Source organism: Spinacia oleracea, chromosome 4 (assembly GCF_020520425.1).
Source record: "Spinacia oleracea cultivar Varoflay chromosome 4, BTI_SOV_V1, whole genome shotgun sequence".
In the NCBI taxonomy this organism is placed as follows: domain Eukaryota; kingdom Viridiplantae; phylum Streptophyta; class Magnoliopsida; order Caryophyllales; family Amaranthaceae; genus Spinacia; species Spinacia oleracea.
In genome coordinates, this window is record NC_079490.1 from 147,546,386 (window position 1) to 147,618,474 (window position 72,089).

A 72,089-nucleotide genomic window follows, 5' to 3' on the forward strand; every position below is an offset into this window, starting at 1 on the left:
CATATAATTAAATAAACGCAATTTGCAATTAATTAACAATTACGAAAAATTAATCATCCCTTTTAATTCTTGCAAATTTGTAATATTTAACCATGTTTATGCAAATTAGATTATGTAAATAATAAGAGGCTCGTGATACCACTGTTAGGTTATGATACATATGACAATACATAAATCATGCGGAAAAACCATAAAGCTAGGAAAGCATATTATTTACACATAATCATTTAGCATAGTATAGATGCATACACTTTGTAGCGTGCCTTCCCTAACTGCGCCCGAACCGAACAAGAACAAGTCTTTAGGACTCCAAGTGTCGTCCCTCCGTAGATAGTCCACAGTACGTCCGGATCCGCCTCAAGATTGACCAACTAGAATCGCCCTTAAGGTGCTTAGGAATTTTCGGCTATTATTGTGCAAGAGTGTGGCTGAATTTTCTTTCAAAAACTTACCCTTTGAATACTTCAATCGTACGTATAAATTATGACCCTAGACCCTTATTTATAGAGGTTTGGAAAGCGAATTGGAATCCTAGTAGGATACGATTTAATTAAACTTAGAATCCTACAAGGACTCTAATTAATTAAATAATCCTAATAGGAATAGGAATTTAATCACACACCAAATCCTAATAGATTTAGGAATTGTGCATGGACACAAACACACACGCACGGAGCCACGAGGGCGCCCGCACGCGTGCGCTCGGCCCACGCAGCCCACGCTGGGCAGTCTTGCCTTGGCGCGCTGGGCCTGCCTTGCGGTGGGCCTGGCGCTGCCTTGGGCTGGGCGTGCGCGCGTCCTTGCTTGCTGGGCGATGGCCTGGCTTCGTGCTGGGCCTTTGTCCGGCAGGTCTCGTCCGATGCTTATTCGTACGATACGCTTCCGATTAAATTTCCCGGTTCCGGAATTCATTTCCGATACGAACAATATTTAATATTTCCGATTTCGGAATTAATTTCCGTTTCGAACAAATATTTAATATTTCCGTTTCCGGAATTATTTTCCGATTCCGTTAATATTTCCGATTCTGACAATATTTCCGTTTCCGGCAATATTTCCGATTCAGGCAATATTTCCATTTCCGATAATATTTTCCGATACGTACGTACCATGTTTTCGTTTCCGGCAACATCTACGACTTGGATAATATTTATATTTCCGATACGATCCATATTTCCGTTTCCGGCAATATCATCGTTTCCGGAGTATTCATTTCTTGCTTGTGACGATCTTAGCTCCCACTGAAACCAAGATCCGTCGATTCTGAATATCCATAGATAGAGTATTTAATGCCATTAAATACTTGATCCGTTTACGTACTATTTGTGTGACCCTACGGGTTCTGTCAAGAGTAAGTTGTGGATTAATATCATTAATTCCACTTGAACTGAAGCGGCCTCTAGCTAGGCATTCAGCTCACTTGATCTCACTGAATTTATTAACTTGTTAATTAATACTGAACCGCATTTATTAGACTTAACATTGAATGCATACTTGGACCAAGGGCATTATTTCCTTCATCATCCCGCCCACACCCAAAAGTATTAGCGCATTGTCGTATTTTCGATAGTCGTTACACTAGGTATAAGTCGTTACAGTAGATCACTACTATTGTAACGGATTTGGATCAAATGTAACACTTTTCATGATGCTGTTACAATAGCCTATATTTTAGATGAAAAATTATAGACCCGTTACAATATATCCCTTTAGGTAACGAATAAATAGGGCGTTACAATTTTATCGTTACAATAAGTCTTTAAAAATGTAGTAGTGAATGCAGATCTGAAATTTTGAAAAATAAAAAAGTTTAAAACGTATATAAAGTGAGTTAGACACAAATCGCATTGAAACTCTACAAAATACATAGTAACTCTTTAATACATATAGTTACTGTAATATGCATATAAATAGTTACTATTTAAAATCACAAAATAACTGTCGCGTGACGTACAGTTACACATATTGTCCATACAAATTACTCCATTGCCCTGGTCCACGCTAAGTTAGCGTGGACAAGGTTTGTATTAGTGTAAATACAAAATTTATACGAATACAATTGTACATCAATCGGGTAAATAGTATCCATAAAATAAAGTAGTTAATTAAAATATTTTTTAAAAGTTAATTTATTACAAAAAAAGTCAATTTTTTATCAGGTGATTTTTTGACAAATTTGACTTTTTTTTCCTTTTCTTTTTACAAATTCCCCTAATGTAAATTATGGTTAAATTACACTAACCAACTTTAATCATTTAATATACAAAGTACTTTCTTTTAACTTTTAAGTAATGCGACGTAGTATTAATTTCACTATAATTTTGACAACTTAAAGCCGAAAAGGTAAGATAGGGAATCTATACCCAAATTAAAATTCACAAACTCCCGCCCACTTTGCTCTCTTTCCTCACCTTACCCATTTTCTCTCTCCTACTCCTGCACTCTGTTTCCATGGCGGGTGACCCTTCATCTCCTGACCTCCTGTGTTACGAGACTCTTGATTTCGGTGTGCCGATCGAAGCTCGTGTCACCGGACTTGACGTTCTTCGTCGCTTTGAAGTAAGTTCAATCATTTTCGATTTCTTTGGTCGAATTCTTATTCGTTCTTTATTTGTTTAGTTAGTTTATTCGAACTTGCAAAAATCACGTTCTTCAATTAATTTATAACTCAAAAGAATAATTTGGTTGCGGTTTTAGGGTTTATGTTGAAGATATGTAGAAAGCAAAAGAATTATTCAATTGTGGTTTTAGGGTTTATGTTGAAGATTAATGTTCTTGAATTACACAATTAACTGATTTTACGAATCGAATTGAGATAAGCAATTTGTGATTCTTAAGTGATTTTTCCAATCGAATTACACAGAATCTTAAGTGTTTTACCAGATCTTAAGAATGCTTTACTTTACTAATGTACATTCTAATAGACAATAGTGGTGAGAAACATGAAAAGGAAAGTTGCAGTCATGCCCAAAGAAAACTTGAGTATATAGTTGATAGTGTTGTAGTAGATTTGCGTATGCTTTACCCTAAAGAATAAGCGAGTTCGCCACAATGTGATCACAATATGATGCAATTATAAAAATTTAGTTGATTAAATTTGCGGATACATACGCTATTAGTCTCTTGTATAGTAATATTGTTGATAGTATACCGTAACATATTTTGAGTCGCTTATAGTAAGTTCATTGTATAGTAATATTCTTGATCTTTGGTTTGATTTGATTAATGTGAAAATTTGATTTGATTGCCTATCTAGCCATGATTAAATAGTATTTGACATTCCCTCCCATATCAAATTCCAATTCCAATTCCAATTCCAGATCAAATTTACATTATTTGACATTAATAGAGATTGTGGATTTCATTCTTATAGGTTAATGATGGGTCAACAATTCCTAAGCCTGATGTGTTTACCCCGATCGAAAGAGACGACATTGTATCTCAATTGATTCATATGGCAGAGACCCTCAAGTTACCTAACACTAGTATATTCAAAGCAATGTACTATGTTGATGCTTTTATAGAGAAAAAGCATAGGAAAGTCAGAGAACAAAAAAGGCTTCAGTACCTCCTAGTAGCTTGTGTCTTCATTTCAGGGTATGCCAACTTAAACCTTTTATTTGTATTACACTTAAGTGGCCCCTTATAAAATCCCCTTATTAAACACAGTTTTTTTTCTTTGAAATTAGGGGCAGGGACAATTATCCTTTCGTATATGATTTCTATGATTCTCATGATACTGCATTTGAGGTAATATTTGCTCTTCCTTTTATTCTCATACCTAGGATTTTATATTATCTATACTCCATTTGATTTGATTTGAGATCAATCATGAATTAGGTAGCATTGGTTAAACAAGATATTTTGGAGACAGTGGGTGTGAAGTGTGGAATCACCTCTTTCGAGGCTTTATCCCTCATGATTGGGGAGGAGGCTTCAAGTGATATCCCACTTTTTTTGCTCAAGTTGAGCTTAACTGATGATGTTTTTTTCAAGTTTCCCCCATCCACTAGTCGCTGCGACGGTTAATTTCCTTGCGAGTACAATGCCATCATCTACAAAAGCAAAGGTTTTTAATATATTTTTTAAGCTGAATACATGTTCATTTTGCCTAACAGCTGTTTTCAATAATCAAGTAATAATTTGTATGTGTTTTCACTTTTCAGATTGTGAATGTCGTTACAAGCTCGGGCTACCATGCATTACAAGTGAAAGAATGTTTTACTTTACTAATGGACATTATGATGGACAATGATAGAGGGAAACTTGTAAAGAAAAGCTGCGAGCCTGGATCATATATGCCCAGTAACAACTTGAGGACATAGTCTTATGTAGAAGATTTGTTTAGCTGATTACCCTTGGTTGATACTTGATAGATACACTCTTTACTCTGACATGAAAATCTTGATAGTATTCCGTATTCCGTAACATACTTTGAGTTGGTTATATTAAGTCTATTGTACGTTACAAGGATGAATGTGGCCAGACAGACTGAGCTTCAGCTCAAGGCCTCAAGGCTCAAGGCTCAAGCCCGTGGGTCAACACTCAACAGCCTGATCAGCAGTTATTTAAGTTAAATTAGTGCTAAAAGTTTGCAAAACATTTCAAGCAACAGTGCCAAGATGTCCACATACCAATATACCATCAGACTTAAATTAATAACTCAAGAAGCCAATAAATAGTTAACTCTTTTGTGACAACTTACCAATTTAAATAACAAATAGTTAAAATTACATATCAAAGTACGTATGCTTCAAATTATTTCAACTTAGTAAAACAGAAGAATCAAGTTAATGATGCCACATCCCAGCAGCAGGCAACAGCCTACTTAATCATGCAATATTCTTCCTGCCATATATATGTAATATGTTCTAACCCGGAAACCATACAACACAGTAGACCTCGTCTATCAAAATTCAAAAGGGAAAAGAAGCTTCCAGTATTTGGTGCAACTAATTGAAACGGGAAAATAAAATACTTCTCCTATCATAAAAAAATTCAAGAGAAATTCAAAATTTATTCTTCAAAGATATGTTGCCACCAGAAATACTTGTACTAGTTTTGTTTTCTTCACTGTCGCCAAAACTTTATTATGTCTTCAGATTCTGGCAAACCACCTAGAAATTAGCTCTTTTTTTTAATCCAGCCAATTGGGCCTGGAAAAATGAGTCACATTACATTAGAGATTAGACACCAATTCACTTAAAGCAGCAGGCATAATCATGCAATGGGTTGGGTTAAATTAATTGCAAAGAATTCAACCGGCATTACAAATGGGATACAGTTGACAATGTAAATAATCATGTGCAGGATGAGTGTGAATAGTCCTATGTGATATGATTGACAATACAAATTGTGTATTCAGTTAGCTTTGACATTGACTGGAAACCCATTCTACTTTCCCTTTGTTTTTCCCCCCTTCAATCCCAATTTGTTTCCCTGATTCTGGTTGTATTGACTTGATATCATACGTGCACATTTCTTTCAAGCATCTAAGATAATAAATTCAATCAGTACTACTTTAGAGTTAAAGTAGCATCCAACAGTGTTGCAGAATTTTAACACAGACAACCCATTTTAGGTTCTAGTGTTATGTATGGTGGAGTCTGGAGTATTTAGGTGAGTTTGATTCTACTACTTCATAGAAAACGTAACATGTAAAAAAGGGAAGATTCGTTTTAGAACAAAATAACAAATGAAAACAAGCTCAAGTTAAAAAAATAAAAAATAAAGGGAAGCCATAGAAATACCTATCAACAAGGCAACATGGAAGGCAGTGCGTTATCTCAGGACGCCGTTGACCAGAAGCCAACCTGAAATTGGTACCATCTGGCAAGTCGAACACTCCAACCTCAAGGTTGAAGGGCAATTCTTCAAATAGAAGATCCTTAGAGTCATTAGTAGCACACCTGTTATAGTACGGAAAACTCTCATTGACAAAAAAAATGCAGTTCCTGTTGCCTTCCACCTTTGTGAAGATATTACTAGCAGAGGCAGCAAAAGAAAAATCATAACCCACAAAAAGAGATAGATCACCCAAGCTAACAACCTCAAACCAATCTCTGGTTTCTACCCTTAACTTGTAAACTTTGATTCGAGATTCAAGTATCCAACACTTTTCATATCTAAAAGGGACAAGCAAATATAAGCTACCAGAATCTTCTACCAATCGCTTCCTCCTTCGAAGCAATTGAATCCCTTCTCCGTCCATGTTGTAAATAGGAGGAGGTGCTGCTGCGATTTTAGTTAATTCCAATGAACAAAAGTCTACTGTAAAGGCTCTTCCTTTAGAATCAATAACACACAATTTGCCTCCCAAATTCACAATATCATCAAACCTAAAGTCTTTATCATCCTCCCCATAATTAATTACCCTCCATCCTAAAGGATCAGGGGCTAACTCACACCCCAATAATCTCAACAATCCAACTTTCCCTCCAGCTAAAAGGGCACCCACAATAATGACATTATCATCACTACTCATAGGATAAATAATACTAACGTAATTATAATTAGCTACAACAACTACTTTGTCAACAACCTTCTTACCACCATTATAAAATTGAAATCGGTCCAAGATTTTATCTTTTTTCTCACCACCTTGTTTATGGAAAGCAGCAACAATACCATAAAACTTTGAAATTGGAGAAACTGTAAAATCAAGCATATTTTTCACCTTAGAGAAATTTCCAAAAATAAACTCCCCGGCGAGATGCTGAGGAAAAAACCTTCCAGGAAGAAGCTCCTGAAACTCAGCAATCAATGGAGAAGACCAACTTCCCGATCCATAACTCCCACACTTATGCCGACAGTGGATTTGGGATTCATTGGGGTGAAGTGTATATACTGTTCTTTCTGTTAGTATAAAAGAAATTGGGCGTTCTCGGTTATCTGAATCATTCAAGGGGTAAAGTATTGGAGGTTCAGGAATGGTAAAAACCTTAACTTTTGATTTTGAGGAGAGAGAATTGCGCCATGTCTTGCAAACTGACCGGAATCTCAAAACGTCTAATCGGAATCGCAGGCGTTTAACGATTTCTGATAGAAGCTCCGGTGGGAGGGCCGACCAATCAACCACCCTGTGCCTTCTTCTTCTTTTGACACTTTCTCCTCCCATGACTCTTACTTTGTCACTTTGTTGTCTCCGGCGGAAATCCTCTTCCCCCCTTCTTTTTTACACTCGAGAGTCGAGTACATAAAAACATAAAAACTACGGAGTAAATCCTACGAGTAAAAGAGTTTGAGTGTCACGGAATCATGATCAGTCGCAGTGATATAATTTGGTGATATCAAAGGGTAAAAAACTAGTGCCCTACGGAGAACCCTCCCTTAAACGGTCAATTAAACCCCTCAATCTTTTTTTGTTGAAAGGTGGAATACTTTAAAAAAATTATACGATAAATATGATCAAAAATAAAAAATAATTAAATAATGGTTTACGGTTAACAGGGTAACTGTATCGAAACCGTGTTTAACCGTTTAAATGGTTAAGGTTTATGAAAATGTTGAACTGAAATTTTCGGGACGGTTAATCATCCATAAACACCCCTAGATTTGCATGAGAGATAATGCTCAGTCGCTCACATGATAGTTATGATCAGGGGCGGACCTACATAGCTTTAGAGGGGTCCAAAGTGACCCCATTACTTTTGAAAAAAAACTGTAAAATTGATATTTGGGGGTAATTAATTACACTTGAAATAGTTAAGTTATGCATAGTTAACTTACATTAATGATAATGAAATGTACCAATTGCCTATTAGTTTAGTGGTGATTGGGGCTGAACTTGGTAGGGAGAACTCGTGTTTGATCCCCGCAACAACAATTGGGAGGGGACTGGAACCTATCCACCCATAACTCGCCCCGAATCCGGATTAGCCCTAAGGGTGAACTGGGTGCTAACACCAAAAAAAAAAAATGACAATGAAATATACTTGAAGCATAATGGTTGCTTGAATACTATGTTACCCAAGTGACCAAGGTTCAAATCCTTTTAAGCAAAGTTAAAGATGATTTTTTTCATTTTTTTTCTTTTACTTGTCTCCTTCGTTGATCATCTAAATTCTTTATGTTTATTTTTTTTTCTTCATCGCTTTTTTTTTTTTTTTCTATAATGGTTCATGATTTTGCTTTTACAAAAACACAAAAAAATAATAGTGTTACTTTTTTTTCAAAAGTATTTTGTACTAGAATAGAAGCCCGTGCGATGCACGGATTAATATTATTAAACTATCACTAATTGTAAATCTTTTTAGAGGGAAAGATAGAGTAGGTTATCAATAATTTTACTTAACAAACATGCACCGCATAGGATATAAATGTATCATAGTTTTTATTATTATAGAAGTCTATATTTTAAGTTAATTTATTAAGCAACTCCGTTATCTTAATGAAAAATGACGATGATAGTTTATCACCTTCAAAGTTAGGTCCTACGTACTGGGCTCCATTTAATCATTTTTGTTGATCTCCATTTAATCTTATTTTGTTGTAATTTGGTGTTTGCTTCCTATAACGTGTTTGGCTTTAGTTTGACAATAGTCCAATCAAGATTACCCCTTCCAATAAGGTAAAGTAATGCTAATAATTACAGAGTACTCCGTATTAATTAGATGTTTATGATTAGCTAGAGTTTTTTCTAAAAATATTTGTTAGAAAAATAGAATATGGTCATATGCTAAGATCTTCACCTGTATGGATGTATTAATATTGACGCCCTTAATTCATACGATGGTAGGTCACATATTCAAATTCCCCTAATTCATTCGAACCTTAAAAAAAGTACGCACCAAAAAAATAATCTACAGTCCTATGATAAAGAATATTACTACAAACCAACTAAGATAATTTCAAAAGTTCAAGAACAATAGTTAATAGCGTAGGGGAAATTCTTCTTAAAACTCTATTGCAATACATTTTCTACATCCCACAGTCACACACTAATATCAACATGATTTAACATAATTAGAAATTTATAATACACAATTAAATAGTATTAAAAAAATGTACATAATTATGAATAGAAATTAAATATAGGGATATTTTTATTATGACACAACATATTGTCATATACTCCGTATGAATTACGTGTTACAAGCAAAACAATTCGCTGCACAAGGCAGACAAATTCGTAGGAACTATTATACCCCTTGAAGCACCACGAACCATTGCATTTACACGCGCAACATAATCAAGCAAGAGTATACAATTGTCCACCTTCAAGTATACCTTTGATTTACATGCCATGACACCACACATGGATGCAAATCCACAAAAACCCACATCAAATTTGATGTTCAACCAAGTATTAAGGAAGGGGATTGTTTGTTGACTGCCATCTTTTAAGAAAGCATTACCTCGGAACCCACTTGTAACTGTGCAGCAAGCTAGCTCAGCCACGGCAATCTGACTGCATTCATGAAGTCTTTCATTGATTTCTTCAGCCATAGCATCCCAATAAGAATTTGATATAATTTCCCCTTGAATTAACATAAGGGCGGGATCATCGGAAACTCAAACTTGTGTTTGTCTCTCTACATACCCATAGTTGATTATAGCCTGATGAACTTATAAGAGAATTAGATACGTTTAATCACAATCCTTAACTTATCCGAGCATCGTTTGATAACATTTGAAATTCTATCTTATTTTTAAAACCAGATAATTAAATCTTTTTTCTCTTATTATCTTTTACTTAACACTAATTTATCTTTTTAATTACTTCTAACAAAATTTATCTCTTATTATTTATTTTATTTTATTTTAAAAATCTGAAATATATTATTCTTTGATGACGTGGAAATCCTACATGGCGCTCCAAATGCTCTCCAAAAAACTCCCCTTTATATATATATATATATATTAGATTTTTAATAAGATATATTTCTAGTGGTAATTATTGTAATAAAGTAAATCTCATTCAAAGTATGAAAAACTCGTTTTTTCATTTTAAATTGAAATTGCGCCAAGTTATTGTTTGCAATTTGGATTAGGTGTTGAGTTTTATTGCTATGAAAATCCAAAATTAAAGTTCCTCAATCCTCCACATATTTTATTATACGGTTTTTAATATTTTTAGTACTTACCTCTCACCTTTAACCCTCTATAAAGAGCAAATATGAGAAATTAAAAAGCAAATCACAAAATTTTTTTTGGACCCCATTTATAAATTTCTGGGTCCGCCCCTGATTATGATTAACATGGATTATGATTAGTTGTTTAATTGATTGATCTATCAAAACGATTTTAATTTTTTTTTATTTCAAAAAAAATGAATTCGGAAGTTTATGAAAATGTATGTCTGCATCAGTGCATGAGACGAAATAATGAACTCATAAGGATAGTCTAACATTATTTATTTATTTATTTATTATACACCAGTTAAATACGGAGTAGTTGGTATGAAATAAAAATGTAGAATACATGGATTACTAAGAAATACTAAAAACTATTTTACCATCTAACTACTCGAAATAAGCGGCAAGTCAACTTGATGAGTCCATTCTATGCATCTAGTTTCATAATATGAACTTTGCACGTGACTTGGCCAATAAGTCAACCAAATCTTACTCCCAATTCTCCATTTCAACACACTTCCTTCCATTTCTTTGTTTAATCTCCATTTAACCTCTTCTCCATACTCATTCCCAGTGAAAACAAGCCCACCGGATTTCATAAATGGTCTATTTACTCTTGAATACCTTTTCCCTAAATCATCATTAGGTTTGTTATTAGTACATGCACCACCATTTAGCTTTGTGCTATAAACTTCAATCCCATTTGTATTATCATAAAAAACTGCATCAAATATTGCCGTGTTTCCCTCAACATCTTGGTCGCATCTCCAATTCTTCATCTTCATCTTTGTTGAACTTCTTGACATAGTTTTCACCTTTGGATTCTTCATTTTACCAAGACTACCTTTCACTAACTTTTGCATTTCAATTTCTCTTTCTGAATTAACTGTTGACTTCCCTAAACTCAAACTTGTTACATAATTAGACCCAATCTCAGGCCCAACCCAGAATTCAATTCTTGAGGGGAAATACAATTCTTCACAAAATTCTGTATCATTATTGTTATCTTCATTCTTACTAAACCCTAATTTAACCACATGAACTCGTATGTTATCAACACGTGCACTTACTTGGATATGGCCTTCAAAGAATTTAACTGAATATTCAAGTTGAATATGAGCCTCCAACTGCTGATGAGCTAGAGAATACCTTAGTGCCGATTCTTTAGCCCCAACAAAAAGGAATCCTTCTTTTCCATCACTAGACCTCATACGCTTCATAGCCCATATTGGAGCATAACCTTTTAGAAACCAAATACTTCCAACTTCAGAAGCGTAAAATAGCCCAACATTTGAAGGCAAAGGCAACAATGATGACAATCCCACTCGGATTTCTCTTGTAATCAACCATTTTGCTAACATGTACCCAAAGGCGCGTGATATACACATCTCGACATCAACACCAACAACACTCATGAACCCTTTCAACACAGCCACTTGGCTAATGCGTGACAATATTTCAAGGTTTGGAGACAATAAAGAATGGAAGAAGAGGGATCCCACTTCAGTAGGAGCATCACACGCACATAGCCAAAACAAGCGCGTGAATAACAAGAGATTGAAAATACTTGAGAAAGATTCGGGTGAATATGTCTCAAGGATCCTACTAATTGGGTCAAGTTTTACCTTCACGGGTTGAGTTCCATGGTGGGTATGGTCATGATAAGTTAATGGTGCACGGTTAATTGTTTCTTGCACAAGTTGAACAACAAGGGGAAGAAATGGCTTATTATCAGAGGAAACAAAACAAGGATTGGATAACCATAATGTCTTATAAGGCTCATTAGGATCGAATCCTTGGACACAAATAGAAAATGTTATACATACTTCTGTTTTTAACTCTGATGACCGCTCAGCTTTTAATTGAATCGATTGAGTCGAGTTTTCTTTTGTGGTAGTATTCGAAGAGGCAAGTTCAAAAGAGAGTTGTGAATTTGAATTACTCCATTCACATGAACTAGGAAGGTCACATATCCATGACCAAATATCCATTATTCTGAGAACGAGCTAGGTTTTAGTTTGAGAGTTGAAGGAATGAGTACATTAAAGAATTGTAAGATCGACGATGAGTTATCATATACATGCATGGATTTATAGAACTAATGAGTGATGTATAGTACGCCTACTTGTAACTAATTGTAACCACCTAACAAAATAAGGCTCTAAGGTATTAGAAAATCATGGTCCTTAGATATATAAGTCATATATACATACAACTTTGTATGCTTTCATTTAATGTGACAATCTACCAATAAATATGAAATTTATTTGCAAAAATAAATTAACGGCTATTATCCTTTCTATTTTGCATGGCCCGTGAATTTCTTATAATTGCTACGTAGGCTTGAATCTCATCCCTAATGTCTCATTACAAGTTGTCTTGAGTGGTGATGGAAAGAGAATGAAAAGAAGTTGACGTGGATATTTTGGACTTTGCCAAAATGGTTGAAGTAAGTGTAGGAAGAGGCCAAAATTCATCTTTGTAGTTTGTAACTTTGAATAAAGACATTTGCTACGTGCTAAATTTTGTACCACTAGAAGCTAGATATATAACTACATCTTCAAACAAAAAGGTTAGATAGACATAAATAGGATGATAGATTTATAGTATTTGATGGTATCATGTGGGGTTATACACTTTAGATTCCCCAAATTACATGATAATGTTTTAGTGTATGTAAATTGCTCAAAGAGGTTGGGATTTATAGATAACAACTTAAGAATTTAAGCTTTTACTCCCTCTGTTTCGAAATAATAGGGACACTTTGACATTTGATACTATTCATAAATTCAATTTGGCTATCATTTGTAATTTATGGGTAAGAAAAAACATACCCATGTGGCCATGTGGGGTTTTTTTGATTCGTGTTGATGTATACTTTATAATATCAACTTTTTATAATTTTTTCGAATACAAAATTGGAGATATTATTGTCCAAACATTATTGACAAACATGAAAATCTAAACTGTCCCCATTATTTCAAAACGGATGGAGTACTACGTAGTACTCCGCAGTACATTGGAAAAGTTATTAGTGTATGTAAATTGTCCCAAGAAAGTTGAGATTTGTAGGTAACAACTTAAAAGAGTATACAAATTAAAGTATGCGAAGTAATAACCGAAGGTGCCTACGTTAAAATATACTCCCTCCGTCCCTTAATACTTGCACCATTTTGACTGGACACAATTGTCAATGCACAACTTTGACCACCAATATCTTTAACTACATATTATAAAAACTTATAAAAATATTAATATTTCGAAAATATATATTAAGATGAAGCCAAAAATATATTATATACTAACCTTTGTTTTCATATACTAGAAATAAAATAGGGTCAAACTGAATTATGTGAATAGTGCAAAATGTCAAAACGGTGCGAGTATTAAGGGACAGAGGGAGTAAAAATAATATAAAAATAACCGAGGGTGAAAAGACTCTAACAGAGATTTATGCATTTTTTTATGAATTTTTTTAATTATCTATTACGGAGTAGTAAAATTTATGAAAATTTGATGTTATTAAACATTTTTTATACATAGCAAAAAAAATGTGATGAATTGAGGTGTATAGGCTTTCCAAACTGGTCAGTACCGCCGGATTGTTAAAAAAACCTTTTGGGCTCGGGTTAAATCTGATCGGTTACTTTCGAGTTCGGGTTTATAAATGGTTGTTCAGGACTTAGAATTTTCGATCGGGTTTGGGTCGACCCAAGCGGGTTGAGAAGTTTTAATACACGTATTATATTTTCATTAATTTGTATAACAAAATATATAAAATATGCGCACAAATTAACAAATTTTCATAAGCAATTAAGTTTATATTTAATCAAATTCCACCATAAAATGATGTATAATTAATATCAAAATCATATTACATCCAAAAATTGTATCAACAACGTGTTTATTATGCTTAAGATTTCACACAATCTCATTTGTTAATATAAATATAATACAACAATTTTCAATCGGTCGGGTACAAAATAAGTCTGATCGGGTTTTAACCCATTACTTTTCGGATTGTTCTGGTTCGAACAAAATCAGGTTACGAGTCACAAAATCTTGTTCAAGAATCAAGACCCAGTATTGATAGTGTCGGTTTCAGACCAGTATTGATTTTAATTTTACCGGTCTAAAGGTATGTGAATTTTCTAAAAGTCAAAATGTTACAATTAAAATAAAACATCTGAAGTACTTTGTATTAACTATGTTTTCTCCGTCTTATTATAGTTATACTAGTCTTATATGCACGCGATGCGTGCAAGAGCATTAAAAACATTGGTCACAACATTCATCTAAATTGTTTACAACATTATTGTTCAAAAGGTAATTTGACCCTTAAATTTGGACGGAGGGAGTAATAGGCAAGAAACATTGTTCACAACATTGATCTAAAGAAAAAGTTAAAATAATAACTATTAAAAAAAACATCTAAATAATGAAAAAATCGAATAAGCATGCCCTTAATTATATGACAAAAAAAATTAACCTAAATTGTATTATCAAATTAAAGAAATACACATATAACATGTAATCTATGTGGATTTTAAGTAGTATTGCACATATGAATACAACCATTAACCAAACAACTCAATTCAAATATTGCAAATGACTATTGTGGAGAGATTATATAAATTTATCTTTGATTGCTTCCCTAGTACGTAGAGATTGCATGACAAACTAACGAATATTTGTTTCACTTTTTTGTCATCTCGTATGTATGAAATATGAAAGATTAATGTGTTTGATATATTCAATTGTAATTGTGGCGATCATGGTCTATTATACGGTGGTCTACAAAATGTCATTTACGTTTATGATCTCATAAGTTCCCTTATAGAATAAAGATTAATGTGATAATTATACCCATAAGACCAATAAGTTGATTCGAGATCTCGCTATCAACTTCTTGGCCTAAAAAAAGTATTAAGTATTTTGATTTAAGTTCTTTTCTTTCTAAGAGGTGGAATAGAAAGTTTATTTCTTTGCTACAGCTCAAGGAAATCGTCGTAAACTTAAAAAAAATAACCTTAATAAGTGAAAATTAGTCTTGCACCAATTTCACATAAATCATGCCAAAGGTGCTGAAATTGGATTTTATGCTTTTATTTGAAACCGAAAGCTATTTCATATTCCATTCTTTTGGTAGATGGTCTTATATTTCAAAAGAGTCTAACATTCAAAGGGAGTATGCATCTTTCCTACAACAATCTAATTATGTTTATAATATGACAATTTAAGCTAATCAATTAAGCTCGTACATCACATCGTTCTATCCCGTCCAAATTCAACCCAAATCACCACTAAACCAACAAATCAATTGGTCCTTTGTTGTTTCTACATTATTAATAGAACTCATTTTGGAAAGTGCAAATTATTTTTCCCTTAAAAATAAAAAAATAATTGGATCTTTAGGGGGCGTTTGGTGGGGGTCTTTAGGAAAGGGAAAGGGAATGATGGAGTTTCATTCCATTTGTTGTTGTTTGTTTGGTGGTTTTTGTCATTCCCTTTACCCTATTTTCTTTTTCACTTACCCCTAAATTCCTCTACAATGATACCCTACCAACCCCCAAGGTTTTCCATTCCCCTTTCCCTTGACCACTCTCTTTTTGTAATAAATAATAAAATAATAAATAATAAATAATACGGAGTAAATAATAAATAACAAATAATTAATAAATAATAATCAATAATTAATAATTAATAATTAATAATAAATAATTAATAATAAGTAAGTACTCCGTAATAATTAATCATTAATCATTAATCATTAATAATTAATAACTAATAATTAATAACTAATAACTAATAATTAATATTTAATATTTAATATTTAATATTTAATAATTAATAATTAATATTTAATATTTAATATTTAATATTTAATATTTAATATTTAATAATTAATATTTAATAATTAATAATTAATATTTAATATTTAATAACTAATAATTAATATTTAATAATTAATAATTCATAATTAATAATTAATATTTAATATTTCATAATTAATAATTAATATTTAATATTTAATAATTAAAAATTAATATTTAATAATTAATAATTAATAATTAATAATTAATAATTAATAATTAATAATTAATAATTAATAATTAATAATTAATAATTAATAATTAATAATTAATAATTAATAATTAATAATTAAAAATTAATGATAAATAGTTAATAATAAATTATAAATTATAAATAATGAATAATATAATTCATAATTAATAATAAATAATAAATAATAATAAATATAAATAATAATAATTATTTATTAATAAATATTAAAAATTATTTTTTATTTTTTATTTATTTTGTTGTTTATTTATTGTTGATTTATTATTTATTTAATATTCATTATTTATTATTTATTACATATCATTTACTCAGTACTCCCTCCGTTCCTAAATACGTGTCCAGTTCTCATAAATAGCGTTCCCTTATAAGTGTCCAGTTTCCATTTTTGGACATACACCTTTCCCACCTTTCCATACACTTTTCCCACTTTTCTATAAATCATTATTACTTTTTCTTACACATTCTACACTTTTACCACTTTTCAATCACCACATCCCCTTTTATGTATACTTTATTAATAAACAATTATCTACTTTTTCCTTTCCCTAAATAAAACATTCTCAATCATTACCTCTTACATACCATTCAATTTTATTAATTACCGTGTAAATGTCTAAAGTGGACACATATTTAGAAACAGATGCGGTATTATTTACGGTTTTTTCATGAAATGCCCCTGAGGTTTTAAAAAACGCACCAAATACCCTCGCCTGTTTCGATTCACATAATATACCCCTATTTTTTTCCAAGTTTGCACCAAATACCCCTTAACTGACCTTCCGTTAGTCCTCCGTTAAGTCGTGTTTATAATTCACAGTATACCCCTTTTTATAAACTTAATGCATAATATACACCTACTTTAAAATTAAGTTGCACTATATACCCAAATTGCAGGAATTTGAATTTAACGGCTAGTTTTTAAACCTAGGAAGCAAAATATAGCCGTTATGTTCTTGCTGCCTATAAATGCTACTAGTGTTCACCTCACTTGCATACTTTCCCCTCTCCAAATTAGCCATGAGCTCTCATTCAAAAACCGAATCTTCTTCCATCCCAAATTTAGCATACATTAGAGTTCCTAATAAAAATTGCTATTGCGGGAGAAGATTTGCAATTAGGAGCTCGGAAACGGCAAAAAATCCGCAAAAGCTTTACTACAAGTGTGATCCTTGTGATAATTTCAAATGGTGCAAAGGTTTTCTTGAGCACACAAGTGATGAAGTTCAGAGCAAGGGAAACAGAGATGATGAAAACAGGGGAATGCAAGAACAAAGCTGGGGAATGCAAGAACAGAGCAGGGGAATGCATGAAGAGTTGAAGCTATTGAAGAAGAAGATCAAACAACAGAAACAGCAAATCAATTTTGCAATAAAAATTGGTGTATTAATGTTTGCATTTCTGATTTGGATAGCAATGAAGTAAAGTTGTAACAAATTTCATGAAATAAAGAGACTTTGTTCCATAAATACTTGTTCAAGCAAATAAGATTTACATAAACTGAACTTTAAGTGGACAAACACCACTGAACTGCACAAAAAGAGGTGTTCTAAGCATTTCACAGTTTCCAAAAAATGATCTCTGCACAACTGTTTCCAAAAACTGATTCTAACTAAACTGATTCTGACTAAACTGATTTGACTAAGTTAGTTTAGCTTTGTGCACTACAATTCACAAAATATAGCCAACTGAGGTGACTATGCAGCTGCCTTTGACCTCTTCCTTGTGTTTGGTCCCCCATTTGATGTACTTGCTCCTGCTGCACCACTCTTTGAAGTGCTTGGTCCAGTGGCACTTGTTCCTCCACTCTTGCATGTTCTTGAGTTGTGACCAAACTCTCTACACTTTCCACATTTCACATTTGTGTTCCTCTTCCCTTTCTTTGGTTCATTTGCCCCTCTCTTTCTCTTCTTAGCAGGTCTGCCAGATGGTCTTTTGATGGTTGGAGGCTGAATGGAAGGAAGGCCAAAGTCAGGCCACTGAGATGGATCTGCCATAGGATGAATATGTTCTGCATAGGTTAGCTTGTATGCAGCAGCCTTGAACCATGGGGATATGAAATCATGGGGGTTCATCCTTTGGTCATATATGACCCTCAGTGCATGCTTGCAGGGGATTCCACAGATCTGCCACTTCCCACAGGCACAACTTCTTGTTGCAAGCCTAATTGGGAAGTTGACATGTCCATCCCTAACCTCAAATTCACCCCCTCCACATGCTGTGGCATAACATAACCTGGACTCAGCTGTCCTCTCCTCTAACTCTTTCAATGCATATGCAGTGAGCTGACCTTCCTCCATGTCAACTGCCTTGTCAAATCTAGCCCCCACCCTCTGCATACACCAACTTCTGATTGCTGTACACCAGACATTAAACAACAAACAACAAGTTCAGGGGTATATTATGCATGAATATGATTAAACAACAAACAATAAGTTCAGGGGTAATATTATGCATGAATATGATTAGAAGAGTTATACCTTCCAATAATGAGAAGACAGGCATGTCTCTGAAGGGCTTTGTGCATGCATTGAATGACTCCACAAAGTTTGTTGTGTTGTGATCACAACAAACAGTAGAGTCAAACTTATGCCTAGACCACTGCTCAATGCAGCTGTTCAAGTATGCAGTGGCATTTGCATTGTACTCACTGATCTTTTCCATGGCCTTACCAAACACATACTCATTGTATGCATTAGCAGCTATCCAAAAGAGCTTGTGGAATGCAGATCCACTGAAGCCATTGTTCTTACAATTCATGTAAAGGTGTTGGCAGCAAACTCTCCTAGTTGCTCTAGGAAAAGTTTCTCTAACTGCCAACTCAACACCCTACACATCAGCAAACAACAAAAACAGGTTCATTAATATAGAAACATAAACATAAGAAAAAGTAAAGATCAGAAAAGAGTAAATATCAGATCAGTACACATACCTTCATCCTATCACTGATGAAGGTCCAATCATCTTTGTTGCAACCCTCCTGCTCAAACATTTGCCTCAAACATCTCATGAAGTAGGTCCAACTGTCACAACTCTCAGTGTCTACTATCCCATAGGCAAGAACAAAAATTTCATTGTTCCCATCTATGCCAACTGCTGTCAGTAGAATGCCCTTGTAGAAACCACTTAAATGAGCCCCATCTATTCCAATTATGGGCCTACAACCCCTTAGAAACCCCCTGACTTGTGCAGCAAATGAGAAGAAGCAAGCTCTGAATTTTGGGTTCACATCCCCATTACTGGCCCCCCATGTTATAAGTGCATGACTCCCTGGGTTTGTTTGCTTAATCATCTCAGCATATCTAGGCAACAACTCATATGCTTCAGCCCAACCACCATGCAGCTTTCCCTTTGCCATACTCCTGACCTTGTACAATAGCCTCTTTTTCACCCTCAACTGAAACTTCTCCTGTGCATACCTCCTCAATGTCTCCACTGGAATCTCTGGATTTGCCTCTATTTCCCCCAACATATGCTTACACAACCACTCAGAGGTCACCACTGGATTCTCCTCAAGCCTCCCACAAGTTCTGTGGGACCCACTGATCACCTTAATGGCCCAGCTAACATTGTCAAACAACCTACTGGCATGTATCCTCCAGTCACATGACTCCACTGCACACACTGCTGTGTACCTCCTATTGTCAGCCCTCTCAACACTAAGCCCAAACCCCTCCTGTATGCAGTAACTTCTCAACACTTCAAGAAATGTGGCCTTATCATGAAAGATCAACCAGGGTTCTAACTTAATGGACCCATATGGTTGATCAGTCCATATTTTTCCATTTTTATAGGCCTTGTCCATCTTTGAGGAACCATTTAGACAATCCTCAAACCCCAAATCAGGAATATCATCAGGAATCACCTCATCATCAACATCAGAATCAATCCAATCATTCAGAACATCCTCTTGTTCAGAATCTGATTCCTCATAATCAGAATCCTCACTCTCCTCTTCTGAACATATCTCACCAACATCAGCAAAAACCCCTGGTGTCTTAGACCTTCCTATACCCTTTCTCCCTTTTCCCTTTCCCTTGGAAACCCAAGTTCCAGCCTTCTTAGCAGTGACTTTGTTAACCCTAAACCCCTCAGGTCTAGCTCTGCCCCCCTTCTTTTTCACTGGCTGAGCTTGATCAGGTGGTGCTTGATTGTTAGGCTCATCAGTTTGGTTGTTCTGTGGTGGAGTGGGATTTTGTGGTGGTGGTGGAGGGGTGTGATGTTGTGGTGGAGAGGTGGGATGTTCTGGTGGTGGTGTGTGTTGTTGTTGTTGTGGTGGAGAGGTGGGATGTTCTGGTGGTGGTGTGTGTTGTTGTTGTTTTGGTTGGGTGGGTTCTTTCTGTGGTGGGGGTGGTGGGGGTGGTGGTGCAGGTTGTTTGGTGGGTTGTTTAGGTGGGGTGGGTTGTTTCTGTGGGGTGGGTTGTTTAGCTGATGCCCTCCTTTTGGGGGTTAGTTTCTTAGAAGCAGGCTTATCCTTGCCTTTTGACTTAGAAGCAACATGATTTGTGTGTTTGGGTGGGGTGGGTTGTTTCTTTGGGGATTCTTGTGTTTGTTGTGGTTGAGAGCAACCTGGAAACACCTCATCAGCATCATCTTTGCTAATGACTCTCACATACTCAACCTTCATGTCCTCACAATCAACAACAGGGACCTCCATAGCCACAGTGTACTCCATTTGTTCCTGTATTTCCCTCAAAATGTCCTCCCTTTCCTGTTGTTTCCTCATTGCCTCTTCCTCCTCTCTTTGAGCCCTCAACAGTTCCTCTTGTCTCTCCTTAAGTTGTCTCTCTTTTTCCTTTCTATGATTCTCAATTGTTGCAACAGCATTCCTAAACACCAATCCTGGTTTATCTGTTCCCTCAACCCAAATTTCAGCAGTGTCTTTACCCCAATTCCATCCCCACAGAAGCCTTAAAGTCTTATCATCATTCAATTCAACCTTACCACAAGGACCCTCAACATACAAGCTAAAGGTACTAGGCAAAAAAACATCTTGCTTAACTGATTCCTCAAAGATATCAAGAAACAACTTCAACAAACGATATTTTTCCATGTCTCCCACTCTAATATCAAAACTATGTGACCCATAACGTAGTAACAACCAAATAGCACTCATCCTAAAGGGAAAAAATAATGAAACTAACATCAATTTTCATTCCAACAACCACAATTGACCAATAACCAACAAGAAATTTGCGCAATTTTAAAAAAAAAAACTGACAATTTCACAAACCCTAACCCTAATCGATTTCGTGAAAAAAAAACAAGTTTACCAGCAAAATTAAACAGAGGAGAAGAGATTATTACCTGGAAGTAGACTAACCAACTTTAAAATTCCCGTTTCCTCTTCAACACTAACTCAACTGGAAATCGCCTCAAGTTTCTCCCTTTTTTGTCGCGATTGAAGCAAAATCACAACCCACGAACTCGCCTTTAAGGTGCGCAGCAAAATTCACAAAAATATTGAAGATCTACCCAGAATTTCTAGGGTTTGAGTAGGATTAGAGCTTGAAGAAGAACAGGGGAGAGGAGAGAGAAAGAGAAAAATGTGAACGTTTTTTTTTTTTTTTGGTCTTTCTGTGAAAGTGAAGGAAGTCAATGGCGCTAAACCAAAATTAAGGGCAAATAAGTAAAACACCACTAACGGCAGACTAACGGCGTTAGCTGACAGGTGCATGTCATGAACAGTACGGATAAATAGGGGTATATTATGTGAATCGAAACAGGCGAGGGTATTTGGTGCGTTTTTTAAAACCTCGGGGGCATTTCATGAAAAAACCGTATTATTTATTATCTTACTTAGGAGATAGAGAGAGGAGAAGAATGGACAAACCAAACAACATTCTTAAACAAATGATTTTCATTCCATTCTCCTTGATTCCCATTCTCATTCTCTTTCCCTTTCCCTTTCCCTTTCCGTTTCCCCAACCGAACGGCCCCTTCTTTTGCATTTTGTTTTTACGGAGTACTCCGTTCTGAAGATCTCAAACTCGTCCACTTTACCCGATAAACACCATCTCAAATCCACGTTCTAACTTTTTCTCTTCCCCTTGCTGAGAAATCGTCGTCGGTGATTCATACCTTTCTTTTTAGCGTCGTGCAGTCGTCCTTCAAACTTGAGGATTATGTGTTGATCTTAGTGGGGATTAATTTGGCACCAGATCTGAAACTTAAAAGACAAATCGGAAGCCCAGGTACACCTCCTTTCTTTTCTTAATTGTTTTTATTAATTTATCAGGGATTCTGCCGACATTTCGGCGCTGATGGTGGTGTTGAATTGTATTGTTTTGTTTTCACAATGAGAAGATGAATGTTAATTTGCGTATTACCCATTTCTTTGATTAAAAAATTGAGCTCGATAGATACTTGTGCTTTAATTGTTTTTTAAGATTTAAATTTTTATAAATTTGTTGATATCGTATTTCTTGGGTTTGCATGATCGGTGATTACTTGCTTTCGGTTTGAGTCATAGCGAAATCGCTAAGGAATACTAGTAATAAGCTAATTAGAATACAATTCTATGGGGTCAGTGATTTTTGGAGGATATTTGATAGAACACTGGCGATCTATGTTGATCCATATTTTTCTACCTAAAAAAAGAACTTCATCTGTTGAAGGAATAACTAGCTCAGTAATGGGTGCTGATAGAAAACTATTCTTAAAGTTGTTCTCATTATTATATAAAAAAAGCTTAGCTTCATCAATATCTTAAAAAACCAGCTATCATATAGTGACGAAACCGGACGTAGTGAAACAAAGGATAACTTAACCCATCGTCAATACTACGATCTATTTTATCTAGATAGATATTCATCAATATATCGCATATGAATGGTTGAGGAGGAAGACCTTTACTAGGAGTTATTACCTCACCATTCGTTGTATGAATAGGTACTTCAATAAACGATTTCATAAGAGAAAAGATATTTGGGTCTTTATTGATCATGGGTTTGATCATCTCCACTACCTTTTTACGGGAACTATCTCCATACAATTGCTGCAATCTATTAAAATAATACATTCTATATAGTATATACTTCCATTGTTTGGCTGTAAAAATTAAGTCATTTATAGCAGACGAATCCTCTTTCCAATATGTATCATAATTAGAATTATGGAAGTAGTAAGTATTAGATAATAGATCTTTCAAGAACATATCCAGTGCTCGGCTAACTAAAGAATCCTCAACTGATTGTTCACTATCCTTGAAAAGAGAAGGCTTGAAACAAGGATCATCAGCTTCCAACTTCCATATCCTAGGAGTTATCTTTGGTAGAACGATAGGGCCAAATTCATATTTTCCTAGAAGAGTCTTATTTTTTATGTGAAATATTTTGATATGACTCAGTTTCGTTTCAATATCCACCGAATTATTCCCTAAATCCAGGTAACTTAATAATGATTTCATATACTTACTCATAGAACAAGTTGGAAACTTGTTTTCCAGAGATACATTTTTCATGTTATTTTCAAATCTAATATTGATATCGGACTTCAAGATATAGTTCATAAAGATGGTTTTTGATCCTCTATTTAACCTTCTATTTCAGAGTTTCCTCTCAACCTTGTTGTTTTATAGGACTATAGGCGTTCTGTACTGACTTAGATTATTGGAAGATGTCGCTATTCAGCCTATTTTCTTCCTCACTTCGTTGGAAGCCTAACAGAGAATAGAACAATTCTTTGAAAGAATTGAAAAATCCCTATCCATTAAAACCTCAAGTCCATATGGAGACAGAGATTCTTTATGCACTCGTGTTAGTATCTCTACTAAAGATATCATTTCTATATGTATTTTTTTTAAATAATAGTAAGAAGATATATTTTCCCTTTCAGGTGAAACAACTTAAGAGAGAGAATCAAGTAATCAACTCATCCTGCTCATAATCTCATTTGCATGCATTTCCACTTGGCCAGTTCTATCCCCAAATTTTGGTCGGAAAATTAGAGAGAAGAGGAGAGAGAAAATCTAGGGTTTCATATTTTCAATTGGAGCATAATCGAATGGTAGTAGGGGAAATGCATAAGACATTGAGAGCATACACAGAGGTGCTGCGGCTGATTAGGCGGCTTCCGAAAGATACACGTTCTTATTACGCGAAGTATGCTCGCGAAAACTTCGTCAATTACAGAGAAGTTGACGCCGCCGACACTGCCGCCATGGATGATCTTCTCAAGCGCACTTACACTCATTCTTTGTGGGTCCTTAACAAGGTCCACTATTTTTCTCTCCTGATTAGTTTGATTTTTGTTCATTTGAGTCGATTTTGATTTAGTTGATTTTTGTTTTGGTGGAAATGCAGTATTCTGTGAATGAATCTGTGGCGGAGAAGCTGAAGAACGTGTGCTGTAGTCAGTGAAAGAAAGATCAGTATGATTACCCACTTTGCTCTTTTGTTTGTGTAGATTTTCTGATTAAAATGTTTGTTTTCTTTGCATGTGTTGGTAAAGATCTGTATTTCTTTGCTTTGAAGAATCAGTTAAGTTTGTCTATATTTGATTGAAAATGTTAGGTTAGTGATTGTTATGCACTTTCTTTCTTTTAATCGAACATGCAAAATAAGATATGTCAGCGGTTTAATTGAACATGCAAATAAGATTTATCAGCTGTTTTATTTGAACAGCAAATAAGATTTATCGGCTTTCTTAATGTTGTTATTGAGCTTTGTCGTTGATCTTTAAGGATTGTCTTATTAAGTGCAGAATTCTTGAAGTATGTGAACTAGATTTGTCGTATTTTAAGTGTTGTACATCGTATTTTAATGAGATCCAGTGTCTGAATCTTGGCGTGTTTGTGTGTTTTATCTTAATGCTTGAAGGTTTATACTCTATCTAATAGAGTAAATTGTACCATGAATACTCGGTGCATGATGCATGGTGTATCCTCCGGCGCATGCATTACACGTGTCAACGTATGATGTACACAAGTCTATCATGTGCACCTCATACACTAACGTCATACACTGGCGCATGTGGTGCACGCGCTTGTGGGTGCATGCATCTTTTTGCACTATATAGGCATTGATTACTCCTTTACTGGTGTGTCATTCTAGTCAAGACAACATAGAGAAAAGAAACCAATCATTTGTCTAAGTGCATATGAAATAGGACATTGAGCTATGGCCAAGGAGCCTAAGGTGTCCTAAAGTCACTCCAAAGGTGTGGAAACATTTTATTGATTTGATCCTATGGATTTCCTTGACTCCTTGCGCCTGAATCTCAAACCTCTTATTTATTCTTAAAGAGATGATAAAATTTATTGTGACGTTGGTGTAATTAAGGGAATAGATCCTTCTAGAACTAAAATCTTCAAAGGACTGGAGTTAGCTCGTGCCCAGGATTTCATTCCCTTGATTAAAATGATGTTCATATTGTTCAATCCTATTATAATCAAGGATTTGTTATGATTTTACCATAATGCCTTTTGTCAACATTGTCATTCATATTCTCTTATTGGCATACAATGTAAGTGGTACTTTTATGTGGAATCCGAGAAATAATCCAGGACCACTGTAGAGAAATGACTATTTCCTAAACAACCCAAAACAGTAATGCAATGATTATATTTGCATGGACCATCCCAAACATTCCACTCATTACTCTAAAAGTCCTTGAATCACCATTTTGCGAACCATTCTTCTAGAGAGCTTATCCTAAATTTGTGAGATCCGCTTAAGCTCCCAAGATTAATGACTCGATTTGTTATTGGAGTGTAACTAATGGTTTTAAAAGATTGAAAAAGTTATAAAAATAGTTGGAATTTCTTGAGTCTTTGAGGATCTAGTAATTATTCTTAGTGGCTAATCATTTTAGATTGATCATGTCTATTGTTAAGTGACGATCGGCTATGGAAATAGTTACTATGACTTTGAGGACCCTATAATCTCTTGAAACTTTGCAGCAAATTCACATCTTTGGGTTGCGACTTGCCATATTGTTGTGTGGGGTCCTTGGTAGGTTTCTTGTCTAATCTATTAGAGCATCACTTATCATTGACTATTCAAGATTCGTCCCTTTTCCACTTCCCCCTTGACTAAAATTATTTTTTGTAACATCAATCAAAATCTTTTGATATGTGGTAACAAGAGAAGAAAAAGTGTCTATTAGTCGAACTTGGTATTTTTTTTAGCGCTCCTTGTTTATGATAGTACATGATACATGAGAAATATGAGATTGAGCTTTTGCATCTAAATGCATTTGTGTATTTTATTTAATGACAGAAATTTATGCTATAGTGACTTTGTGCTATTTTTATGGCGCTTGAAGATATATTATGCTCCATTTAATGGGGAAAATTATGTCATGTATGACATTGCATGGATTTATGTGTACCCCTCGGCGCATGCATTACACGTGTCGGTGTATGAGGTACATGCATCGGTTATGTGCACTACGCACTCACACACTGGCGCATGTGGTGCGCGCGCTGGTGGGTGCATGTGTCTTCATGCCCCATATACGGATTGATATATTGGTTTATTCTTCTACTTTGGATAAAAAGATAATAGAACTTTTAGACAATGACCTAGGAGGCTAGGACTCTAGGATTCACTCCCATGTATTTGAGGAAAGCACAGTGACACATTACCGTGGCTGTCTAGTGCTTCAATTTGAAACCTCCTCTTCTCCTCAAAGAGATGGTAGATCTTAATAACTCTGTGGTTAAGAGGAAGGATCCTTCTTGAACCAAAAGATTCAAGGTAATGTTTAGCTAGCTCGTGCCCAAATTCAGTCAAACTTCAAGTTTTGATACAATTTTGATTGTAGCTAGTTGGCCTAGTTCTTTTTTTGGGACTAAAGCTTAAGGAGTTTGCATCCAACATTCCAACACCTTATTTGACCTAATGTCTTTGATGCACTTGTAATAAAATAAAATCTTTGTAAGGTACATGTCTTTAGCATCAGTACCACGAACTTCTCATTGTCCACCTCCTTTACACTTCAACTAACAAACATTTTCTATACTATCAAATTTTGTTATTGAAATCAAATGAGAAGAGTTGAAAGAAGGAGATTATATTTATGTTGTGCACCACTTGTAAGAGAGGAAGGAGACGATCTACACATAAGTCCACCTCCATGGTCTTTCCTCTTTCACTGTTTAACAAGTGTTAGCACTTCATAACGCATAGAGGATTTCGACTCATGATATGATGAAGATATATGAAATGCTAAATTACCAATTAATTATTTCTGGAAATTTTTGCAATAACATATCAAAATGACCAACAATTTTAATCATTTTGTTATATGTTTGGGAGATCTTCTGTCTTGCCAATATTGACATCTTCTCTTCATTAGAAGTTCATGGTTATAAAAGAAACTAGTAAAGAGAAAGTTTTAAAAAATATTTTCTTCGTCCCATAATAGTTGCAACATTTGACTTTAAAAAAATACCATTTAAAAAATAAGGTCAAAATTTACAAACTTTGACTTTTAAAAGTCAAATGTTGTTATTATTTTGGGACAGATGGAGTATATGGTAGTTATATTAGGATTATAAGAGAGAAATTGTGTAAGGGTGTAGATAAAAATTGTGAGGCAAAACCCAAAAGCGATGAACATGTACTTGGCCAAGGAGACAAAATGATGGATTGATGGGTCTGATTAATTTAATCTTGGTGGGAATTTTTTGTCACAATCAATGTTTTTTCTTTTGTGTTGGTGAACATCTAGTATTTTGTTTCATTTGATTAGTCAATTAACTTTGTATGTGGCGCTGATAAGCATATTCCATTATAAATAACATTCAAATAAGATGTGTAAGCTTTCTCAATGATGTTAAATTAAGTTTTGTCCTAGTTGTTTGAGGACTGCCGTATTGAGTGCAAAATTTTTGAAGTTTATGGATTGGACCTGGTCTTTTCTAGTGCTCTTTCTTTGCTGTTCATGATAATAAATTTGTTTATGTTTATCATTTTATGTGGTGCTTGAAGATATGCTGCATTTAATGGGTATAATTGTATCAAGTATCGTGTGCACGAAGCTATGTGCATTCACCGGCGCATGCATCACACACGTTGGTGTATGAGGTACGAGACCCATCACACATCTCACACGCCGACGTGTGTGGTGCACGCGCTCGTGGAAGCACATACCTCCGTTCATAGTTTAAGCATTTTTATTAGGTATGTAGCAGGCCCCAATCTGAAACAGAACCTCTAAACTATAGCCTAGGCTTAAGGGGGCTAAGGTGTCAATAGTCATTGCCATTGCCATTGAGGCCCATTGTAGAGCTTGCTCTTGGTTCAGGAGCGCAGTCCATGTTAAACTACAAGGATGAGAATCTCTCATAACACCTTCAAGTAAATGTTTGGCTAGCTCCTGCCAAGAGTTTTACTACCTTTGTTAAAAATGATATTCACATTGTTCTATTCTTTTATAGGGTTAAGATAAAATATACCAAAATACCCTTTTATAGTTGTCTTTCACACCTTATTGGTGCAAATGTAAGTGAAGGATTTTGGGAATCAAAATTGTAATTAGGAAACTGAACTATTTTTGTAAACATCCCAAAATAGTAATGTTTCATATAGAGAGGTGCTTAGACTCATACTTCGTAGTTCTAAACACCGTACATTGCCTTTTTCCACACCATGCTTGCAGGTATTTAGGATTCACGGATTTCTCATGAAATATCCCCGAGTTTTTTTAAAATTCACCAAATGCCCCTCGACTTTTAGAAATTCATAAAATAACCCTATTTCAATACTTAATGTATCAAATTACCCATATTTCAAAACTTAATACACAAAATATCCTTGATGATGTCATCAACCTTATAATCAACCAATTAACGTCTAATTAACCAACCTAATCTCTAATTAACACCCCTAATTAACCCATCAATTAACAAACCTAATTAACCCATCCATTAACCCACTTATCTACCCATTTCTTTTTCTTTTCTCTCTCCCCATCCTTCTTCCATAAACTCACCAGAAAGAACCTTCCCCTCCCTTCCTCGCCAGTTACCACCAGTCCACCACCACCCCTGTGAGCCCCAATGCCAGCGTCGTCCTCCTAGACGTCATCACGTCGCTGCTTCATCTCTCTCCTCTCCACCTTTACTGTTTTTTCTCTCTCCTCGGGTCGTAAGAATTTGAGAAGGAACTTCCCTAAATTTGTTTGAGGGATTTGAAGATGATGATTTGAAGATCAGCAACATCTCAATCGATTTTTTTTTGGTTTTGCCGACATACCCATCCTTTTTTTGTCCAAAAAAGCAAAAGCATCAAATTGTGGCCTCCACATTAGGCAAACCCATATGAGATTTCTTAAGTAAATTGGGTTAAAGTAAAATCACTATTTCAACTTAAATTAAAATTAAAAAAAAAATACAAGTAGAGTCTTCTTGGAGGATTGAAAACTAATGAATTAAAAAGGTTGGTTGATTGATTTCAACAATGGGTTCGAATATGGCCTTGCATTTCCTAAAACTATGGCCAATTTAAGGAAATTTAAGAATGATGGTGTTGGGGGAAGCCGGCCCATAATCACCAATTGAACTAAAGGAAATGAGAGAGAAAGATGGAAGAGGAGGAAGACGACGAACCATCCATGGAAGTGGTTGGAGATCGATGGCGGCCGAAGAGGTTGAGGAGAGAGAAAATAAATTGGCGACGGTGGAGGAAGAAAATCATTCGCCGGAGTAACCACCTTCATCGTTCTTGTTGAACCCATGTTTTCTCTCTCCTGCCCCCCTTCCCCATTAACTACCAAGACAACCATAGAAGAAACTGACAAAAGAAATGGGGGAGAGAAAAAAAAAAAAAAGAAAAAAAAAAAATGGGTTAATGGGTTGGTTAATTGGGTTAATGACGTCATAGGGGTATTTGGTACATTAGGTATTGAAACAGGGGTATTTTATGAATTTCTGAAAGTCGAGGGGCATTTGGTGAATTTCTTGAAAATTCGGGGATATTTCATGAAAAATCCGTAGGATTTATGCTAAAGATTGGAGGATCAGAGCTCTTGGCTTTAAAGATCCCCAAGACAGTTTGTATAGAACCTTTCACTCTTCCAGTCATGTATGGTCAGTGAGTCGCAAAGTTAGAAAAGCCTAAATAATAGCGTTGAAGGATAGAATAAGTTACAAATTTTTTAAGTTTGACTTGGCCCATTTGAGCGTTGGAAGACCTAGTTATTGCCTCCATGGACAACTTGAGATAGCATCTACACATTACTCGCATATCAGATGTCATGTTTAATTTGGTTCTTATAATTATTGTCTTGGTCTTTTTGGAGCGTCCAATAATCTATTGATATATTATGGTTGCTTCACACATCACATCTAAGCACCTAGAGTCAAGGAGACCTTTGAGGCACTTAGTTAATTTTTTATGAGGGATACATGTTAAATCTTTTGCGACATCATAACCAAAAACTTTTCGTGAAAATTCTTTGGTTAGTAGTAGCTTAAAGACGACCACCAAAATCTAGTGGTTAAAAATGGTCATGAAGTCTAAACATGTAAAGGCCCAAGACCACATCCACTAACTTAGGTGGACATCTTTGAAATGACCACCAAACTTTTCATTATTCATCCCTCTTTCAACGAGGGGTGATTAATTGCTGTCCACCAACGATTTATCAACCCTTACCCGACAAAATAAAATAAAATAAAATAAAATGAAAGCATTGCTAAAGTGGTGGGGTCCACTTAAATGAATGGGTAAAGTGTTGCTATATATACTGTTAACGTTTGTATAAGTACTGTCATTGTTGCTATATATACAATATTTATACAAACGTTAACGGTATATGACACCACTTTTACCCATTCATTTAAGTGGACAACACTTTAGCAATGCTTTCATTTTTTTTTTTTGGGTACGGCCAGATAAGTTGCTCGCGGACATCGATTTATCACCCCTCATATCACGACTCCTCTTTCAATTCTCAGTGAACAATTTTTTTTTCAAATCGTAAAAAAAAAGCAAGTGGAGAGGATTCTGTATGTGTCTTGTAACAAAGGTATGAGGTTGGCTCACACATGAGCCATCCTCTTTCATGTTCCATTAGAAGTGCACTTCATGAGCCATCTCATGGAACGAGAAGGTTAGATGGAAGACGTTCCAAAAATAGTTATGGTGGTTTTTTTTCCTAGTAACATTTCATTGTGACATTATTTTTGTCATTTTGCTGTGTGACTAGAAGACATTCTCACTTGCTATCATCAACGTATCATTCCTTAATAGGTGTTCAAGGGAAGTTTAAGGTTAAAACGAAGGGAGAAAAAAGAAGAAAGAAATTTACAGATGTATACTCCGTACATAGTAAGATTATACGTAGTATGATATAGTATTATAGAGGTATAGTTGAAATTTATGAGAAAGGGGGGAAACTTGTTATTGGTTTGAGAAAATGGGATAAATGATTTTGGCTCATAATCTGGACATAAAAAAGTTGAGAGAAAAATTATGAGAGGGAAGGATGAGCCAAACCATTTATTTAATTCTTAACTAAGTTTAAATGATGCTCTTATGCAACATAATATTTGAATCAAAATATGTTATGTTTCTTCTTATATAGAAGACTTGATTGTTGCATTATCTCCTATTCGATTTTCTGATGACTATCTGTGTGTATATCTTTCTTTGGTAGGCTACCAAGATAACAATACCACACCACAACAACCTAGGTGAAAGACCTCCTACAAAATAGACTTGTTCATCGCTTGTGCTCTTCTATTGATCGAACCTTGGAGTTGCTAAGGATTTAAATAAAGATTTAGAATTTGACTTTAGAGATTTTGTAGACCAAGCACCTCTTGCGGTGATCAGATGTAAAGTACATCTATGTATTTTCAGGATGGTAAAACTACATATCTTAACATTGTAGCGATCAAATGCGCAGAATGGGGGCGCATGCGGTTTTTATTTTTTTTGTTTAACCAGCAAAAGGTTGATATGATATCTATAGGAAACATGTAAATGTGTAAAAGCTCTATTCAGCTTTTCATTAGGCAGAGTTGCTACGTATATGGATCATGTCCAATTAATTTGCTTTATCATGATTACAAAGTAAATTCAACACAGGATTCAGTTAAGATATCTTTTGGATTTGATGTGCTTAGCTACTAAACAGGGTTCAGCACAAGGAACCATTTGATTGGTACATATCAACCCTTTGTGTATATTACACGGAGTATGTTCAATGTATGTTACATTCGAGGTGCTAGGATTTCCTTGTATCTCAAAAGATGAAAAAAGGGTTTACAGCTTTACATCCGGTCTAACTCGGCTTACTTCCTTGTTACAGTCGAAGAGAACAAATGCTTGAGTCTGTTGGATACGGAGTACTTTGTTTAAACTTTAAACTATACCATCAAACTTTATACCATCAAACTTTAAATTACTGAGTATGATGATACTGTAATTTATAAAATTACCAAAATTCATCCACATTTCCAAGTATGTATAGCTCCCACATGAAGTTAAAAACAACAAACATGTACCCAACTCACTTACTCGGTTAATGTAGTAACAGTCAGTACTATTTTTTTTTATTTTTTTTTACTGTGTCTGCAATTTCAGGTTTGGAAGCACTAAACCCATAAACTTTCTCGGGCTTATCTTTTTTATAGACTGTTTTGTTTTCTTGACACTTTGACTGCTTATCACCATTACCCAACATCTCCTTGGAAATTTACCCCCACCCTTTCCTCTTCCTCTTCCCCTCCCTTCTTCCTTAGTTAAAAACAGAGCAAATTAATCAGAGCATAAAAAAAAAAAAAGAAGCTTCCCGTCTTTTACTCCTAGAAACTTCTCCAAAAAAAAGAATTAGTATAGTAAATAATAATAAAGTACCTAAATGGGTGAAAATGGAGGAATTGGTGGAGGAATTGATCTTCCAGGTGGGAGTTTTTCAAGGTTGCTTTTGTCATCAGATGATGTTGAAGAAAAGTGCTTTTCTGTGGATTCCTCTGTTTTTCCTACCCCTTTGTTTTCTTCTAATACCCCAAATATGCTCTGTTTTGGTGATTTTATCTCTAAAAATACACCATTATTTACTCTTACTGGTGGCAATATTACTAACCTCACTACCAGTACCACCCACTCCAATGTCAGTTTCTCTCTTGTAGAATATTTTTAATCACTCGGACTCGGGTACTCGTGTCCGACACAAGTATGTATGTATCCATGTATGGTATTTGTCCTGTACTTATGTCGGACTTTTGAGTATCGGAGGTACCTGATTAAATTAAGTGTTGGAGTAATAATGAAATTGATTTGTTTTTGGGTTGCAGAAGAGGAGAAATGAACCGGGTAAAGAATTCGGGCATGGGGATGGAAATGGTCAGAATCAGAAGAATGGGGTGAAGAAGAATAAGTCAGAAATGGGGCCCATTGTTACTTCTTCACCCGGGCATGCAAAGGTCAGGACTAGGAGAAGCTTTCAACTTTGCATGCATGGCTGCATGTTCATCACTCCTGATTTATTACTTCATATTATTATTGCAATATTTTTTTTTTTTTTAGGATCAAGTAATTGATAAATTTTTGAAATTTATGTTGGTTGATGTTTCTTGTGACAGAACAAAAAACAGGGGAGGAGAGAGAATCTTGGAGAGAGGATCACTGTATTGCAGCAGCTTGTATCTCCCTATGGCAAGGTTTGCTAATTATTCTCCCTTTTAATTTAATACTTCCTCTGTTTCGAATTTGTGTAAAGGTTTAGTTGTTTTAGAACCAAAGAAATAATTTGGTCCATATTATCAATCCTATTGGAAACCGACACGGAGAATGGGTTAGCTTCATTAAGAAAAATCATGGCAATTTTGAAGCATAATTTCATGCGGAAAATCAGCTAGCTAGTGAGAAATAATAATGTAGTAATTAGTTTGAATTTATCTGGTGTTACAGACAGATACATCTTCAGTGTTACATGAAGCAATGGGATACATACGGTTCCTACACGACCAAGTGAAGGTGCTCTCTACACCCTACTTGAATTCAAAGTGTTCACCATCTTCGTCGTCTCCTCATCACACCATTACTGTAAGTAGCTCTAATCCTCTATGAAATTAAATTGCCCCTTCTTTCGGAAAAAATTGTCCACTCGATAAATTGTTGGTATGAACGTATATTACATTTTTATATCAGCACATACTCGTCCTTTTGCTTGTGGATTCAAATATTCAATGCAATAATGTGATGAAATGAATGGGTGGATTGTGAAAAGAGACACACATACACACACAATTGCTATTTTCTCCAAATTGACACCACCACTCTTTTTTTCGTACTAGCATATCATTCACCTAATTTGGTTTTGTGATTTGGATTCATTCATGAATTGACTTGTGGTTTCCATTTTATAAATGTAGGACTAGACCGTAGAATCGGTAGGAACACGAGTTTTCTCTTTCGTTTTACTTTTTTCACACTATTCATTATTCACAACTTTACATAACCTACTTTAATTATTTTATACGGAGGGATTTAAAGATTCTTTTCTAACATATATTTTCTAGTTATCAAAAGTTTACTCCGTTTTTATTTATTACATTAAAATGTCGAGTATTGGATAAGGTAATGCATTAACAATCGTACCCAAATGATAAAGTCATCCAAAGAGCTAGAAGAGAAATATCGGAAGTATAAATTTTTCCCAAGATTAAAATTCAAAAACTTACTGTGTTTAATTTTCACTATTCCTTGTCCATTACTATTAGTACCTTGTAAAATAAGTAAAATAAAGTCTCATCACCTCATCAGTCATCAGTTTCATCAAATAAGATATTACTGGATTCTTTTATACATTTTGTGTGTGTTTCCAAAATATTCTTCATAAGGTCAATCAAAACAGTGAGACTTGAGAGCTGAGGAGGGAAGTGATATGTGTGTAAATATCTACATGTATAGTCCAATCATAATCAGGCCATTTACTGATGCACTTGGCCTGAGACCTGAGACCTGAGACCTGAGACCTGAGACCTGAGACCTGAGACCTGAGACCTGAGACCTGAGACCTGAGACCTGAGACCTGACTCCTGAGTCTTACACCTAACCTGTCTTTTCCTTTTTGTTTAAGTATCAACTCTGTATCTGCCCAACTCTTCACTCTTGTTTGGTTGACATAGTCCAACTTGATCGAGTGGAGCAAGTTGCTTACCTAGTTTGTTGTAAATTAATGTTGAATTTATCACTGTTGCAGGTAAAGGGGGAACTTGTGGAGGATTCTCATTCAACAGAGGGTCTAAGGAGCAGGGGACTGTGTTTGGTTCCGTTAGAATGCATCCTCCACGTAGCGAGTACCAACGGTGCTGATTTCTGGTCATCTGCTACTGTAACTTCACCCGCCCCATGAACTCGATCTATCAGTCTTCCAAGTAATTACTTTTGTTTTCTTAATTAAATTAGCTAACAATGAACAAGAAGAAGAAGAAGAAATGTAAAGTTTTTGCACATAAAGCACAAGAAGAATGCTGTCTTCTTTTGCCTAATCAAAGGGGTGGGTTTCAACTTTAATGTATCTAATTTTAAGTTGCGAAAGGTATATAGGGAAATAGATTGCTACAATCTGTATTTTGAATTTCCATTAATTTTAGGGCCCGTTCGGTATCACCGTCAGTTTCCAGTTTTTGGTTTTGTAAGTCATATGATTTATATTGAATTATCAACTAAAAAGTAGTCATACCTATTGTAATCATGTTAATTTTGAAAACTGACAACAAAAAACTGGAAACTACTTTTTGTGGTTTTCATATTTTGGTTTTTAGTTTTGTAAAAAACAGAAAACTGGAAACAAAAAACGATACCGAACGAGCCCTTAACTACTGTATCATTTTTCATGGATGGGTCGGGAAATCACGAGGAACCAGAACCATAATATGTTTCGTCTACAGTGAGTACAATCCTAAGTCTAATACTAGAAACGTAACGAGCACATAAGGAAATGTATGCGACTATTTTCATGAAACCACAATCCTATTGTTTGCATCAACATTGAGTATTAGAGAACATTGACTAAATAATCTAAATGATAGAAATGACCTTTACTACACCAAACATCATGCCTTGGGGTTGGATAGCATCAGAGCAGGGTAGGCCTAATCTACAACCTACATGTCGTGCCAGTAGAGGATCTAGAAAAATATATTTAGTGGGTGCAAAATAAAAATTACAAATTTTAGTGGGTTCATATACTTAATCTTGTAACAAAATTTGAAGAAAATCTTACAAATTATAAAGAAAATATATAAAATTTAACAATGCAAGTGGGGTTTGACTCCATTACGAGGAAGTATTTTCGCATATCTGATATGTACTTGTAAATGCATATCATAGCAAAAGACAAAATAGTAAAAAGATAAACAAAAAAAAATTGAATGCCTCACATATCAGATATCCGAAAATACTTCCTCCTCCATTACTTGTTCATTGTCTCTCTCGTGCCATGTCACGATTTTCAATAGGGGCCCATCGTGGTGCAAGCCGTGCACATCGTCAGTGACTTAGTGGTGGACCTTGAAACGGTTTTATGAGGAGGAAGTCCAAATAAATATCAGATATGTATTTGCTAAATTATATCACACCCAAATAAAAAGCTAAAAATAATTGGAAATAGGTTTTGGGGGGAAAAGCATAACGGAATAGAAAAATGTAGAAACAGGGTAATGATATGACAAGTATGACATGGCAATTATTTTTTCCCCTTTCCCCATCTGAGTTCCTCTTTCAATTAAGAGCTCCAAGTTCTACCACAATTCCACCATTTTCTTCAGGTTGCTTCTTCTTCAAGATGTTCTAATTCAGCGTTCCAAATAAAAACAAAAATGTTCATCTTCTTGTTCTCCTCTTCTTCTTCCTCGACATTTGATTAATTGGTTACGAGGTTTCTTTTTTCAGTTGGAGTAATTGAAATGAGTAGCAGTTGTGTTTTAGGAGTTTGATTTCGTTTTTTGTATTCTTGATAATTTGTTGCTTAATTAATTGATTGGTGAAATAATTGTTTGATTGGTGAAATAATTGTTTGATTGGTGAAATAAGTGATTTGGTAATTTATTGTTTGGTATGAATTTACATGTATGTGGCTCAAACTTATAACTTAATGGCGGTGCAACGGAATGGTAGAGGTAGAATGTCTTTCCTACGGAAGGATCTTAATGATGTGGTTGCGAAGGAGAGGAAGGCTAGGACTAGTGGTGGTGGTGCGAAGGCAATGTTTGACTATTTTAAGAAGACGAAAGCTCAAATTTTTTTCACGAGTACCGGCAAGGTGCAAATGGGATATTGCAAGATGTTTTATGGGTTGATGCTCGTAATAGAGCTGCTTATGAGGAGTTTGGTGATGTTGCCTGCTTTGATAGTACGTACTTGACCAATAAATACAAAATGCCGTTTGCAAACTTTTTGGTGTAAATCATCATGGTCAGAGCATATTACTTGGATGTGCGCTTGTTTTGCATAAAATAGTGACACAACCGAGTGGATTTTCGTAATTGGTTAGAATGTATGGGTGGTAAAGCCCCGATTGGGATCTTGACTAATCAAGATCCCGCGATGAGGAGGGCTTTGAGATCAACCATGAGCGATACATGTCATAGGTGGTGCATATGGCACATTCTTCAGAAGTTTAGTAGGAAGCTTGAAACGCATGTAGAGTACCCCGATTTAAAGGTAGACTTGGAGCGGGCAATATATGATAGTCTAACATGTGATGAGTTCTAATTAAATTGGTCAATAGTTATGGAGAGGTACCAGGTAGATGATGACTGGCTTGAAGGTACATTATCCCTCTTTGTTGTATATATTTATTTTGGAGATGAAATGGGTAATTTTAGAAAGATATTGCTTGCATTTAAAATGAAAAATTGATTGTTTAAATGTGAATGAATGAAAAAGATAATCTAGAATAAATAGGATGAGAAAAAGGATGAGAAAGAGTGTATAATTAAATTGCTAGTTTAATTTTGAATTAAAATGCTAGATTAATTAGACATACATGGATTACATTACCTAGAAGTTAGAATGAAAGTGATACACTTGACCTTTTCTATATCTTCACCTTAATCTGATCTGTACATGATTTTTGATATGACCGAACATTTAGAGACTACCTGACCCGAGTGTAACCTGATCTGACCGAAGATGATTTTTGATATGTGCATCTGATCTGTGCATCTGATATGTTGCTGAATTTTATCTGTTCAAGGGTTGTACGCGGAAAGGAACATGTGGGTTCCTGCCTATGTGAAACATTTATTTTTGGCTGGCATGAAGACGACCCAACGAGTTGAAAGTATAAACATCTTTTTTTACTGCTATGTACACAAGCATACTCATTTGTATGAGTTTGTTGAGGCTTACAGTGAAGCAATGGAGTCAAGGGAAAATGAAGAAAGTATGGCAGATACCAGTACTGCGAGAAATTTGAGGCAAATTGTCACCTGTTTTCCAGCCGAGGAACTTTTCCAGAAAATATACACGAACATCAAATTTCATGAGGTCCAAAGAGAATGTAGTAGGGTACTGTATGTGCGGTGTTTGAATCAGAAAATGTTGGATGAGTCTGTTGAAGAGTACGAGCTTGAGGATAGGGTTTGGATAAAACCTAAACATGCAAGGAAGGAGATTGTTACGAAGCATAAGACGAAGTTTGTTGCAACGTATAATTACGTTACCAAGGAAACTTCTTGTGATTGTAAGAACTTTGAATGTCATGGTATAATGTGTAGGCATATGATATTGGTGTATGATTTGAATAACCAGACTGAAGTTTCTGGCAAGTAGATGCTTCGTCGTTGGCGGAAAGATGTTGAATGGAAGCATACGAAGGTCAAGGTAATGTACCATGACCCATTGAAGACAGAAGTTGTGTGTAGGTAAAAATTCTTTTTTTTATTAGATTGATTTACCTCATAAATGTTGTCAATATGTTATGTTGTTTACAGTTAATGTTAAATATTGACAGGTATGATAAGCTAATGGTGTTGTTTGAGCCTTTACTTTCAAAGGCAGCTAGTTACAAAGAGTCAATGGATGTTGTTGTTGAAATGTCTCACTTGTTGGGAATTCGTTTGGGTGAGAAGAATGCAATGCTTGATAGGCAAAGGCAGAATGAGGATGTTGGAGTTGGTACCCCGTCATCCGTGTGTTTGGAGAAAGGTGGTACGAAATTGACCCCCTCGTCTGTTGGCCAGTTACAACCTATTGGGATACGACGTACAATGGTGTTTGATTCCCCACAAACAAATGAACATGAAGGAAGTTGTGCTGATGGTGGTGGTGGTGTATCAGGCAGCTTAGATGCAAATGTTGGGGGTTTATCTGGCAGCTTTGCTCGGGGTTTATCAGGAAGCTTCATCGACAGAGTAAATGCAATGGATGCAATTGCTGCTGGTTTAACAGGTAGCTTTGATGATGTTGATGATGATGTTGATGGCAGTCCTAGCCTTGACAACATAGATGTGGGCCTAGATGGGGTCCAAGAAAATGGAAATGAGGTTCTTGTAGGGGAATACAGTTAAATACATATTAACATGTGCGGAACAATCCCCAAAGCCAGGAAGCATGTATAAAGTACAAGTTAAGCAAACTTACATTCGAAGCGTGTTTTCCCTAGTTTATCGATTCACGAACACGAACAAAGAACTCCAATTGTCGTTCCTCTATTTAGTTCACCGACACGTTCAGACTCGTCTTGAGATTCGTAGCTTAGACAACACTCAAGAGTTTTTAGCTTTTGGGAAGAACGGTATGAACGGAGACAAAACTGAACTTACGTAGAATTAGAATAGTCTAGGGTTGGAAAAACATAAGCGTGTGTTGGTGTGTTATAACCCTAAGGTTATAACATGACCGGCCAAGGAATAAGGCCTCAACCGGCCACACACACACACACCAAAGCCCACAACAGCGCACACGCGGGCATCGCAGCCGTGGGCCTTGGGCCTCGCTGCTTCGCCTGCTGCCTTGCTGCTCTCCGCGCGCGCACACGACCACGCCTTGCGGGCTGGATCCTCTCTGTAGGCGAGATGCTGGCTCATTGGGCCTTGCGCGCATGCGCGCTTGGCTCGATGGGCCGACAACCTTGTCTCAGCTCGTATTCGCGACCAACGCCTTACGGCTATTGTTTATCGTATCGTACTTGACGAATCACCATCGTACGATACGATTACTTGTTTTGCCTAGCTTACGAATATTTGCGATACGATATACGATTCCGATCCAACGTCATATTGTATATTTATGTTTTTCCGAACTAATTCTCGAAAAGCTATTAAATGAATTTCCGATTCATTTAATCCGGTGATCTGTTACATGCCATTGAGGTGACCTTATAGGTTCGGTCAAGAGTAAGCTGTGAGCCTAATATAGATTAGAAATCACTGATCGAAAGCATTGCTCCAGCTAGCTGTTCCGATAACTTGATCTCACTGAATTAATTGTTTTTAATTAATCTGAACCTTGGTATTAGACTAATGCACCTTGGGTGAATGACACATTTCCTTCAATTCTTCCTTTGTTAGATCCTCCAATACTTCCAAGACCGGCCCACAGGACTACTAGTTACAGGTATAGGTCATGTACCGAGCATCTGAAGCGGCCAATTACCATTTCACTCTTATATCAAATTCGAATTATTAACCATATTTCACTCTTAATTCGAATTATTAACCGTATTTCACTCTTAATTCCATTCGAAACATTCATTTTCTAAAATGGTTTTAGTTTTTCCAAAATGGTATTTATTTTTCTAACATGGCATACATTTATCCAACATGGTATTCATTTTTCAAAAATGGTAGTAATTTACCCTAAAATGGTATTAAAATTTCAAACATGGTATTCATTTACGGATTTTTCATGAAATACCCCTCAATTTTCACGAAATTCACCAAATGCCCCTCAACTTTCAGAGATTCACCAAATGCCCCTCACCTTTAATATAATACGAAAACTACCCTTACACTTAACAGACGTTAAGTCGCCGTTAGCTACCTTTTACTCTTTTGCCCTTATTTTTCTTTTGCGCCTTTACCCCTCACCCAACCACTTCCTTCTTCCTTACAGTTCAAAAAAAAACGCGACTCTCAAACTTCTTCTCTCTCTCTCCCCTGTTCTTCAACATTCAACCACCATAACTACTTCATGAATCACTCAAAAACCTTCAAAATGTTGGTACGCTCTGATTCTCTAAGTGCGAAAGCGGTGTGGCTACGAAACTTTGCCAAATTTCTCATTCTCATCCCCAATTTCGCCGCCGACCTTCGAATCTCGGAACCCTAATTTTATTTTTTCACTTCTGTAATTGTTCTTCTAGAATTCGAAACATTTCAGTGTTCAATTCATTTGGCAAATTTGAGGTAAAATTTGTTTAATGTTGTTGTAAATTTTATGGAATTTGAATAATTATCTAAGTTCATGGAGTTTGATGGCGTGGTATCTAGTTAGTCCGATTATTTGATAAATGCATAGCGGTGTTTCCGGCGAGGGTGGGAGGTTTCCGGCATGTGCATGTCTTCGATTTCTCCATGTCGACGGAAAAGATGGAACAGTTCTTGTCCGCTGGTGTTAAGGGGGAGGAAATTGATGAAGCAGGTTCTCCGGGCTAATTTGTTGGTGGCGTTTATGGTTTTCTCCGGCTAACAATTGTCCATTGAAAAAGTTGTTATAGTGAAGTTGTGTTTCTTCGACACTTGCTTGATTATCCTGTTGTTGCGGATTAATAAACCTCTTTGTTCACTGGCCAAGTTCTTCCAAAGACAAGAGCTTACCTTTGTTGCTGTTAAAATGAACAACTGTCTTAAAACGTTGAACAGAGATTATGGGATTCAATGCAGGAATGCTTTTGACTTGGGTGAATTGGTTGTAATTGTTAAACAGGAGAAGAAACAGACCAATGAAAAGTTCAAAACATTTGGATTGCAATATTTGACGAATCTATTTACACCGGGTAAATAATTGTTTTTGGACGTGCTTAAAGGTCCCGCAACACCTCTAGGAAGTTGGGGTGCTACTATGTTGTCTTTACAACAAATTGAAGCTGCTACTCGTGATGCTTACTTGTGCTGCCTTGTTGCGTATTTCTCTTGTTAATCACTCCATATTTGTGAACGAAACTGCTTCCTCATATGACATTGTAATCAATTTAGCATTTCTGCTGCTAATAATTTCAAATGTGTCAGAAATAAAGTGTACTAATAATATCAACAACATATTAAGTATATTCACCACACAAAAAAACATCACTTATCAAACTAGATTTAGGGTTGGGCTTTAAAAAGGTAATTTTTACATTTGGGCATTTGGTGAATTATATTTTAATATAGGCCAGGGTATTTCGTGAAATAAGTTACATTATAGGGGCATTTGCTGAATTAGAAAGTAGGCTAACGGCGGACTAACGGCGCGTCATTAGTAAGGGTAGTTTGGGTATTATATTAAAGGTGAGGGGCCTTTGGTGAATTTTTGAAAGTTGAGGGGCATGTGGTGAATTTCGTGAAAATTGAGGGGTATTTCATGAAAAATCCGATTCATTTACCCCAAAATGGTATTTATTTTTCAAAAATGGTATTCGTTAATACACTTTGAAAAGTAATCCTTGATTTCATCATTTGCAAAGTCATGTTTGATATCACCCTAAAATTATTATCATATTCATTTACCATATAGCAAATGTAATTGGAATGAATAACTTAAATTGAATCATAAACCATATTTCACTCTTGTTACCCTAAACCCTAAACCCTAAACCCTAAACCCTAAACCCTAACCCTAATGAGTAACCCTAAACCCTAAATCCTAAACCCTTACCCTATCGCGTAACCCTATTTCACTCGTAACCACATTTAAATCATTAACCATATTTCATTAACCCTACGTCATCGTAGATCGAATCAATAACGATATTCCACCCTTAATTCGTATGACTAACCCTATTTAATCATAGATTTGTACATCGAATCATTAACCTTCGAATGATTAACCATGATTCTTAAGTCGAATAATAAAACGAATCATCAAATCGAGTCATTAACCATGTTCGAATTATTAATCATGATTCTTAAGTCGAATCATAAATCGAATCATAAATAGAATCATTAAAATTATTCGAATGATTAACCACGATTAAGTCGAATCATAAAACGAATCATCAAATCGAGTCATTAACCTTATTCGAATAATTAACCATGATTCTTAAGTCGAATCATAAATCGAATCATTAACCTTATTCGAATGATTAACCATGATTCTTAAGTCGAATCATAAAACGAATCATTAACCTTATTCGAATGATTAACCATATTAAAATGATTAACCATGATTCTTAGGTCGAATCATAAATCGAATCATTAACCTTTTTCGAATGATTAACCATGATTTCTTAAATCGAATCATATCATAAGTCGAATCATAATCGAAACCATATTAGAATCATTAAACATATTAGAATGATTAACCATGATTCTTAAGAATAAATTCACCCTTAAATTAAAATCACCCATTATGGCATGAAATTCACACCAATGGCATTAAATTCAAACAAAATGGCATTGAATCCACCCAAAACGATGCTCAAATTTTTTAAGACTTACTTACTATGTTTTTACAAAAATTATAAAAACAAGGATTTTCAAACACTTGTATTTTCATAAATTCACCCTCCCTCACCCTTAAACCCATTTAGGACTGCATTCAAATTAGCCAAAATGACATTGAAATCACCCAATATGGCATTATATTCACACAAATGGCATTAAATTCACACAAAATGACATTAAATCCACCTAAAATGATACTCAAATATTTTAATACTTACTTACCATGTTTTTTTAAAAAAAAATAAACAAAATTCATTCACCATTAAAAAAACATTTATACGGATTTCATTCAAATCACCCCACACAATGGCATTCATATGACATTAATTCACAAAAACATGGCATTAAATCCACCAAATACTCAAAAAAAATTTAACATAATTGTTTCAACACTTGTACTTTCCTAAATTCTCCCTAAAATCCATTTATATGGACTGGACTGGACTGCACTTTGGGCCATATGATCCTTTTATGTCCACCTGGTCAAAAATCAATATTTGGGCCCTATAATTTCAACATCAAATAAGGCAAAACAATCTTGAAATATTCATCATACAAGCCACAAAATTTTGGTGTCAAACAAAATATTACAAACCGAATTACAGAACAATCCGAACACTACTACCATATACCAAATTACAGATCAATCCAGTCTTCAGCAAATAATATAATTATCCTAATCAACCATTCAGCAAATACTAAAATTATCCCAAATCAAATCAAGATCATATAACATAACACCCATTTAAGGAAACCCACTACTACCCCCCTTGTGCCACTACTGATGTCATTGAATTCAGACAGCACGCCTTCAAGGATTACCGTCGTTCTTGCTTTCTGCAAATCGACCTACATTAATCGAACAACATGTTAGTCCTAGGTTTGCACTCACTACCAGTTGGACATAATCTACTATTATCTTGAAGTTAAGAAACTTACCACAACAAACTGTGACACGAACCTCGGCGCACATGCCTTCATGCAGCTTAACATTATAACTCCGCGACCTACTATAAAACATATTTAAGTCAAACATAATAGTACACGTAAAAGGGCGATTAAGAATTACAATAAAAATCACATATCTACTCACTTGTCCGTAGTGCCTACTATCTCGATGACCTCTGTAGGCCAAGTACTCATGTCCCTAACACATATCCACCAACATTAACCTCTAGCATGGTGTCCACTGCATTTACCTGATACGAGTATACCAATATTCAATACACAAAACAGATCAAGAAATCCAAAGTATTGCAAAAAATATAACAAAAATTATGGATCACAGTGCAAGTCCCGAACATTTACCAGATCATAAAAGGTATCAGCATGTTTTTCCAATGGGTTTTTGAACATCGAATCAATCAATCGTATTTCCTTCCCCTTAATGTCAAAAGAGACTCCCCACCAATGTTGGTTGACCAGTACAAGGACAAAAATCTGTACCATTGCCCCGTCTTTCGTTAGTTAATAACAAACTGCCACACAACTAATTACAATACACAAATATGTAAGCAGCATACCGTCGACAGAGAAGTAAACAAGATGTTTTTCAAAACCTTGCTATGATAAAATTGGAATCTTTGGGTTCCAATACCCTTGTCTGTAAACGAAAAAACCACAATCAATACATCACATAATTTCAACCAAAATAAAAACTTAGTGTACAGAGACCACAATCAGTACACTAATTACCGCAAAATCAAGAGAGAGCAATATCCTTTGACTCTTGCCAATGAAATCCCTCTCTCTCCACACCTTGGTGTACAGAGACGATGCCATCCGAACATAGCCAATACTCACACATTGGTTCATCATCAATGTGTGGTAACAATCCCTTTGATCAGCCACTACCTCGTCACGACTAATCAACACTGGTCCCGGGCTACAATAAAACAATTCATTTAAACTTAAAGCTAATAAATAAGTATAACAACTAATGAATAAATTTAAAATGTAAATATATATACCTGCTGTTGTTCCTTGACCAACAAGATCGGATAAATACAAGGACACGATTTGCAAACGCTGTAAGTCTATGAGGTTGACTAGACAACTCATACACAACAGAAGATAAACTGCAAGCCGGCTTAGTCACTCTCTTGGCGCAGTCCCTCCCCCACCTGGACTCTTTTCTTTCTCTTTCTCGTTCTCTTTTCCTTTCTCTTGCTCTTTTTCTTTTTCTTTCTCTTGCTCTTTTTCTTTCTCTTTGTAATGGTGGTGCGGCTGCTGCGTCTGATTTCTTTGAATCTCCACTTGTTGAGTCAAACAACTCCTCCTCAGAAAATTGTTTAGCTTCATTCACACACGAAGCTGCCACTTGGCTTATCACCACCCCAACGGGAACTTCTTGATTTTCTAGAATATCATCATTATTCCTAATCCCATCATCGAGCTATCTCTCTGAAACAGCCGCCGCCGCAGTCGAGACACCAGTCGATACAGCGGCCGAAACACCAGCCGATAAACCACCACCAATATTATAGTGAAACGAACCTAAATCACCTGCTGAGTAAGCTCCATCACTTATAGAACCTCCAAATGCAGTTCCACCACGTGCAAATGAATCAAAGCCGATTGATGTTCGACCAGAATCAAAGGTTGTAGGTGCTCGAGCAGCATCGTAGCCTATCGGTCCCCGAGCAACATCATAGCCTACCTCAAATCTTGGAGGTTCTCTAACCCCAAATCCTGGTGGTCCTAGTGAAGCATCATCACTAGCATCGAAGCCTCCACTTCCACCCGCTTGTACTCCCCATGCAGCACCACCTCTGCCATAATCAACTCTTCTTCCCATACCCCCACCAACAGCACCACCAACAACACCACAAACAACACCACCACCATGACCAACCCAACCACTACCAACCAAACCACCACCCTAACCACTACCATCACCAGCACCACCCCTATCACTACCATTGGCAACCCATTCCCTCCCGGACACGGCACAAACAATCAAACGCTCCAACTCAGGTTTGAAAAATTCAAGTACCTGCACAAACAATGACTCTTAAAGCCTATAATATCTAACACTAACTAACCAACACAACCAAACAACAAAGATAAAAATACACTAAACTAACCAACAATAACACACAAATGCAATATAGCAACCTAAGTATTATTAACAAAGACTACAACAAGTACGCCAAGAGTGACTACCATACCTGATGCGCCAGATCCCGTACAAGGGAACTATCTCTATTCAAATTTAGATTTCCCCCTGTGTTTCCATCCGTCATACCAACATCTGCTCCTCTTGGAATGAGGTTAAGATCAGTTTCAACATCTGTGCCATTGCCGGTCATCGGCTCATCTGCTACATCAATCCTCCGACCAGTTTCTTTATTTGTCAACCCACTTACACTATTCCTAACTTCATCATCAGGACCCCTACCATAAACCACCTTCTTCGACTGCAAAGACATAAATAACTCAGTAATAAGACAACATAAATGACAAAATATCAATCGACCTTCAATTTGCTATTACCTTCGATCTTCCATAGTCATATCAACTTCTCTTGTCTCCCTTGATTGCTTGTTTCACTTCCAAGTTCCCCCACACCTTCACTCTAGGCAAAGGTTCCACATCAACGGAGGTTCCCGCCAAGCGATCAAGGTAAAAAATCTGCATATTTTGTCAAACAAGTATTAGAACTAGAATTGCATATTAGAACTACAATTGCAATTATATAAAACCACATAAGACAAAAAAATAACACAACTACTCTTACCATTAAGGCCATGACACATCCTCCACATCCACCAGCATAACCAAGAACATAAAAACTCTCCAAAAATACCTCCACCCGCTCCATGAGCCTGTTATATGTCCACGTGCACCAGTCATACTCTTCTGCCACCCCACCCAAACACACATCACCCGTTACTTGATGTGACAGGTTAGTGCACATGGAAGTAGGGCAAAGTAAGTGGCCCACTACTATTGCCAAGAACGCGTTCCTAAATTCAAGCTTCTCACTAAGGTTGCTTAGAGGTGTAACCTCCCCCGTTGAATCTTTCCCACCACAGCTTTTGCTACCTTCTGAAGGAAATAATGCCCTTGGTCCAAGTATGCATTCAATGATAAGTCTAATATATGCGGTTCAGTATTAATTAACAAGTTAATAATTCAGTGAGATCAAGTGAGCTGAATGCCTAGCTAGAGGCCGCTTCAGTTCAAGTGGAATTAATGATATTAATCCATAACTTACTCTTGACTGAATCCGTAGGGTCACACAAATAGTACGTAAACGGAAATATGGATCGTATCGGAAATATAAATATTATCCAAGTCGTAGATGTTGCCGGAAACGGAAACATGGTACGTATCGGAAAATATTATCGGAAATGGAAATATTGCCGGAATCGGAAATATTGCCGGAAACGGAAATATTGTCAGAATCGGAAATATTATCGGAATCGGAAAATAATTCCGGAAACGGAAATATTAAATATTTGTTCGAAACGGAAATTGATTCCGGAATCGGAAATATTAAATATTGTTCGTATCGGAAATGAATTCCGGAATCGGGAATTTAATCGGAAGCGTATCGTACGAATTAGCATCGGACGAGGCCCGCTAGACGAAGGCCCAGCACGAAGCCAGGCCATCGCCCAGCAAGCCAACACGCACCATCGCATGCGAAGCCTCGACCAGGCCCAGCGCAAGGCCAGGCCCAGCCAAGGCCTGGGGCGCGCGCGCGAGAGCACAGCAGTGGGCCGAGCGCTGTGCGCGTAGCGTGGGCCGCAAGGCTTGCGCGGGTGTACGGTGCTCATGCAATGCTTGTGCGGGAATCCTAAAGCAATCGGGATTCGAAATATGATTAAATCCTAAAACTATTAGATAATGATTATTTAATTAGAGTCCTAGTAGGATTGTAATTAAATAAATTAGTATCCTAATAGGATTCCAACACCTTTTCCATAACTCTATAAATAGGTGCCTAGGGTCACATATTTACACAGATTATTCAAGTATTCAAAGTGAGTTTTTGAGAGAAAAATTCAGTCACATACCTTGCCTAAAAGTGCCGAAATTATTAGTACCTTAAGGGCGATTCTAGTTGGTCAATCTTAAGGCGGATCCGGACGTGCTGTGGACTATCTACGGAGGGACGACACTTGGAGTCCTAAAGACTTGTTCTTGTTCGGTTCGGGCGCAGCTAGGGAAGGCACGCAACAAAGAGTATGCATCTAAACTATGCTATATGATTATGTGTAAATAATATGTATTCCTGGCTAAATGGTTTTTCCGCATGATTTATGAATTGTCATATGTATCATAACCTAACACCTTCGCCAACAACACCATATCCTTTGACGGATCCGATTGTTTAAGTTGTATGGAATTGGAGATGATCATCCGTCAAAGGATATGGTGTTGTTGGCGAAGGTGTTAGGTTATGATACATATGACAATTCATAAATCATGCGGAAAAACCATTTAGCCAGGAATACATATTATTTACACATAATCATATAGCATAGTTTAGATGCATACTCTTTGTTGCGTGCCTTCCCTAGCTGCGCCCGAACCGAACAAGAACAAGTCTTTAGGACTCCAAGTGTCGTCCCTCCGTAGATAGTCCACAGCACGTCCGGATCCGCCTTAAGATTGACCAACTAGAACCGCCCTTAAGGTACTAGAATTTTCGGCACTCTTAGGTAAGAAATATGACTGAATTTTTCTCTCAAAACTCACTTTGAATACTTGAATTAATCTCTGAAAATATGTGACCCTAGGCACGTATTTATAGAGTTATGGAAAGGGAATTGGAATCCTAGTAGGATACGAATTAATTAAACTTAGAATCCTACAAGAACTCTAATTAATTAATTTATCCTTTTAGGAATAGGAATTTAATCATATACTAATTCTAATAGTTTTAGGAATCGTGCATGAACACAAACTCACACACACACGGCAGCCACGATGGGCCGCCCATGCGTGTGCGTGCGAGCAGCAGCCCACGCAGCGAGGCCATGGCTTTGGCGCGCGCTGGGCCTGCCTTGCGGTGGGCTTGGGCGCTGCCTTGGCTGGGCGCGCGTTTGGCTTGCTGGGCGATGGCCCGACTTCGTGCTGGGCCTTCGTCCGGCAGGCCTCGTCCGATGCTAATTCGTACGATACGATTCCGATTAAAATTCCCGGTTCCGGAATTCATTTCCGATACGAACAATATTTAATATTTCCGATTCCGGAATCAATTTCCGTTTCGAACAAATATTTAATATTTCCGTTTCCGGAATTATTTTCCGATTCCGATAATATTTCCGATTCTGACAATATTTCCGTTTCCGGCAATATTTCCGATTCTGGCAATATTTCCATTTCCGATAATATTTTCCGATACGTACCGTGTTTCCGTTTCCGGCAACATCTACGACTTGGATAATATTTATATTTCCGATACGATCCATATTTCCGTTTCCGGCAATATCATCGTTTCCGGAGTATTCATTTCTTGCCTGTGACGATCTCAGCTCCCACTGAAACCAAGATCCGTCGATTCCGAATATCCATAGATGGAGTATCTAATGCCATTAAATACTTGATCCGTTTACGTACTATTTGTGTGACCCTACGGGTTCAGTCAAGAGTAAGCTGTGGATTAATATCATTAATTCCACTTGAACTGAAGCGGCCTCTAGCTAGGCATTCAGCTCACTTGATCTCACTGAATTATTAACTTGTTAATTAATACTGAACCGCATTTATTAGACTTAACATAGAATGCATACTTGGACCAAGGGCATTATTTCCTTCAGTCTCCCACTTGTCCTTAGGGACAAGTGTGCATTTCCTAATTCCTTTGTCGCTCGATGCTTGCTCTTGAACATAAGGTAAGAGTTGTCATCCTTATTATGTCCAGAGGTGTTCCTCGGTTTCAGAGTTCAACTGATCAAATAAACAGATAATCATAGCCTATGATTCATCCGAGCACGGCCATGCATTTCACAGTTTCTAGCTCTCCGAGTGGCCTTGTACAACTTTTAAGCATCTCATCCCGATTTATGGGAGGACAATCCCAATCTTGCGATCTTGAGATTAGACTTCGTTTGATAGGTGATTACCTGAGCGTTGCCTTTATAGCCTCCTTTTACGGTGCGACGGTTGGTCAACGTCAAAGCAACCAGTTCTCAAACAAGTAATCTCAAATCACTCAGGTATTGAGGATTTAGTGTCTAATAATTTAATGAAATTTACTTATGACAGACTTTCATCTCTTACAGTAAAGTTTCATAGGTCTTGTCCGATACTAGTCTTTCCAAAGTAAGTATCTATGCAAATGATTATGACATTGCCATGTCCACATAGTTCAAGAAACAGAATTACTAGTCATCTTGCATTCTAGTCGTCTAACGTTTTCTATGCGTCCAATTTTATAGAAAACTCCGACTAGGGACCATTTTCAACCTTTGACATTCAAGTTCACTTGATAGACATTTCTTAGTCACAGGACTGGTCCTGACAGTCTATCTTGAATATATCGTCAAATTGAAGGGACTCATCATTTAATAAACCACAAATTAAATGGAAAAATGAATTCTTTTCATTTATTGTGAATGATTAACCAATAATTTTTTACAAAGATTTAAACTCTAAAACTTCAAAACATTAAACAGAGACATCAAAGCCATTCTCCAATATGCTTGATTCCCATAGCTGCAGTGTGCGAGTTGTGCTTCGCCTGCGGCAGAGGTTTAGTTAATGGATCTGATATGTTGTCATCAGTTCCAATTTTGCTTATCTCGACTTCTTTTCTTTCAACGAACTCTCGTAGAAGGTGAAATCTACGAAGTACATGCTTGACTCTCTGGTGGTGTCTAGGCTCTTTTGCCTGTGCAATAGCTCCGTTATTGTCACAATACAGGGCTATTGGTCCTTTAATGGAGGGGACTACACCAAGTTCTCCTATGAACTTCCTTAGCCATATAGCTTCCTTTGCTGCTTCATGTGCAGCAATGTACTCCGCTTCAGTTGTAGAATCCGCAATGGTGCTTTGCTTAGCACTTTTCCAGCTTACTGCTCCTCCGTTGAGGCAGAAGACAAACCCAGACTGTGATCTGAAATCATCTTTGTCGGTTTGGAAACTTGCGTCCGTATAGCCTTTAACAATTAATTCATCATCTCCACCATAGACCAGGAAGTCATCTTTGTGCCTTTTCAGGTACTTCAGAATGTTCTTGGCAACAGTCCAATGCGCCTCTCCTGGGTCTGACTGGTATTTGCTCGTAGCATTGAGTGCGTACGCAACATCCGGGCGTGTACATATCATAGCATACATTATTGAACCAATCAATGATGCATATGGAATCCCATTCATTCGTCTACGCTCATCAAGTGTTTTGGGGCACTGAGTCTTGCTTAGAGTCATTCCATGAGACATGGGTAGGTAGCCTCGCTTGGAGTCCGCCATCTTGAACCTATCAAGCACCTTATTGATATAAGTGCTTTGACTAAGTCCAATCATCCTTTTAGATCTATCTCTGTAAATCTTGATGCCCAATATGTACTGTGCTTCTCCTAGATCCTTCATCGAAAAACATTTCCCAAGCCAAATCTTGACAGAGTTCAACATAGGAATGTCATTTCCGATAAGTAATATGTCGTCGACATATAATACTAGGAAAGCAATTTTGCTCCCACTAACCTTCTTGTATACACAAGATTCGTCTGCGTTCTTGATGAAACCAAAGTGACTGACTGCTTCATCAAAACGTATATTCCAGCTCCTGGATGCCTGCTTCAATCCGTAGATTGATTTCTTTAGCTTGCATACCTTTTTAGCATTATTTGGATCCTCAAAACCTTCAGGTTGTGTCATAAACACAGTTTCTGTTAAAATGCCGTTTAAGAAAGCAGTTTTGACATCCATCTGCCATATTTCGTAATCGTAATATGCAGCGATTGCTAACATTATCCAAATAGACTTTAGCATTGCAACTGGTGAAAAGAATTCATCGTAATCCACACCGTGGACTTGCCTGTAACCTTTTGCAACCAATCTAGCTTTGAAAACTTCAAGTTTCCCATCCTTGTCCTTTTTCAGTTTGAAAACCCATTTGCTTCCAATGGCTTGGTAGCCATCTGGCAAATCGACCAAATCCCATACTTGGTTTTCAGACATGGAGTCTAATTCAGATTGCATGGCTTCTTGCCATTGCTTGGAGCTAGGGCTCGTAATAGCTTGTTTGTAAGTCGCAGGTTCATCACTTTCAAGTAATAGAACGTCATAGCTCTCGTTCGTCAAAATACCTAAGTACCTTTCCGGTTGAGATCTATATCTTTGCGATCTACGCGGGGTAACATTTCTAGATTGACCATGATTCTCACCAGATTCTTCTAAAGATCTCTGAGTTTCATCCTGAATGTCATCTTGAGCATTCTCTAGAGTTTGTTGTTCGACTCGAATTTCTTCGAGGTCTACTTTTCTCCCACTTGTCATTTTGGAAATGTGATCTTTCTCCAAAAAGACACCATCTCGAGCAACAAACACTTTGTTCTCAGATGTATTGTAGAAGTAATACCCCTTTGTTTCCTTTGGATAGCCCACAAGGATACATTTGTCAGATTTTGGATGAAGTTTGTCTGAAATTAATCGTTTGACGTATACTTCACATCCCCAAATCTTAAGAAAAGACACATTAGGAGGCTTCCCAAACCATAATTCGTATGGAGTCTTTTCGACAGCTTTAGACGGAGCTCTATTTATAGTGAGTGCAGCTGTATTTAGTGCATGTCCCCAAAATTCTAATGGAAGTTCGGCCTGACCCATCATTGACCTGACCATGTCTAGCAAGGTTCTGTTCCTCCGTTCCGACACACCGTTCCATTGTGGTGTTCCAGGAGGAGTCAATTCTGATAGAATTCCACATTCTTTCAGATGGTCATCAAATTCATAGCTCAGATATTCACCGCCTCTGTCAGACCGCAGTGCCTTAATCTTCTTGCCTAATTGATTCTCTACTTCACTCTGAAATTCCTTGAATTTGTCAAAGGATTCAGACTTATGCTTCATTAGGTAGACATAACCATACCTACTGAAGTCATCAGTGAAAGTGATAAAGTAGCTGAAACCACCTCTAGCATTTGTACTCATTGGTCCACATACATCTGTATGGATTAAACCCAATAGTTCATTTGCTCTTTCTCCAACTTTAGAGAAAGGTTGCTTTGTCATTTTGCCAAGTAAACATGATTCGCATTTACCATAATCCTCTAAGTCAAATGGTTCTAGAATTCCTTCCTTTTGAAGTCTTTCTAAGTGTTTCAAGTTTATATGGCCTAATCGACAATGCCACAGATAGGTGAGATCTGAATCATTCTTTTTGGCCTTTTTGGTATTTATGTTATAGACTTGTTTGTCGTGATCTAATAAATAAAGTCCATTGACTAATCTAGCAGATCCATAAAACATCTCTTTAAAATAAAACGAACAACTATTGTCTTTTATTAAAAAGGAAAATCCCTTAGCATCTAAGCAAGAAACTGAAATGATGTTTTTAGTAAGACTTGGAACATGGAAACATTCTTCCAGTTCCAAAACTAGCCCGGAGGGCAACGACAAATAGTAAGTTCCTACAGCTAATGCAGCAATCCGTGCTCCATTTCCCACTCGTAGGTCGACTTCACCCTTGCTTAACTTTCTACTTCTTCTTAGTCCCTGTGGATTGGAACATAAGTGTGAGCCACAACCTGTATCTAATACCCAAGAAGTTGAATTAGCAAGTATACAGTCTATAACGAAAATACCTGAAGATGGAACGACTGTTCCGTTCTTCTGATCTTCCTTTAGCTTCAAGCAATCTCTCTTCCAATGCCCCTTCTTCTTGCAGTAGAAGCATTCGGATTCAGAAGTGGGTTGACTGACCTTCCTCTTTACAGATTTGGCGCCAGTTTGCTTAGTTGGGCTGGCCTTGTTGCCACCTTTCTTAGCATTCCTCTTCTTTCCAGATTTCTTGAACTTGCCCCCACGCACCATAAGCACATCCTACTTATCACTTTTGAGCGTCTTTTCAGCGGTCTTCAGCATACCGTGAAGCTCAGTGAGCGTTTTGTCCAGACTATTCATACTGTAGTTCAGTTTGAACTGATCATACCCGCTATGAAGAGAATGGAGGATGGTGTCTATAGCCATTTCCTGAGAAAACTGCTGATCCAGCCGACTCATATTCTCAATGAGTCCAATCATTTTGAGAACATGTGGCCTTACGGGCTCGCCTTTCTTAAGCTTGGTCTCAAGAATTTGCCTATGAGTCTCGAATCTTTCGACTCGAGCCAGATCTTGGAACATGTTCTTCAACTCACTGATGATTGTGAAAGCATCTGAGTTGATGAACGTTTTCTGCAGATCCGCACTCATGGTGGCGAGCATTAGACATTTCACATCCTTGTTGGCATCAATCCAACGATTGAGGGCTGCCTGAGTGACCCCGTCGCCTGCAGCTTCGGGCATCGCCTCATCTAGGACATACTCCTTTTCTTCCTGCATAAGAACTATTTGCAAGTTCCTTTGCCAGTCAAGGAAGTTTTTCCCGTTCAACTTCTCCTTTTCGAGAATTGATCGAATGTTGAATGAATTGTTGTTTGCCATATTAAAAACTACAATTGAAAAGAATAAACAAATAAATAATCATTCACAGTTTCTCTTAATAAACTTAAATTCTAGCATACATGCATAATTCAATGTTTATTAAGCATTTTATTCAAGTTATGTGTTCCGGCAGGTGTGAATAAAATGATTCCAAGATCCTAAAATCATTGAAGAACTAAGCACAGCTTGTCGACTTAATCCTAGAACATCTTAGGTAAGCAAAAGCCTTTTGCTAATAGTCTAAAAACTATTCTTGGTTGATAGGTACGTCTAAGAACTTATTAGGTAAACCTATCGATTTTGCCACGACATAAAAGGACTCCTTACTTATATCGTTGAGTTTCACCAAAACTAACATGTACTCACAATTATTTGTGTACCTTGCCCCTTTAGGACCAATAAGTAACACCTCGCTGAGCGAAAACTATTACTAGATTGATGTAAAGTATATCCAAGCAAGTGTATAATTTGGCATGGCACCTTTTAGCTCAATTTTTAAGTTTGGAACTTTAAGGCTCTTACTATGTTGGTTAGATTTTAAGTGAACTAAAATCCTTAATCATGCAACATAATCAAGCCACAATCTCATGCATAATTAAGACATATTTAAAGCAATAAATAACTTAAAGCATGCATAAGATAAATGTGATCTAGTATGGCCCGACTTCATCTTGAAGCTTTGACTTCAAAGTCCGTCTTGAAAATCTCCGTGGGAGGCACCATTTTCTTCAAATAGGATAAGCTATAACTAATTACAACTATTTGATGGTACGCAGACCATATTTGAATTGAAAAATAACTTTGGTACTTTAGACCAATTACATTCAAATTAATGGTACGCAGACCATATTTTCTATCCTATTTGGGCCATACTAGTCACTTCATAACCTGCAAAACAGTACATATACAATATATACCATTCACCCATTCATTATTATGAATGGCCCACATAGCTGGTTAGTAAAACACACTATGCATCACGTAAACATTTACAGCAATTAATCAAGGGCACCAATAATCTACCAATTATTCAGTCCTTATTAATTCTAATCAAGTTGTTTTAACCTTAAGGATTCGTAGACCTAATCAAGAGTTTATGACTAAAAGGGCTCCCACTTAAACCAATAAATTCATATGCTTTACTAATTTTAAACATAAAATGTATTTCAAGTCTAACCGGAAACATACAAATTTAATTAAAATTTAAAGCTCATATAAATTTATAATTGAATCCAAAAGTTTAATTTAATTTCAGTCGTATTTAAATTAATTCATGATTTTAATTTTAGTAAAATAATTAGAATAAATAAAATTTATTATAATTACAATATTCAAAATTAAAATCCAAGAAAATAATTTAAATTATTAATTTTAAAATTAATTAAAATTACGTAAACTGAAAAATTTCAAATTAAACATTCAAAACGATCTAATCGCAACGCAAACACCCTACGCATTGCACGCCCATGGGCCGCACGCACACAGCCATTGCTGGCCATGTGCGCGCAGCCCATGCGCTCGTCGCATAGCTGCTGCATCTCCATCGCAAGCCATCGCACGCTGTGGTGCTTGCTGCGCGCGCGCCAGCGCTCGACGCACGCGAGCCATCGCTCGCTGTGCGCGCTCGCCAGCGCTCGACGCACGCGAGCCATCGCTCGCTGTGCGCGCTCGCCAGCGCACGCTGCGCGCGCTCCATCGCTCGCTGTGCGCGCGAGCCATCGCTCGCTGTGCGCGCGAGCCATCGCTCGCTGTGCGCGCGAGCCATCGTTCGCTGTGCGCGAGCAATTGCGCGCGTTCAACGCTGGGCGCAGCGCTCGTGGCACGCGATCTTGCGCTCGCTGCGCGCGCTTGCGCGAGGCAGTGCGCGTTGTGGCGCAGCTCGCTTGCTGCCCACACGCGACTGCCATGGCTTGCCTTTCGCCCATGCCCATACGTCCATAGCTAGTGGCCCACGACACAAGGCAGGGCTGCTGCCTTGTGTTCGTGCACCATGCCTTGCTCATTGCATCCGTGCCGCACGGGCGACGAGCTCCCTTGCTCGTCGTCGCATGCCCGCACTATACAACACCCCTTAAGGGTAACACGAAGCGTCCATTGCTTTGTGCGTGCAAGTTATATGAACGAATCGCATAAAAATTTAAAATTTATATTTAAAATTAATGACAAATTAATAAATAATATTAATTTCATAATTTTAGGGCGAAAAAATCGAAAATTTATTATTCAATTGATTTCCGATTGTCATGGATTCAAGTCTAGGTCATAAAAATTTAAAATTTATCATAAATTTACAATTTTTATGGTGGTTTTTAATCATAGGTTTCTAATTAAATTATAATTAATTATGAAAATCAAATTAATTCTAAATTATTCTAATTTTCAACAAATTAATCATAATTACAAATTAGATTGCATAATTAACAAGGCTAGGCATTCAAACTTGTTAAACATATACAGTAGGTCAATCAAAAATTCAAGATTTATCAACAAGAATCGCAAATATTTAATTTAACATCTTAAATTTACGAAATTTTAGAATGCCTTTTACATGCGGAATTGACACAAAAATCACTCGATTTGGATGAGTAACGAAGAAACTGCCGAAAAAACTGCGTACGTATAATTAAATAAACGCAATTTGCAATTAATTAACAATTACGAAAATTAATCACCCCTTTTAATTCATGCAAATTTGTAATATTTAACCATGTTCATGCAATTTAGATTATGAAAATAATAAGGGGCTCGTGATACCACTGTTAGGTTATGATACATATGACAATTCATAAATCATGCGGAAAAACCATTTAGCCAGGAATACATATTATTTACACATAATCATATAGCATAGTTTAGATGCATACTCTTTGTTGCGTGCCTTCCCTAGCTGCGCCCGAACCGAACAAGAACAAGTCTTTAGGACTCCAAGTGTCGTCCCTCCGTAGATAGTCCACAACACGTCCGGATCCGCCTTAAGATTGACCAACTAGAATCGCCCTTAAGGTACTAGAATTTTCGGCACTCTTAGGTAAGAAATATGACTGAATTTTTCTCTCAAAACTCACTTTGAATACTTGAATTAATCTCTGAAAATATGTGACCCTAGGCACGTATTTATAGAGTTATGGAAAGGGAATTGGAATCCTAGTAGGATACGAATTAATTAAACTTAGAATCCTACAAGAACTCTAATTAATTAATTTATCCTTTTAGGAATAGGAATTTAATCATATACTAATTCTAATAGTTTTAGGAATCGTGCATGAACACAAACTCACACACACACGGCAGCCACGATGGGCCGCCCATGCGTGTGCGTGCGAGCAGCAGCCCACGCAGCGAGGCCATGGCTTTGGCGCGCGCGGGGCCTGCCTTGCGGTGGGCCTGGGCGCTGCCTTGGCTGGGCGCGCGTTTGGCTTGCTGGGCGATAGCCGGACTTCGTGCTGGGCCTTCGTCCGGCAGGCCTCGTCCGATGCTAATTCGTACGATACGATTCCGATTAAAATTCCCGGTTCCGAAATTCATTTCCGATACGAACAATATTTAATATTTCCGATTCCGGAATCAATTTCCGTTTCGAACAAACATTTAATATTTCCGTTTCCGGAATTATTTTCCGATTCCGATAATATTTCCGATTCTGACAATATTTCCGTTTCCGGCAATATTTCCGATTCTGGCAATATTTCCATTTCCGATAATATTTTCCGATACGTACCATGTTTCCGTTTCCGGCAACATCTACGACTTGGATAATATTTATATTTCCGATACGATCCATATTTCCGTTTCCGGCAATATCATCGTTTCCGGAGTATTCATTTCTTGCCTGTGACGATCTCAGCTCCCACTGAAACCAAGATCCGTCGATTCCGAATATCCATAGATGGAGTATCTAATGCCATTAAATACTTGATCCGTTTACGTACTATTTGTGTGACCCTACGGGTTCAGTCAAGAGTAAGCTGTGGATTAATATCATTAATTCCACTTGAACTGAAGCGGCCTCTAGCTAGGCATTCAGCTCACTTGATCTCACTGAATTATTAACTTGTTAATTAATACTGAACCGCATTTATTAGACTTAACATAGAATGCATACTTGGACCAAGGGCATTATTTCCTTCACGTCGCACCGTAAAAGGAGGCTATAAAGGCAACGCTCAGGTAATCACCTATCAAACGAAGTCTAATCTCAAGATCGCAAGATTGGGATTGTCCTCCCATAAATCGGGATGAGATGCTTAAAAGTTGTACAAGGCCACTCGGAGAGCTAGAAACTGTGAAATGCATGGTCGTGCTCGGATGAATCATAGGCTATGATTATCTGTTTATTTGATCAGTTGAACTCTGAAACCGAGAAACACCTCTGGACATAATAAGGATGACAACTCTTACCTTATGTTCAAGAGCAAGCATCGAGCGACAAAGGAATTAGGAAATGCACACTTGTCCCTAAGGACAAGTGGGAGACTGAAGGAAATAATGCCCTTGGTCCAAGTATGCATTCAATGATAAGTCTAATATATGCGGTTCAGTATTAATTAACAAGTTAATAATTCAGTGAGATCAAGTGAGCTGAATGCCTAGCTAGAGGCCGCTTCAGTTCAAGTGGAATTAATGATATTAATCCACAGCTTACTCTTGACTGAACCCGTAGGGTCACACAAATAGTGCGTAAATGGAAATATGGATCGTATCGGAAATATAAATATTATCCAAGTCGTAGATGTTGCCGGAAACGGAAACATGGTACGTATCGGAAAATATTATCGGAAATGGAAATATTGCCGGAATCGGAAATATTGCCGGAAACGGAAATATTGTCAGAATCGGAAATATTATCGGAATCGGAAAATAATTCCGGAAACGGAAATATTAAATATTTGTTCGAAACGGAAATTGATTCCGGAATCGGAAATATTAAATATGGTTCGTATCGGAAATGAATTCCGGAATCGGGAATTTAATCAGAAGCGTATCGTACGAATTAGCATCGGACGAGGCCCGCTAGACGAAGGCCCAGCACGAAGCCAGGCTATCGCCTAGCAAGCCAACACGCACCATCGCATGCCAAGCCTCGACCAGGCCCAGCGCAAGGCCAGGCCCAGCCAAGGCCTGGGGCGCGCGCGCGAGAGCACAGCAGTGGGCCGAGCGCTGTGCGCCTAGCGTGGGCCGCAAGGCTTGCGCGGGTGTACGGTGCTCATGCAATGCTTGTGCGGGAATCCTAAAGCAATCGGGATTCGAAATATGATTAAATCCTAAAACTATTAGATAATGATTATTTAATTAGAGTCCTAGTAGGATTGTAATTAAATAAATTAGTATCCTAATAGGATTCCAAAACCTTTTCCATAACTCTATAAATAGGTGCCTAGGGTCACATATTTACACAGATTATTCAAGTATTCAAAGTGAGTTTTTGAGAGAAAAATTCAGTCACATACCTTGCCTAAAAGTGCCGAAATTATTAGTACCTTAAGGGCGATTCTAGTTGGTCAATCTTAAGGCGGATCCGGACGTGCTGTGGACTATCTACGGAGGGACGACACTTGGAGTCCTAAAGACTTGTTCTTGTTCGGTTCGGGCGCAGCTAGGGAAGGCACGCAACAAAGAGTATGCATCTAAACTATGCTATATGATTATGTGTAAATAATATGTATTCCTGGCTAAATGGTTTTTCCGCATGATTTATGAATTGTCATATGTATCATAACCTAACACCTTCGCCAACAACACCATATCCTTTGACGGATGATCAGCTCCAATTCCATACAACTTAAACAACTCAATGGCAGGACCTGCCATTTCTTCATCCTTCCAATCCATTGCCACAGGAACAGGAACATCCTTTGTTCCCATTGGCAGCCCAAAAATACTTTGTACATGTTGCAGGGTAAATCGGAACACATTCCCATCCCCAAACTCAACATACCCATCAACATCTACCCTACTCATCAACCAATAACAAAATCTCCGGTCCAACTTCGCCATCTTCATTTCCAACAAGCCACCAAAACCCATTTTCACTACTTCTTCCCGTCTTGAAACATCTAGTTTTTTTATTAACTTCACAAACGACTCCACACGGCAAATAAATTTAGGGGGCTGCACAACATTATTTATAAATAAAACATTAATCAGATTATCCATTTGGCTGATTAATTATAATACTCTGAAATTAAAAGTTAATAATTAAACAATTTACCTTGGCACAACTTTGTAAATGTGTAACACCCCGACAATTCCCTCTTTTCTAAAACAACATTTTAATATAAAACGTAGAGAATTATCAAGGCATTATCGCCCATGTGAAAACGTAACGGCTTATTCAGAATTTTGCAGCGGAAAACATAAAAATAACTTTAGGTTTATAAATAATCGATTACAGGTTTAATCCCAAAAACCAACCAACGAAATTAAGGGGATATAAATAGTACGATAAGTTCAAAGTCTAAATTAACAAACCAAGTTACTTAGCAAAACGAAACTAAATACAAGCTCTCTAATCCCGATCCCCATGATGCATCATCTTCAAACCTGTAGATGGACAATGCTTATTGATCCTTAGAGACTGCTCACCAAAGATTGGGTCATCACAGGATCAATAAGGCATAGCCATGATCAACATGCACAAGCAAAAGCACGAAATCAGCAAAGCTGAGTACTACATACTAAATCAATAATAATCCTAAAATGATTCTATTAAACGAACAATCCTAACATGGTACTAAATAAAACATAAGCAAGGATAATCAAGATATATTGACTTGAAGACTATATTTGACTGAACTAGACCTTTGTATCATTAACATTATTTTAATTGAAATAGTCAATGGACTGAGTTGTCTACTAGAAACTTCTCCTTCTTCACTAAGGAAGACGAGGTACGGGCGCGACTCCGTAAACCCCAATGACCTGCGATATCGAGGGACTTTTTAAATAAAAATAGAACCGGTGATCAATCCGGCCCCAGAAAAAGCCATAGGCTACCCATGACCCCAACTCCTGATTATCCGTCACTTTAGACGTGCACAGTCTAAAGCTATTGCTACTCATTTTCACTTTACATGACTTAACTTTTAATACTTGGTTATGACTCATCAAACATAAATATTATATTCAACAAGTAAACACAACTTCTTTTATCTTTGAATTAAACCAGTGATCACAACATTCGACCAAGAGCCAATTCCAACTATTTTAATCCTTCCTTTATCCATATTTAAAAACCTTTATTAGGTATAAGGTTCAACTACCAAACAAGGTCCTCGGCCCTTATAAAGTAGTGAAAATCTAAAGAGGAACAACGATCAATAAAGATCTAAACCAATATTAAATAATATAAAGTTCCACAAAACCAACATGCTTGCATCAATATTCCATGCTAACATGATTCAATTCTTATAAATAAAGTTCTATGCTCAACGCATTAATTCAACGACATTGAACATGAAATTCCAACATAAACAAGTTCATAAATATATTCATCATATTCTCAATACAACACACATCCAAGCACACAGGTATGTACGTACCTTGTGTAAACAAACTGATAGGCCACTTAAACGAATTCAAAAGTCACCCACAAAGAATTCTCCGCCTAAAATAATAAAGAAACGTACCCAAATCAATTCCTAATCATTGGCAACCATAACAAAGCATTCTAAATGCATCCTAAACATATTTAGAACATTCCCCAATATCAAAACTTAAACCTTTGATTTCCTAGCATCATAATTATTGAATTAGTGATTGAAATTCGTTGAAAACTCTTTGCAAACATCGTACTTTAAATTTTCAGCAATATAACTAATTTCAAACTACTCCAAAACATAATTAACATTCTTAGAATCATAAAAATAATAGCTTTAATAATGTATAATCATTCTATTATGATTTTAGAACATTAAAACCTTAAAAATCCATGCTTTACTAATTAAATTCCTTATTTCAATTCAACTATGTAAACTGAAAATTAAATTATCAATTAAGCATAATGTATAATCTGAAAATCTAATTTAATCATAAAAACTTATAATTTATATTCACGAAACATGAATTAAATTAATAAAACTTAATTAAAACCCTAATTTAAACGTAATTAACAAATCTGAAAATAATTAAATTAATTTCGACAACATATAATCTGAGAATTAGTACTTAAATCTTAAAAATCATAAATTTATTAAATCAAATCATGAATTAAATAAACAAAATAAAATCAAAATATTTAGTTTACTTAGGGTTTAAGAAATAACCAAGAATTGAAGAGGAGAGAGGAGGCTGGCCGGCGAACAGGTGGTGGCTCGCGGCGAGGGCTGAGCACGGCGGTTGCGTGCGGTGGTTGCTGCGCGAATAGGTGGTGGTCAGCCACGAAAATCGAAGAGAACAAGCAATAAAAGGAACGAAAATAAAAGAAAAAGGGAGGAGGAAGAGGTACCCGACGGAGGACGGCTGGTGGCAGAGCCGCACACGGTGGTGCATGGCTGGGCGTAGTGACGAATGCTGGTGGTTCTCGGTGGTGGTTGTGCGCAAAAACGAAAGCCACAATTAAGGGGAGAGGAGGAGTGATAAACGAAAAGGGAGAAGGAGAAGAGGAGGCTTACCGGAATGGCGGAGGAGGAACGACGTGAAGGAAATAATGCCCTTGGTCCAAGTATGCATTCTATGTTAATTCTAATCAGTGCGGTTCAGTATTAATTAACAAGTTAATAATTCAGTGAGATCAAGTGAGCTGAATGCCTAGCTAGAGGCCGCTTCAGTTCAAGTGGAATTAATTATATTAATCCACAGCTTACTCTTGACTGAACCCGTAGGGTCACACAAATAGTACGTAAACGGATCAAGTATTTAATGGCATTAAATACTCCATCTATGGATATTCGGAATCGACGGATCTTGGTTTCAGTGGGAGCTGAGATCGTCACAAGCAAGAAATGAATACTCCGGAAACGATGATATTTGCCGGAAACGGAAATATGGATCGTATCGGAAATATAAATATTATCCAAGTCGTAGATGTTGCCGGAAACGGAAATATTGTCAGAATCGGAAATATTATCGGAAACGGAAATATTAAATATTTGTTCGAAACGGAAATTAATTCCGGAATCGGAAATATTAAATGTTGTTCGTATCGGAAATGAATTCCGGAATCGGGAATTTAATCGGAAGCGTATCGTACGAATTAGCATCGGACGAGGCCCGCTAGACGAAGGCCCAGCACGAAGCCAGGCCATCGCCCAGCGAGCCGCACGCAGCAACGCACGCCTCGACCAGGCCCAGCGCAAGGCCAGGCCCAGCCAAGGGCGCGCGCGCGCTCTGCACCGCACATGGGCTGTGCGCTTGTCGTGGGCCGCAAGGCCTGCGCGGGTGCACGACTTGTACGATGCGTGTGCGGGAAATCCTAATCCTATTAGGATTCGTGCGAAGATTAAAATCCTAATCCTATTAGATTTGCTTTGTTATTTAGAGTCCTAATAAAGTTCTAATTAACAAATCCACATCCTAGTAGGATTACAATTCCTTTTCCATACCTCTATAAATAAGGGCCTAGGGTCATTATTTGTAAACACGATTCAAGTATTCAAAGTGATTTTTGAGAGCAAAAATTCAGTCATATAATTGCCTACAATAGCCGAAAATTCTAAGTACCTTAAGGGCGATCCTAGTTGGTCAAGCTTAAGGCGGATCCGGACGTGCTGTGGACTATCTACGGAGGGACGGCACTTGGAGTCCTAAAGACTTGTTCTTGTTCGGTTCGGGCGCAGCTAGGGAGGGCACGCAACAAAGTGTATGCATCTAAACTATGCTAAATGATTATGTGTAAATAATATGCTTTCCTGGCTTTATGGTTTTTTCCGCATGATTTATGTTTTGTCATATGAATCATAACCTCACAGTGGTATCACGAGCCTCTTATTATTTTCATAATCTAAATTGCATAAACATGGTTAAATATTACAAATTTGCAAGAATTAAAAAGGGGTGATTAATTTTCGTAATTGTTAATTAATTGCAAATTGCATTTGTTTAATTATACGTACGCAGTTTTTCGGCAGTTTCTTCGTTACTCATCCAAATCGAGTGATTTTTGTGTCAATTCCGCATGTAAAAGGCATTCTAAAATTTTGACAAAAATAAGTATTTTTCGGCCGAACCCAGAATTCTCAAATTCGAAGCCTAACTATGACTTTTCGGAGGTTTTAGTTTTTCGAATGCAAAATTTCGTAAATTTAAGATGTTAAATTAAATATTTGCGATTCTTGTTGATAAATCTTGAATTTTTGATTGACCTACTGTATATGTTTAACAAGTTTGAATGCCTAGCCTTGTTAATTATACAATCTAATTTGTAATTATGATTAATTTGTTGAAAATTGGAATAATTTAGAATTAATTTGATTTTCATAATTAGTTATAATTTAATTAGAGACCTATGATTAAAAACCACCATAAAAATTGTAAATTTATGTTAAATTTTAAATTTTTTATGACCTAGACTTGAATCCATGTTAATCGGAAATCAATTAAATAATAAATTTTCGATTTTTTCGCCCTAAAATTATGAAATTAATATTATTTATTAATTTGTCATTAATTTTGAATATAAAATTTTAATTTTTATGCGACTCGCTCATATAACTTGCACGCACAAAGCAATGGAAGCTACGTGTTACCCTTAAGGGGTGTTGTATAGTGCGGGCATGCGACGACGAGCTAGGGAGCTCGTCGCCCATGCGGTACGAATGCAGCGAGCAAGGGCATGGTGCACGAGCACAAGGCAGTAGCCCTGCCTTGTGTCGTGGGCTGTGAGCAATGGGCGTGTGGGCAGGGGCGAGAGCAAGGCACGAGCAGTCGCGTGTGGGCAGCAAGCGTGCTGCGCCACAGCGCGCACTGCCTCTCGCAAGCATGCGGAGCCTCGCGCGCAGCGAGCGCAAGCTCGCGTGCCACGAGCGCTACGCACAGCGTCGATGGCTCGCGCGCAGCGAGCGCCAGCTCGCATACTGCTGCCTCGTGCGATGAGCGCAAGCTCGCGTGCGGGAAAGGCAGGCGCGCAGCGAGCGATGGCTCGCATAAATCGAGCGGTGGGGAGCGCAGCGAGCGATGGCTCGCATACATCGAGCGCTGGCGCGCGCAGCGAGCACCAGCTCGCGTGTTCGATTGATGCCTTGCGATGGTGAGCAGCAGCGATGCGACGCAGCGCATGGGCTGCGCGCACATGGCCAGCGATGGCTGTGTGCGTGTGGCCCATGGGCGTGCGTTGCGTGGGGTTGTTGCGTTGCGATTAGATCGTTTTGAAATTTTAATTTGAGATTTTCAGTTTACGTAATTTTAATTAATTTTAAAATTAATAATTTAAATTATTTTCTTGGATTTTAATTTTGAATATTGTAATTATAATAAATTTTATTTATTCTAATTATTTTACTAAAATTAAAATCATGAATTAATTTAAATACGACTGAAATTAAATTAAATTTATGGATTCAATTATAAATTTATATGAGCTTTAAATTTTAATTAAATTTGTATGTTTCCGGTTAGACTAGAAATACATTTTTATGTTTAAAATTAGTAAAGCATATGAATTTATTGGTTTAAGTGGGAGCCCTTTTAGTCATATACTCTTGATTAGGTCTACAAATCCTTAAGGTTAAAACAACTTGATTAGAATTAATAAGGACTGAATAATTTGTAGATTATTGGTGCCCTTGATTAATTGCTGCAAATGTTTATGTGATGCATAATGTGTTTTACTAACCAGCTATGTGGGCCATTCATGATAATGAATGGGTGAATGGTATATATTGTATATGTACTGTTTTGCAGGTTATGAAGTGACTAGTATGGCCCAAATAGGATAGAAAATATGGTCTGCGTACCATTAATTTGAATGTAATTGGTCTAAAGTACCAAAGTTGTTTTTCAATTCAAATATGGTCTGCGTACCATCAAATAGTTGTAATTAGTTTTAATTATAGCTTATCCTATTTGAAGAAAATGGTGCCTCCCACGGAGATTTTCAAGACGGACTTTGAAGTTAAAGCTTCAAGATGAAGTCGGGCCATACTAGATCACATTTATCTTATGCATGTTTTAAGTTATTTATTGCTTTTAAATATGTCTTAAAATGCATGAGATCAAAGCTTGATTATGTTGCATGATTAAGGATTTTAGTTCACTTAAAATCTAACCAACATAGTAAGAGCCTTAAGTTCCAAACTTTTTAAAAAAAAATTGAGTTAAAAGGTGCCATGCCAAAATATACACTTGCTTGGATATCCTTTACATCAATCTAGTAATAGTTTTCGCTCAGCGAGGTGTTACTTATTGGTCCTAAAGGGGCAAGGTACACAAATAATTGTGAGTACATGTTAGTTTTGGTGAAACTCAACGATATAAGTAAGGAGTCCTTTTATGTCGTGGCAAAATCGATAGGTTTACCTAATAAGTTCTTAGACGTACCTATCAACCAAGAATAGTTTCTAGACTATTAGCAAAAGGCTTTTGCTTACCTAAGATGTTTTAGGATTAAGTCGACAAACTGTGCTTAATTCTTCAATGATTTTAGGATCTTGGAATCATTTTATTCACACCTGCCGGAACAATAAATTCGAATAAAATGCTAATAACTTGTTGAAATTGCATGATTGCTTTAATTTTCAAGTTATTACTCATGATAAATGTTTAGACTTTGCATGCTTCAATGAATGTTTTAATTATTGTTTATAATTAAATATCTTGCACTGCAGTAAATCCTTTTAGAAAGGTAACAGTAAATTTCCTCGATTGGTAGTGAATCCAAGAACGATTCACGGAAATGAGAGATGTGAGCAATTTTAAAATGTACGTTTCTTTTAGCGACTTTTATGGTTGTTTTCGAGTATCAAAATCAAATGGCAAACCAATTGGTGCTTGTGAATTCAAAATACAATGTAGTTTTGAGATCATAAAGCATTGAGTTTAAACGCTCAGCCTTACCAATGGTTAACAACCTAATATCTTTGTCCATTTAATTCTCGAATGAGTCTAGTCCCTAGACATTCGAATAGATCGATGCTTAGAGAACTTTAGAAGCTTCTGGTAAGATCATCTATTTAAAACAAAATATTCAACATAAATTAAAATGGTAAAGAACCTTGTTGGTGACATTGGACATGTCTAAACAAAGTATAAAAGTCAACACTAGAGAATTCAATTCTTAAGACTATAAGAAATGGTACAAGAAATAGGAAAACAAAGGAACAAATGAAAGGAATTTACAATTCCGTTTCTACCTAAAAGTTAATGTTTAAAGAGAAGTGACCTAGCAATCAAACTTCCTTGGTATCATATACCGCTTGAGGTTCTTACTTCGGTAATAACTCAAATAATGGAAGCTAGGCTACACTAATGGCCTACAAGTGGGAAATGAAGCATGGCAATGCTACATTAGCTGTAGGGTCATCTAGGTTGTTTTAAGTCCTTTCAAGGCTGGAACTAAATGGCTATTTTGTTCCATAATCAACATACCTAAATTTCTGCTTCAAACACAGAAAGACTCACATTCAGAAGAACAAAAACAATTCTTGTTTGTTTGTTTATTTGAATGAAATGGTCATTTACGGGTTGAGTCAATTTGCTTGATTAAAACAAACAACTCTTTAAATAAAAACTTTACTAGGTTCAAATCAAACCCTTGATTTGAGTTCCATTAATCTTTGGCATTGTTGCTTAGACCATATCAACAAGTTAACATTCACAAGCTCTATTTTAATGGACTTTTGAAAGTTGGTTGATTTCTAGATCAACTTAAGACAAGCTAGTCTTACTCGTTGAAAGTAACAAAGAATATGAACTATTGTTAGAACGCCTAGACGATAGAGTTCAAAGCTAAAGAAAGGTTTTATGACTTTATTATTTCACATGGATTTGAGTGAATATAGGTTTATTTACTCAAATGTGATATAAGTTGAATCTGTTTGGCTAGTTCAAAGATTCAGAAGTATAAAATCCACTTGGCAAGAAATCATAAAGATCTAGGTTAGATCATGTTGATGATTACTTGAGACCAAATATGATCATCAATGATTGTGTGTTGTATTTTCACAATCTAGCTCCATAAGATATGGCATATCTACGTTGGAATGATCGAAGTCAATTAGTACTTGATTCGATCAATGATGAATCATAAAGACTTTTCCTATAATTTCTAAAACAAAATGCTCAACTACCACCAAACTAAACCAAATTCGTCAAAGCTATTGAAAAGAAATTTCAGAATATCTTTTCATAAAATATATCTAGAGAGTTTCTAAACTCAGTGGGAGCTTAGTGTTTGTTATTCAACAAACTAAGGCCCAAGTATAGATATACGTTTCATTGTGATTTATTCAAATGAGACACAAGGGTATTGTTTCTACCACGAATTTTTGAGAACATAATGTTTGTTTGCTCGAAATGATGTCCTTTTGGAGATTCGTTTCCAAAATGACAAGTGGGAGAAAATAGACCTCGAAAGTCTTCGAGGCGAACAACAAACATAGACGGACATTCCGGAGGCTTTTCGAAGTTCTTTAGAAAATCCGAACACGTATTCTTTAAGGACTTTAGAAGTGGCTTTAAAGAATAGACATCTCTTAGAAGACTTTACAAGTGCTTCAAGGAGAACAGAATATTCAAAGGACTTTTAAGTGGCTATTGATATTCTATTGTTTGATGTTCTATACCCAAGTAGGCATAGAGTTCGGTCACTGAAGCTATGCGATTCTTCTATTAGATAGCGAAGAAACCTACAAACTGCAGTCAAGCTATTATCATGTAGATTAATAAGTTTGTGACTTGTAAGAAAGCTATGACGAAACCTAGATTCCCTAAAATGGTTAGAGGCCATATATAGACTCAAATGTTTTAAATGGTTAGAGGCCATAAAACATACTCAATGTTTTGATGACAAAATTGAAATTTTGTTGATTTGCAAGAATAAGTTCACACCTATTGGTTGCAAGTTTGTTTTAAGGATAAAAACCATCAAACATGAAATTGTGTTCACACACAAAGCTAGATTAGTTGCTAAAGGTTACAAGCAAATTCACGGCGTGGATTGTGTTGAAACCTCATGCATAATCGTAATGCTCAAGTCTATAAATCAAGCAATGATTGCATATGGGTACATATGGCAATTGGATGACAAAACAATTCCTCAATAAAATGTAGGAATAAACTATGTACATGGTATGTCATAGGATTTGTGGATCCAAATAAATGATTGAAAAGGAAAGCTAGCTTATGAAATCTAAGTACAGATTTAAGCAAGCAATTGGGAATTAGAAATGTATTTTAGTGAAACTAATAAGTATTTTAGTTTCATAAAATGTACATGATTCTTATAGATATATAAGAAGTTTAGTGGGATTACATAAAAACTTAATTGGTCCTATGTGTATTACACACATATCTCTCTATTGTGAAATAACATTCAAATGCTAATGACTTAGATTTGAAATTATTCATCAATGATGGACCATGGCGAAACTTAGTACATACTGGGTATTAAGATCTATTTACAAAGGTCTTATATTAATGTTTTGGATTAAGTAAATGGCATTTACTAAATCAAACACGAAATACTCCATTGGAGATATTCGACCCATGTGAATAAATCTAAGTAAAAGAATGTTTGAACTATGTATAAGCATTTACTAAGTTAAAACATCAAAGGATCTAAGTGAGATTCTTAACCTATATTATATGTCAAAGAATTTAGCTGGATTCAGTATCTACTGAAATTGAATGAGCTAAAGTTACATGAATACAATTCAATTGAGAATTATTCTGCAAAAGAATTTATCATGTATGATATAATATGAGGATCGCCAAAAACGTATCGTATGGCTTTAGGCATAACGAACATATACCAATCTCTATTGATCTAAGTGAAGATCAACTAGATTGAGATCAAGAAAAACTTATGGTACTTGAAAGGGTACATAGGAATAGTTCTTGATTCAAGGAAATAAAGATGTGCTAAATATTGATGCTACACGCATAAACACTGGCAAAGGATCAAGCAAGACCCTATGGAGTTAACCATTGACAAAGACGAGCCATAGAGCATCGTGATTTGAAATGGCAACATGGATTGGAGACCATGAGTTGTTGCGTGGGAAATTAAATTTCTAAGTTCTAAGATATAGTTGGAAAGTCTTCCGCATATCTGTGAACTGCTTGGATAAGTAAATCCAAACAAAGCATCACTAGCAACCTATACAGTTGAAGTAAAAGTACTTATTGCCTAAGACGCAATGAAATAGAGTTGTTTATATTAAAGAGTTCTTCATTGAACTTAGGTGGATCACATGTCTGGTACCTTGATGGTTCTTCATTGCAAAATGCGTAGAACCACTATTTAAGTAAGAAGGACTAGATCACATAATAAACAAACTCAAAAGATCTTATCATCATATCTCGAAAATCATTCGATGAAAAGGATATTAAGATTGGCAAAGCATGATAACTAAACCTATGCAACAAGTGAGAAGAAACACTCACATTGTAGCACTGGAAATCAAACATAGCTTTGAAATTCCATGAACTGTTTTAAAGATGGGTTTAAGGCCCATGGTTGTAAAACATTGGGGTTGAACATTTATCATATATGAAATGTATTTTCATATTCCATTTAATCTTGGTTTAGTATTAAATGATGAGTCCCTTCAATTTGACGAAATATTCAAGATAGACTGTCAAGACCAGTCCTGTGACTAAGAAATGTCTATCAAGTGAACTTGAA

General features: G+C 36.5%; 6 protein-coding genes across 9 annotated transcripts; 2 read left to right on the top strand and 4 right to left on the bottom strand.

Annotated features, from left to right (window-relative positions):
* Positions 1-2,329: 2,329 nt before the first annotated feature.
* Positions 2,330-4,453, top strand: LOC110802396 (uncharacterized). The gene is made up of 5 exons (XM_022007841.2): positions 2,330-2,559; positions 3,374-3,597; positions 3,690-3,750; positions 3,841-4,069; positions 4,167-4,453. The coding sequence occupies exons 1-4, from the start codon at positions 2,452-2,454 to the stop codon at positions 4,027-4,029; spliced, it is 582 nt and encodes a 193-aa protein (XP_021863533.2). The 5' UTR covers positions 2,330-2,451; the 3' UTR covers positions 4,030-4,069; positions 4,167-4,453.
* Positions 4,454-4,675: 222 nt separating this feature from the next.
* On the bottom strand, positions 4,676-7,247 carry LOC110802398 (F-box protein SKIP23). Its single transcript, XM_022007843.2, has 2 exons — positions 5,751-7,247; positions 4,676-5,156 (listed from the first exon to the last, which is right to left on the bottom strand). The coding sequence occupies exons 1-2, from the start codon at positions 7,115-7,117 to the stop codon at positions 5,138-5,140; spliced, it is 1,386 nt and encodes a 461-aa protein (XP_021863535.1). The 5' UTR covers positions 7,118-7,247; the 3' UTR covers positions 4,676-5,137.
* Positions 7,248-10,326: 3,079 nt separating this feature from the next.
* On the bottom strand, positions 10,327-12,240 carry LOC110778397 (uncharacterized). Its single transcript, XM_021982955.2, has one exon. It carries the CDS (start codon positions 12,065-12,067, stop codon positions 10,460-10,462), a length of 1,608 nt encoding a protein of 535 aa, XP_021838647.2. The 5' UTR covers positions 12,068-12,240; the 3' UTR covers positions 10,327-10,459.
* Positions 12,241-17,702: 5,462 nt separating this feature from the next.
* On the bottom strand, positions 17,703-18,932 carry LOC130472536 (uncharacterized). Its single transcript, XM_056843841.1, has 2 exons — positions 18,638-18,932; positions 17,703-18,513 (listed from the first exon to the last, which is right to left on the bottom strand). The coding sequence occupies exons 1-2, from the start codon at positions 18,915-18,917 to the stop codon at positions 17,855-17,857; spliced, it is 939 nt and encodes a 312-aa protein (XP_056699819.1). The 5' UTR covers positions 18,918-18,932; the 3' UTR covers positions 17,703-17,854.
* Positions 18,933-19,071: 139 nt separating this feature from the next.
* LOC130472006 (uncharacterized) lies at positions 19,072-21,921 on the bottom strand. Its single transcript, XM_056842411.1, has 2 exons — positions 21,465-21,921; positions 19,072-21,274 (listed from the first exon to the last, which is right to left on the bottom strand). The coding sequence occupies exon 2, from the start codon at positions 21,271-21,273 to the stop codon at positions 19,072-19,074; it is 2,202 nt and encodes a 733-aa protein (XP_056698389.1). The 5' UTR covers position 21,274; positions 21,465-21,921.
* Positions 21,922-22,069: 148 nt separating this feature from the next.
* On the top strand, positions 22,070-35,728 carry LOC110778398 (LYR motif-containing protein At3g19508). Of its 4 annotated transcripts, none has more exons than XM_056827425.1 (5): positions 22,072-22,351; positions 23,737-23,914; positions 23,994-24,371; positions 24,461-24,528; positions 31,764-32,208. In XM_056827425.1, exons 3-4 carry the CDS (start codon positions 24,162-24,164, stop codon positions 24,515-24,517), a joined length of 267 nt encoding a protein of 88 aa, XP_056683403.1. In that variant the 5' UTR covers positions 22,072-22,351; positions 23,737-23,914; positions 23,994-24,161; the 3' UTR covers positions 24,518-24,528; positions 31,764-32,208. The 4 variants fall into 4 exon arrangements, with proteins under 4 accessions (XP_056683402.1, XP_056683403.1, XP_021838651.2 ...); XM_021982956.2 differs by lacking the exons at positions 22,072-22,351; positions 23,737-23,914; positions 23,994-24,371; positions 24,461-24,528 and adding exons at positions 33,409-33,537; positions 33,697-33,774; positions 34,025-34,159; positions 35,319-35,728 and having other exon boundaries at positions 31,764-33,224; XM_056827424.1 differs by lacking the exons at positions 23,737-23,914; positions 31,764-32,208 and adding an exon at positions 33,409-33,537 and having other exon boundaries at positions 22,070-22,351.
* The last annotated feature ends 36,361 nt before the right edge of the window (positions 35,729-72,089 follow it).

Excerpts from the sequence above, each read along its gene's own strand:
- LOC110802396 (XM_022007841.2), top strand. The coding sequence starts at position 2,452 with ATGGCGGGTGACCCTTCATCTCCTGACCTCCTGTGTTACGAGACTCTT. Across the intron at positions 2,560-3,373 it reads ACGTTCTTCGTCGCTTTGAA|GTTAATGATGGGTCAACAAT; the intron begins GTAAGTTCAATC and ends TCATTCTTATAG. Across the intron at positions 3,598-3,689 it reads GCTTGTGTCTTCATTTCAGG|GGGCAGGGACAATTATCCTT; the intron begins GTATGCCAACTT and ends CTTTGAAATTAG.
- LOC130472536 (XM_056843841.1), bottom strand. The coding sequence starts at position 18,917 with ATGAATTGTAAGAACAATGGCTTCAGTGGATCTGCATTCCACAAGCTC. Across the intron at positions 18,514-18,637 it reads TGTCTTCTCATTATTGGAAG|CAATCAGAAGTTGGTGTATG; the intron begins GTATAACTCTTC and ends TCTGGTGTACAG.
- LOC110778398 (XM_021982956.2), top strand. The coding sequence starts at position 32,973 with ATGGGTGAAAATGGAGGAATTGGTGGAGGAATTGATCTTCCAGGTGGG. Across the intron at positions 33,538-33,696 it reads CTTCACCCGGGCATGCAAAG|AACAAAAAACAGGGGAGGAG; the intron begins GTCAGGACTAGG and ends TTCTTGTGACAG. Across the intron at positions 34,160-35,318 it reads CTCCTCATCACACCATTACT|GTAAAGGGGGAACTTGTGGA; the intron begins GTAAGTAGCTCT and ends TCACTGTTGCAG.
- LOC110778397 (XM_021982955.2), bottom strand. The coding sequence starts at position 12,067 with ATGGATATTTGGTCATGGATATGTGACCTTCCTAGTTCATGTGAATGG.
- LOC110802398 (XM_022007843.2), bottom strand. The coding sequence starts at position 7,117 with ATGGGAGGAGAAAGTGTCAAAAGAAGAAGAAGGCACAGGGTGGTTGAT.
- LOC130472006 (XM_056842411.1), bottom strand. The coding sequence starts at position 21,273 with ATGAGTGCTATTTGGTTGTTACTACGTTATGGGTCACATAGTTTTGAT.